This window comes from Pteropus medius, unplaced genomic scaffold (assembly GCF_902729225.1).
Source record: "Pteropus medius unplaced genomic scaffold, Ma_sr-lr_union100, whole genome shotgun sequence".
Lineage (NCBI taxonomy): Eukaryota > Metazoa > Chordata > Mammalia > Chiroptera > Pteropodidae > Pteropus > Pteropus medius.
In genome coordinates, this window is record NW_024351730.1 from 11827337 (window position 1) to 11899425 (window position 72089).

Here is a 72089-nt window from a genome sequence, read left to right on the forward strand (position 1 = left end):
AGACACTTTGTACCCTTTGACCATTACCTCTCCGTTCCTTCTTCCCTCCAGGTCTTGGCAACCACCATTCTACTTTCTGCTTCTATGAGACTATTTTAGATTTCCATATACAGTATAAGTGAGATCACACAGTCCTGCCTTTCTGTATCTAGCTTATTCACTTAGCAAAATGTCCTTCAGGTCCATCCAAGTTGTCACAAATGGCAGGATTTTCTTCTTCTTCTTTTTTTTTTAATGGCTGAACAGTATTCCATTCTGTGTGTGTGTGGGTATATGTATACACACAACAGTTTTTTTTATCCAGTCATCAGTCAATGGACATATAGGTTATTTCACATATGTATTTTTTAATGCCCATTACAAATGTCTCTTCTTTATAAAGATCTGTGATCATTTCAACTGTGAGGGAATTTTCATCCTCTGAATTTTGTGAGTAGGTTTATGATCTGTCTTTTATGCAGCTAACAAATTTTTCTTTAGATTATAGCTAGAGTACATCTTTATTACTGGATTTTGGTTATTAAGTGCACAGACTGCATCTTAGTTGTCTGTGTACTCCCACAGTAACTAATCCAGGGCCATAACACAGTAAATACTAAAAAAAAAAAAAAAATAACTACTGTTCTCAGATGACCTGGCTTCTACCATTCCTGAGAATATTATCTACAAAATCCTAAATATCCAAAGGCAAGTGGTTACAGTATTTCTTCTACACTATTTACTTTTCTAGCTTCCTCTATTTTTCTACTGAAAAATTATCACAGTTGAAATTAAGATCTTAATTTTTATAATTATTCATTGTTGATTTTCATAACGACAGAGACTAAGTCTGCCTAGCTTATCACTGTATCCTCAGAACTAGCACAATAGCTGTAACATCAAATGAATAATAAATATTAATTGAATAAATGAATGAGTCTCCTAACAATCTGTTTCCAAAACACCAGCATAATTGCTATTTACTCAAAGATTTGTTTCCCTATAGGGCTAGGGAAACACAAATTCAAAAGGAACTCCTTCAAGTTGAAAAGTGAAGGCTTTTATTCAATGTAGTCAATTGACAAAATTAATTTAGCCAGACACTTTGGTTTAAGCAACACCTGAAAATCAAACTCTGCCCTAGCCGGTCTGTGAAGGAATCACAAAATCTCTCTAAGCCTTATCTGTGTTTCTGGTAAACCAACATAGTCTGTATTACTTGTAAGGGCTATTTGACATCTTTAACTTATACCTGATTTTTCAGATATCTGAAACCATTCCTTCTGTAGTAGATTTAACCCCATGTGAATACTGTCAGTGTACATTCATCCACAGTGCAGCACTCAGTCAACAAAGCAGAATGTATAAATTTTAAATTCTTGATAGCATCCCCATATTTAAATGATCTGTCTCAAAATCCTGTCAAAAGTTCAGTTGAGACATAATATTCAAGTGGGTACTCTTAAGAGACATGTCATCTATATAATCCTCTTGATTCTAAACTTAAAACCTGTATCTAGTTAGTTCAGTATATACTGTGCTATGTACTAAAGAACAACATTATAAAACTCTCGGATTTTATTGGAGTCATATGAGAAATGGTCCTATATGGAAGAGCTCCACATTTTTTAAATAAAATAGCAATTAAGGATATTATGTATAAATTCATTCAATTATTCTTTTATGATGACTCATATCCTCATATATATATTTTTTAGAATTTAAGATTAAGATAATCTTTGTCCACCATTATGCTACCTTTTAGTAGTTAATGAATGAAAGATTTGCACTTATATATTATATATATATGTGTGTGTGCGTGTATATATATGTATAATATTTGCATATATTTGATAGCCAGGAAGTTCAAAGGTGTCTTGCTTGGGTTCCTTTACTTTGAGTTTTATTCTATAATTATTTTCCTTTTCCTCTCCCCACTTACTGCCTGACTCTTTTCTTTACCGTGCTTTTGAAAACAGTTTTATTGTATTGATTGCTTGCATTGTGGTTTGAAGCAATTATTTTTGGATGTAGTAGGAAGCATAAATAAATAATGTCTAAATAAATAATAGACTTGTCTTTAGGCATTCATAGTCTCACTTATAAACATTCATTGCAGGAGTTAATTGGAAATGAAACAAATATTACTTTGATTAATTAGTGTTCATTAAGTTCCTTTGGTGTACTTTATAGAACATGTGAAGCTCCTAAAGTCTGTTCTAACACAGTTCAAATGGTATTTTTGGGGAGATAGCATTGAATTTTTCCTGTATTTAATGAGCATTATATATACAGATTAATTTTCATTCAGCATTCCATATTATTTCTTCTGTTTTGAAATGGAAATTACAAATACTTAAATAAATTAATTGAAAAGTTTTTCACCATCACTGTAACTCATGTACCTTTTCCTGTCCTCAGCTGAAATGCAATTTTCTAATGCCTGACACAGGTAATACTGTTTAATGAATCACAGTCTAGTTCACGTTAGCTTCTTTAAACTAGGTAAAAGAACAACAAAACTCTCATCCATTTTCACTTATGTGAATATAAAAAGTGTAGAAATGTGTAAGCTGCTCATAATCTAGAAAACAATCTGAGACTTATTGGCACATCTGTTCTTCACATTACCATTAGTGGAACATACAGTTCTCTAGAAACATAAATATTAGTCACACCTTACACAGAAGCAACAATGTCCTACTAATAAAAAGGAAAACCTGCATATACAGAAATGACTATAGTCATGGACAAAAACTTAACCCTTAGATTCTACCAGAAACTCTTCTGTTTTGGAAGCACTTGGCTCTAATAAAAATTTATCATCCTTGAATTGCATTTCCTAGACAGTATCCAGCAAAACACTCTTCCTGAAAGATAAACTGTGGGAATGGGGATTCTTGATCAAATACATGTGGAAAGCTCAACATATCACACCACCATTTTTCTGTCAGTATTAAGGCTCTGAGAACTCCTGCAGGAAAGAAATATGTTATATTGTTAAATCTAGCATTTTCCTAAAAGAAATATGTTATATTGTTAAATCTAGCATTTTCCTAAAAGAAAGTAGCATTTTCTGCAGGAAAGAAATATGTTATATTGTTAAATCTAGCATTTTCCTAAAAGAAATATGTTATATTGTTAAATCTAGCATTTTCCTAAAAGAAAGTAGCATTTTCTACTCAGAAATCAAAGAAACGATTAACACCCTGCGGAATTATTCTAGTTGTTATTGTTATTTTCATGGTCCATGGAGTATACTCACTAGGGATACTTTAGGGATTCTCTTTTACTTCCTGGGACTTATTGCCATGCTCTCTGTTTCTTATAGAGTCATGGAGCATTGGAAGGGCCTCAGAAGATCATGTAGCCCAATGTTTTTCAAACTGCATGCATGACAACCATATACAGAAGGTTTGTTAAAACATAGATTGCTAGGCTTCACCCCTAGAATTTTTAGTTCAGTATATCTGAGTTAGGAGGCTAAACATTTGCATTCTAACAAGTTTCTAAGTGATTCTGGTACTGCTGGTCTAGGATGATCCTTTGAAAACCACTGGTGTGGTGGTTTGGTGCAGTCCACGTATCATCCTCTCTTCCAGTGTTTAAAATTTCCTTAGGCAATTTTTACTCTCAATTTCCTCAAGTTTCCTTAATTGTCTAGGACACATTACTTATCCCCAAACCACTAGGCTTGAATATATAAACCAGGTGGTCACTCATTAGCTCTAGAGTTATTTCTAGAAAAAGCAACAGCTTGCTCTCTCAGTGACCTCCACTGCCTCTGGCTGCTTTAGTTCTTTATTTGTTTATAAATCTGGATGTTCACTCATTTATTGTTTGAATAAATGCTTACTGGGTACATACTGTATATTGAACACTCTTTTAGATACTGGGCATAAGGTGGAAAACAGACAAAGTCCCCTATTCTCATGAAACTTACATTTTAGGGGGGGAAATAGAAAATAAATAAGGAATCACATACATAAACAAGATACATTTATACAATGATAAATGAAACAACAACAAAACATGGTTATGCTAAAGAGAATGTCTATGAGGGACTAACAGATACTGTGGTCAGAAAATGGCCTCTCTGAGGAAGTAGCATTTGAGATGAATCATCAGTGGCTTGTCTTTCTTTTTAGATTATTATTCTTTGGATTTAGCCACCTAATGTCTGCACTGAGTATTTCACTGTCAGCTTTACTGCTTCTTTAGGCTGACACTGTTTGGCCTAACTTCTTGCAGCATTGCTTTGCTTATGGCTATGAAACAGAGGTGCTTCTACCAAGGAGGACTTCCACTCCATAAGCTCCATCACTCCTGGTCATTTCTTCCTTAGCTACCCCTCCGCCACCCCCTAACCCCCAAATCTCCGTCCACCTCTCCTATCCCACCAGCAAGAATGAGTAGGATAGTTGTCTACTTCATCAACTCTATTTTTGAACAGCTCCTGAAAAGGAATGCCCTTCTATTTCTGAAATGTTCTTTAAGATAACTTTTTAAAATATGAGCTGAATTTAGTTTCCCTTTAATTTCTCCACCTAATTATACTTATTGGGGTATTGTAGATCTAATCTAATTCCTTTGCACATGACAACTTTTCAGATTTTGATGACAGCCATTATGTTTTCCACATCTCTTATGAAATTCTTCCTTCTAAAGCAAAACTTCCCTACTGCCTTTGAATCAATCATTCCTCATTGTCTATGGCTTAGGATCTCTTCTCTCTCTCTCGCTTTGCTCCTTCGTATGCCATTTACTTTGTCTTTAACTAATCCTCCAGATGTGGTTTGAATAACAGAGAGCAAAGAACTGTTGCTTCTTCTCAATCTAATTACTATTCATCTATGATGCAACCTACATGCACGGGGGCTTTTTTATTTTTTTAATTTTAAATTTAACTATTAATCTCATTTTCTAAAACACAAATTGAGTTTGACTAACTTCTTCCTTAATTATGTTTCCCTGTATATTTGCTGCAGTGAAGTCATGTCCCCTTTATCATTACACTTACATAGCACCAACTTTTTGTCAGGCACTTTTCTAAAGGCTTTAAATACATTAACTCATTTAATTATTAAACAACCTTATGAAATTGAAACCATAATTAATCCCATTTTATAGATAAAGAAAGCAAGTCATAGTTAGGTCAAATGACTTGTCACACGTTTATTTATAAGTGTTGGTGCCAGAATATGAACCTGGACAGCTTTGCTCCAGAGTTTGTGATCTGAACCACTAAGCTATAATACTCTTAATTCTGTTGCAATCAAATATAAGACCTTTTATTATCCCTGTGAAGTTTTATGTCATAATATTTACTTCAATCTTTCCAATCTGTCAAGATTCTTTTGTGTCCTGCCTGTGTCGTCAAATGCATTTAATATTCTTAACAAGTTCATGTCTCCCATAAATATAAAAACAGTCCACTAACGTACTATCATCTATCATCTATCTATCTATCATCTATCTATCATCCATCCATCCATCCATCCAAGTTCATGTCTCCCATAAATATAAAAACAGTCCACTAACGTACTATCATCTATCATCTATCTATCTATCATCTATCTATCATCCATCCATCCATCCATCCAGCCATCCATCTGTCCATCCATCCATACCGATCCATCCATCCATCCATCCATCCATCCATCCATCCATTATCAATCTATTTAGAAATAACATATCATCCATCATCTATTCACATGTTCTGAGAGCCATCAGCAGACGAGAATTTAACCACATCTCAAGTGAAATGCATGGTGTCTTTGGCTTCCCTTTCTATCCTTTATTTCATGTTTTATGGCTGGCAGAAGCTGCCCTGGATCGCCTACAAAGAAACAAAGAACATGTATTGAGCTGGATGTTAAAAGGCAAGTTTCAGGTTTCTTTCTAGGCAATGATCATGGGAACAGAGGGTAAAACCTGGTAGGCAATTAAGGTTGACGGAGATTGTTTTGCATTAAGAAGGACATGATAAACATCTTTACAGTTTAGAGTGATATGATCAACAATTGTGTAGGAGTTGGCTGGATCAAATGATAGCTAGTGTCATGCCATGAATCCAGGAGATTAGAAGAAAACATAAAAACTGTTGCTAATGTAGGATGCTGGGGCTGTAACTTCATAAGGACTCTGCTATAATGACCTGAAAAGGTGCTGATTAAGTTAGAAATGTATGCACTGCACTGAAAATTGTGTGAATATGCTTTATAATATGTAACATTGTGTAGCATTTGGCCAAAACAGGTGGTTTCTTTAACTATTAAGTCCAATATTCATACCAATTTTAGATTTCTATTGGGTACAAGATGACAGTTAGATAACATTTTAAACTATTGTATTATAAAAATAGTGGGAAACAACAAATATAGAAACAATTACTCATCTTGTTTACTGTCACATTCCTTCAGCATGGCTTCTCAACAGCAGGACTATGGACATTTGGGGCTGGATAATTCTTTCTTGTGAGAGGTTGCCCTGTACATTGTAGGGTGTATATAGCAGAGTATCAGCCTGGTCTCACTAGTTGACAGGAGCATCCTCTCAGTTGTGATAACGAAAAATGTGTCCAGACATTGTCAAATGTCCCCTGGGGGTGGGGGGAATTATCACCGAGATACATCAAACATAACAGACACTCAAATATTTATTGAATGATTAAAAAATTGAAAGAATGAAATGTTTCTTGCTGTCCACATTTATATTAATTCTTCATTGTCTAACGCACTGATAAGAGAGGGCCTAGGAATCAGGTTATGAGAGAGCTCATTTTTGTAAGATGCCATTCTCAACGAAAAGGAATGTACATCTGGGTTCAGAGTCTACACATAATAGAGAAGCTATTCTCCCATCTGGTGAACTTTGGAGTACTCACACTAAACCTTGTGGATGGTGACTAAAATTCCACCATTCATAATTCACTGTTTTACTCCTTTTTGTCTCTTTCTGAAGAACTCCTTAAGGAACAAATTCTCAGGAAGCATTGCTTAATTCTTGTTGTTAAGAGAATGAGATAGTGCATTTGATATTTTCTCCTAATCAACAAGATATGAGCACTCGAGGAGCCCTTGGGCTTTCACAAATTTTAGAGGTCACAATGAATAGAGGAGGAAGTACAGGCAAATTTCCCAACCATTGAATTGTTCAAGCAATTTCACAAGTGTTATTTGTTTATCAGATACATAAATACAGTTTCTAGGATGCTGTCTTTGCATGTTCCTTCTCTAAGGATATGTGGCAAATATTAAATACGCCAATACCTAAGGTCATGATATCCAGAAACTTGTTTGCTGCTCTAATTGCTAATCTCATGGTCATCACTTAATTAATACTTTTTAGATATTAGTTAATTTGAAGATTACATTTCCTAGTTTGTATTTTCAAAATTGTTGATATCTGTGAAGAACAAGTGCTAAAGTCTCTCAGATTTAATTGTCACAAGAATTCTCAGGCAAACCAGTCTTTGAGCATAAGCCGCCGAGATGCTTTCTTCACAACAGTCACTGGTATTCAAGTCCTTGCTTGAATTGATTTCTTACTATTGATTAAAATACATTTATGAAAATATGTTTATGAATACCCTGAAATCTAAATCATGGATTTTTTTTTTTGTCTTTTATTGACCAATAAAAATAATAAGTTTGCATCTCCCACTTAGAGATCGTCATTCTTGTCTTTTAAGCAGAGTTGCACTAATAGTACCTACAAGGAAGTGAGGGTGTTTCCCTTGACCAGTACAAATTACCACATATTATAAAGGGCAGCAGGAATAATCCTCACAAGAAAAATTTCTCATGGAGCAAACTGAGCTGCATGCAGTAAGTAGTGAATGGTTACCCTCAAGCTATCTCTGGGATAGTGTGTTTGGTTTAATTTAATGTTCACATATTGTATAACTATTGATACGAAGGATAGAAGAGTCAATTATATGAAGTTATTTGCTGGGAAAAGTAGGTTTTCTTTCCAGGTACTTAAATATTATGGGCTATTCCTTTTTATTTTCACTCACTCACCTAGACCTTGACAAAATAAAATGGAATGATGACAATATTAGGAAAGATTCACACAGAGGTATCTACATCTCTATGGCCCCTTTGGGATATAGCCTGCATTGGTCTTTGCTCTGATATTTCTAGAAGTCATTTATTTGTGTGAGAGAAATTTTTGATGAATAATCTAGTATTCAAAATGTTCATAATCTCCATAAATGTACTTACCCATCATTTCTTTTATAACCTGGATTTATTTCACGAGAAGAAGGGGCAATTTATAATTTCTTCCTTATTCATTTCTGGGCTTACATGAGTGTCTATAGGCTTTTGTTCATTATTTATACTCAAAAGCAATGCTATGGATTGTCCATAGGAATCTGCTGGATGGTGATCATGTTTATCCTGGAAGTCTCAGGATCAGCTTTGGCAAGGAGGACATAGTCTACAGCTTTCTGAGGAGGGGTTTCACATCACAATGACCAAAATCCTGATTATTGTGTTGTGGTTTTCTACACATACCTTTCTTCACTCCCCTGAAATCTTTCGTCTTGCTGTAGTCTTGTTATTCCAGAGGGAGCAGACTTTGGTAATAAAGCCAGATGAGGAAGAACTTCTATAGCCCCATTTTCTTTTTGTTGGATATTATGTCTTTATTGAAGGGAAAAAATTATTTTGAAAATGTGATTAGTAATATATGTATTGAAAAGTATAACTAACTCTGTCTTGGAGAGTCTTTACATTTCTTCAAGGTAAAGACTATTGTCTTTTTAATATTTTTATCTGATGAGTTAGGTATTAATCAAAAAGTAGGTATAAACTCACAGAAACAAAACATCTTTTGTGATGATTAACAGAAGTGACTTACACGTTCCATTAACTAGAGTGTAGCTCCTAGGACATGATTCCTAAAAGACAAGCTACCAACTGTGTTACCTAAAATTTTCATGGATTTTCCTTGCACATCCTGGGCAGAGAAAGAAAATGATAGCTCATGTCTTTGGCCTTGTTCCTCTCTTTTTATACTTCCAGTTTCTACTTAAATGCATAATAAATATTTTTGACTAATTCTTAAAATCAAGAATTCAGAAGGTATTTTTTTATACAAAATTGTGGTTGAGGTATGGGCCAATCATTGGTTTCTATTCATTGGAAAATGAGTTATACCAATGTGATTAATGTTTGCAGTAGGTATGTTCCTGCTCCTTAGGAAATCACTCAGTGGGGACATCTATTGCATCATCTTGTCTGCAGAAATGTTTATATTGGTATCATCTTATTTACAAATCTTAATCTCTTTTAGCAGAGTAAGAGTGTAGTTAAAGCTATTTCCAGTTCAGCCAGTTTTGTGTTTGGAAACATAGTTACTTAAGGACAAAGTACGTGTGCAACTGGAAATGTATGCTTAGTGTATTTAAAAAAAATATATCTACAATGTAGTTAGGATAAATTCTCCAGTAAGTACATTAAATGCAACCCTAGAGGAAGCATTTTTTTCATGAGTTTTATAACATACATCAATGAGAAGTCCATACAATCGGTGAGATTGTTTTCTATATTTTCAGTAAATGATGTCAAAACTATTTTCTTTTTCAAAAATAGGCTCACAGTATTAAATAAATTATGCATAGATTATTACATTCATTCCACAGCCTGAGAGCTTGTTTTGAAAGACGCAAGCTTGTGTTCTGTACCTGAACCTTAGCTTGCATGTTATACACACACACTTTCACAAGTACAAGCCAAGGTAAACATCATTTCATTGTAACCTTTTAAAATTCTCTAGCATAATGACTTCTTATGACATGAATAAGTATGCAGGGAAAAAAGAAACCTTCAACAAACCTATTCTCATGCTTCATTTGCGTTATTCCCAGAACACAAATAGTGAGATATTAAAACTGAGTAAGACTGTCAAATGAGATTCACTCACCTGACAGTTCTGTCACTTTAAATTGCTTTGTTGTTTATGCCATGGTTGCAATCTCAGCCCTGTTACTTGTTAATTGCTTAGTCAATGCAATTGTATCACCACAGTTTATCAGAATTTTAAGAGAAGGTCTGTCTCTAGCTTCGATATGAAATTACTTTTATGGATCGAAGGTGATTATTATCATTAAATGTGACAAGTACGAAATAAAATTCTAGCTTTAAATTCCTCTGAAGTAAAGGCACAATAAAATTCTATTTGGAACCTTCTGATAAAGGAATGAAATGTCACATTAGCAGATGACCATCAAATGAAATATATATTGAATAATTAAGAAGTGCAGAACACTTTAAATATTGGCTATTAAAAAACACATTGTACATATTTGTATATAATTTGTGAGTGTGTGTGTATATGTGTTTGCGTGGTCAGATTTAGTGAAAGTTTACTTGGGCATTGGCACTGGTTTTATGACACTGAAGGATTCTTTAGATCCTGGCAAACGAATTATCCCACTCTTCATTTTGAATTCAGCTTTTGCCATATGCAAACATCTTTTACCATGTATGTATGCCATATGCAAACATCTTTTACCATGTATGTATGTTTGCATTATCTTCTTTTATTTAAAATCAAATCCTAAAGAATTAATTCGTTTTTTCAGGTAGTTGAGTATGGTAAAAAGATTACACCAGATTGTATAAAAACTGAAGTGTAATCTCTGACCCCTTCTACACTTTCTCTTATGTTCTCTCTAAATCTCTTGTTTTTCTTAACTATTCATGTTACTTCTAAATATTCATCATTAGATTATTGTCTAAGCCCCAAATCTCATCTTTTATTATTTTCTCTCCCTTATGTCACCCTGTGCAACTTATCACCAGATCTGTTCTATTCTACCATGTGCATCTGATACTCCCTCTTCATACCCACTGTTGTTTTAGTTCAGTTTCTCCCATCATCTCTTCTCCTATGGACTGATTTCTTGACCTTCTTCAGACTTTACATCCAACTTAGCTTTCATGTTGCAAAACCAAAGGAAACTACAAAGTATTGTTGCAATACCAAAAAATTTGTTTCTGAATTATATATTATTATATGCTACTCTTCTTGCTTGAATCCACCAATGGATTCCTAATAACTAAAGAATCAAATCAAAATTTGTTATCTTAGGTTAGCAAGTTCTTCTTCATATTGAACCACTCCAGTCCTTTTTTTTTGCATTGTATTCTTTTCTCAGTACCCTCATTTGTCCCTGTATTATAAAAATATTCACATGGTTATGGTTCCTTGAGCTAGTCATTGCATTTCATGACATATTTTAAGTTTGTTTTCTTTCTCTTTCTTCTTGTATGGATATTAAATTGCGAGTTCCTCTGGTAATTTGTGGTACTCTTATTTTTGGGGGGTATAGTTAATTGCTTCATTTACTTCACCTTGAAGATCTACCTTTCGGCATTCATAGTGGCAGCTGATATTTATTAAGTACTTACTATCTGCCAGGGATGGTTCTATGTGCATCATTTAATCTTTATAACTAACCAATAAAGTTCATAGTATTCTGTCCATTTTCTAAATAGCTGGGGAAATTGAAGCTGAGAGAGGGCCAGGAACTTGCTCAGAAAGAGGAACAGAACTGGAAAGCAGTGATATCAGGATTTGAACCAATTAGTTTGGCAATAGAACCTGGAATCTTAACCCGGCATTATGTGTTCACTCCATTGAAAATGATTTTGTAGACATATATCTCCTCTACTGGAATGTGAATGCCCTATACTCAGGGACTGTTTTTATATTTTTAGTCCTGAGCCTAGGGCAGTGCTGCACTTAAAGCAGACATTCAGTACATATGTGCTGAATAAATGATGAGTAGTTAAATACTGGCTCACCCCCTACTCTTCACATCATTGGAAAAAATCATTGACTCTTCTTGAAAATGATGTTCTTCCTCATATGCAAAGTTAGAATTATAGCACCCACCAACCTATTTTAGAGTGTTGATGTGAGAAATAAATGAGATAATATAAATGTTTGAAAATATTAATAGTCATACAAATGAAAGGGAATAACATTTTATAAGTGGCAGTTCAATAAGTCAAACAATATGTAAAGGTCCACTATGAGCAAGACTCTATTATGGTGGCTTTTAGAGATACACAGTGAATATAATATAGTTCTTATCCTGCAGGTGCTTAGAATTAGGAATCATCACCTAATAATTATAAATGGCTTTTCTAGTTATGCAGGCTTAACAGAGCCTAGATCACCAAACCAATAGTAACTAGAGTCACTAACTCATTTGTTTTTTCATTCATTTAACAAATACTGCTTGTGCCCACAATGTGATAGGCACTTTCTTAGGCCCTGAAGATACAGTGGTGAAGAAGTTAGACAAAGCCCCTATTATGCGAAGGGGAAAGATAACAGAAATTATAAACTCATATCATAGAAAAATAAAATAAAAAGATAGAAAGTGATAAGATAGGTGGGACTATTTTAATTAGACTGTCTCTTATTTGAGAAGGTTGTTAAGGTTTCAATTCTTAGGTAAACATCACTAGATTTTATAATACGATATCCTTTTGGCATGACTATTGATCTAACAAGGTATAGTAGCTACTGTCAGTGGTCTACCAATATTCTCTTTGATCCCTTCACCATTTCTGTGCATGCTTATTTGATTTAAAATGGCCAACATCTATATCTTCGGGTTGCTAGGACACACTTTGCTGGTTCACACCATAGACCAGGAAGCATTTGGCCATTAATGTTCCTCCAAGGCAACCCTTAATAACATGGGTGTGGGGGTATAAATACTCTGACTTTCTCTTATTCTTTGAACAAGATAACTCTGAGGCATGCACTTTACACAATTTCCCAGTTTTAAAGCTTTAGTTTCCCACTCTGGCAGCTGCCTTTACAATGCTCTCTTCCTTGCATCGAGCAGTCAAGTAATTCCTGAGCAGTAGTGTGATGGTAGCTGCTAGGTTGGCTTGCTACACTTCCATAGATTTGGCTGCTGAGGAGAAAACAAGCCCAAATGGATTTAGAGAGCTTATTATTTACACAGAGAGAAAAAGCAAGATCAACGTGGTGTCAGTTTCCCACATCCCAGGATGTCATGAAGCAATTTAGAACCAGAGGGGCCAAATGACAGACACATGAGTAGTGAGTCACAATGTCATTGAGGAATCAACTCTTAAGTTACAGCCGAGCAGTTTTATAGTCTAGGGCTGCACTCAAAAGGAAAGCAAAGTAGTAAGTTTCATGCCTCACCAGAACCAGAGAGGCAGATGAGAAACTGCTTCATAATGGCCTTCTGTAGGATGGGGTTTCTTCTGCAAGTTAGGGGCATAGGTGAAAATGGTCTTGTGATGACTTTTCACAAGACTGCTTACCTCTTCATGTTCTAGGATGGACCATAGGCTGTTTCACTAAGACTTTGATCAGACTGTACTTGAGCCTTGCCTGTGTGGCCTATGTAGAGAGACATCCAGAGTCACCATAGCACTGTTGTGGAGACATTCCCCTATAATTTGTTATATCTCCCTGTGATAGTTAATTTTATGTGTCAGCTTGACTGGACTAAGTGATGCCAGGATAGCTGTTAAAACATTATTTCCAATTGTGTGTGTGATGGTGTTTCCAGAAGACATTAATATTTAAGTTGGTATATTGAGTAAAGCTGATTGTCCATGTGAGTAGACATCATCCAATCTGTGGAGAGCTGGAATAAAACAAAAAATAGAGGAAGAGCGAATTTGTTCTTTCTATTTGAGTTGAGATATTTATCTTCTATTGCTCTTATGGCAGGGGCTTTCTATCTTGGTCTCCCTTTGGATACAGCTGCAGACAGTAAAACTGCTTGGTTGTAATTTAGAAATGGCTCCTCAATGATATTGTGACTTACTGCTCATGTGATGTTGAAGGTCCTGTTGTCAGATTCTCTGGTTCTTGGGTCTTCAGATTTGGATTGAGACTTACACCATTGACTCTCCTGATTCTTTGTCCTTTGAACTTGGACTGAATTTCACCACTGACTTTCTGGTTCTCCAGATTGCAGATTGTGGAATTTCTTGGTCTCTATAATTGTGTGCAACAATTTCTATAATAAATCTCCTTTAATCTCTACCTCTTTCTCAATATCTATCTCTCCATCTCTATATTTCTATATTTATGTCTACTTTCTCTTTCTGTAGAGAACCCTAATACACCCTCCACCCTCCAACTCTACATCAGCTCCTTACTTCCCTGCTTGTATTTCTGTACCTCTCAAATACCCTCACTGCACTAGTCTTCGTCTCAGGTCAGGAGACCCAAGCAAGACATAAAATTACATATACAATCACATCGAAGAAAGCTGAGTATGCAGAACTGTCAGAAGGTTTTTGTTCTGTTGTTGGTATAGTTCTGAGCCTGGGCACAGAATTTGCAAGATTCACCTTGATTTCATCTATAGAATGCACATTTGTCTTTCGAAAGAACAATAACTTCATTTCACAAGATATTTATTTTGAGAAAGATATAATCCTTTTTTTTTTCTCTGAAAGAAGAACATGACTTTTAAATGACAACTTTTAATATGGATGTTTAAATGAGTGGACAAGGGAAGTTAGTGTCATTCTAAAGAAAAAAAGTAAAGTAGATGTGTGCAGGTGTCAGTGTAGGCATTTGCAAAAAGGTTGTGTATGCAAAGTTGGAGTAGGGCTCATGAAAAAACCTATGATAGAAAAAGATCTCTTTTTAAGCAGAAGATGTATTTTTTCCTAGCATTACAAAAACCTGCCATGCATAGGTGGTTTTGGCAGTGGGGAGTTCTTGCATATAAATATTATTATTCAGGTTCAAATTGAAGCATACAGATTTTACATCTCCTAAGGATTCCAGTATTTGAAACTACTCTTTGAATTTCATTATATTTCTTCCTATTAGCTATATCTGGAACAATGATGATGATAATAGCTATTGCATGTTTATTTTGTGCTAGCAAAATTCTAAGTGCTTTTTGTATATCGACTTCTTTAATTCTCATATTAACCTATGATGCAGGATCTATTATCATCCTCATTTTTCACTTAGGAAACTAGAGCATAGAAAGACCAAGTTACCTGCTTAAGATCAAAGAGCTAATAAATGGTGAAGACAATATTTAAATTCGCTTAACTTGACACAGTCTTTGATCTTAAACACTAACCTTATATTTCACCTGCATCTTTTATTTTTTATTTTTATTCTTTATTATTATTAAAAATTATCAGGGTGACATTGATCAAAAAATCCAATAAGTTTCAAGTGTACAGTTCAATAGTATGTTGTCGATATATATATTGCATTGTGTATTCACCACCCATAGTTAGATTTCCTTCTGTCACCACATATTTGACCCCTTTGACCCCTATCTACCTCCCACCTCCCCACTTCCCTCTGGTAACCACTAGTCCACTGTCCATGTCCATGAGTCTCTGTTTGTTTGTCATGTTTGTTTGTTACTTTTAGATTTATATCCCACATATGAGTGATGTTATGTGGTTTTCAACTTTTTCTGTCTGACTTATTTCGCTGAGCATGAGTATCTCAAGATCTATCCACGTTGTTGCAAATGGCAGTATTTCAACTCTCCTTATGGCTGAGTAATATTATATTGTATATATGTACCATTTCTTTATCCAATTATCTATTGTAGGATACTTTGGTTGCTTCCATGTCCTGGCCACCATGAATAATGCTGCTATAAACATTGGGGTACATATATCTTTGTGAATAATTGTTTTCAGGTTTTTTTGGGTAAATACCCAGAAGAGAGATTGCTGGATCATATGTCAGTTCAATTCTTAGTTTTTTGAGGAAACCCCATGCTATTTTCCATAGTGGTTGTACCAATTTGCAGTCACACCAGCAGTATATGAGGGTTCCTTTTTCTCCACATCCTCTCCCATACTTGTTATTATTTGTCCTATTGATGATAGCCATTCTAATAGGTGTGAGACAGTATTTCATTATGGTTTTAATTGCATTTCCATAATAGCTAGTGAAGTTGAGCATCATTTCATATGTCTGTTGGCCATTTGTATGTCTTCTTAGGAGAATTGTCTGTTCAGGTCCTCTGCCATTATGTATAGTGCCAGGTGGGTACTAGACTAATCTGGAGGATCACTTTGCAAATTATATTAATGTTTAAACACTGTGCTGTATACCAGAAACTAATATAAAATAATATTGAATGCCAACTCTAATTAAAAAATAAAATAAATTAATTAAATTAAATTAAAAAAGAATTCCATTAAAAGAAATAGATATGTGTAAAACTGAAAAGACAAGATCATTTAAAATAGACTTACTTAACATATGTTAATTTCTACATGCAGAAATATTTGAGATTTAGCCTCAAATGGTAGGCCTAGACAGTGCTGACAAAATCATATTGTAATGATTAAAAACAATAAAAACTAATTTAAAAATGCACCATTTATTTTGAGATAAAAAAGAATTAATAAAAATTCAACTCTCTCTAAATTCAAAATGTATTAATTTCTCCTCACATTGACAATAACTCAGTGTTTAAAAAAATCAGTTCCTGATATCTGTTTGAACTCAAAGTTATTAATTATTAAATTGTAGTTAATACATAAAATAAAGGAGAAAAGATTAGCGAGATGTCAGTTTGCCTGAATCCAAAAACCCGAACTCAGAAACATTCTCCTTCAGACTGCAGAAGGGTAATTGTACCGGATTCTCAAGATTCCAGTAGGTAAGACTTAGGGCTGAACATTAGCTTAACCAATTTCCTTGGATTCACTTTAACATCTGTGATCCTTAGGAGCCATATTTTCCAGCAAGCAACATATAGGTTGGTTGGAACGTATTAAAATAACTATTTTGGTATCATTTAATTTATTGTAAAGATAAAGTAATTTTAGAAGGAAGAGGCAGATGGACTGAATCGAACTCATGATAAAAGGAAGAGAAGGTCAGCAGGAATATATATACCTGGAAAAAGATCTTTGAGATTCTGACTTCTGACTACTAGTGATAACCACTAGAGTTAACATTATTTAATAGGTATAGACATAGAATAAATTATCTGTTTGACATTCATCTTATGATCCAATAATAATTCTTCTTTGTTAATGGCCAGTACCAAAAAAAAACCTCCTATTAATCTTCTTGTAAGACATTGACAGACTTTTGTACCAACAAAAGTTTTTTAGTAGCATGCAATTGAAATAAACGCCAGCTGATTTTAACTGTATGGAATTTGATTAGCGAGATATTAGGAGATCTCAGCATAATCAGGAGACTGGAGAATCAAGCTAAGTGCTTAAAAGTAGGAGTTATATGCAAGCCACACTTCGGCACTGGCCTAATGATGAAACTCTTGCTGCCTTCATTGAGTACTAGTTGCCATATTTTATACTCCGCCAGCTGCTCAACCTGATAACAACTGCTAATGCTGACAACTACAGAGACTAGCTTCTGAATTAGTCTGATGTGTATGCATGTGATCAGCGCAGAGCAGGTCCATTATTAAGCCTAACTTCAAGGTTTAAAAATGGGACGTGAACGTCTTATGTTTTCTCACTTCGGGGACGGGAATCCATTTCTCCTGCTATGAAGACATATAAAGTATAGAATTGTCCTACATAAGAAGAATGCTGAGATGCTAAGTTGCTAAAAAGAATTGTGATTGCCTAGTCCATGACATCTTTATGTAAACTCTTTTTGAAGAGCTCTGGCTTCTGGCCTCATCAGAAAACCAAGTTAAGTAGTCTCTATATTTACTCCAGGGATTCTGACTGGCATTATAACTCTGTTTTTCAAATAATGGATCTCTCAGACACACAGTCATGATCTTGAATGAAAATTTCCTACACTTATTCATATAGAGGTAGATATCAGTAACTATCAATATTTAGAGAAATTAATAAAATGTTTGACACTAGTACTTCTTGTCAATATGAACATGGGAAATTGGCAAATGCTAAGACTAATTTTTTTAATTCTTATTTTTCAATTAGCATTGACATTCAACATTATTTTATATTAGTTTCAGCTATATAGCAGTGTTCAGACATTAATACAATTTACAAAGTGATACTCCAGATTAGTCTAGTACCCACCTGGCCTTATACATCGTTATTACAATATTATTGACTGTATTTCCTATGCTGTACCTCACATACCTGTGACTATTTTGTAACTACCAATTTATACTTCTTAATCCCTTTGCCTTTTTCACTCAGCCTCCCAAAGCCCCGCTCCCATCTGGCAAACAACAGTATGTTCTCTGTATCTATGAGTCTGTTTCTGTTTTGTTTGTTTATTTATTTTGTTCTTTGGATTCTACAAATAAGTGAGATCATATGGTATTTGTCTTCGTATGTCTTCTTTCACTTAGCATAATACCCTCTAGGTCCATTCATGTCATCACAAATGGTATTTTTTTATAGCTCAATAGTATTCCATTGTATATATGTACCACAAATTTTTTATTCAGTCATCTACTGATGGGCACTTAGGTTGCTTCCTTACCTTGGCTACTGTAAATTGCTCTACAGTAAACATAGGGGTGCATCTATCTTTTCAAATTAGTTTTTTGGGGTTCTAAAGATAAATACCCAGAATTGGAGTCACCAGGTCATAAGGTAGTTCTATATTTAATTTTTTGAGGAACCTCCAAATCATTTTCCGTAGTGGCTGCACCAATTTGCAATCCCACCAACAGTGCTTGAGGGTTCCCTTTTCTCTACTTCCTTGCCATGCTTGTGTTTGTTGATTTACTGATGATAGCCATTCTGACAGATGTGAGGTAATAATCTCATTGTGGTTTTTATTTGCATTTCTCTGATGCTTAGTGATATTGAGCATCTTTTAATATGTCTATTTGCTATCTGTATGTCCTCTTTGGAGCAATGCCTATTTAGGTCTTCTCTATGGCTACATTTTTATAAAGAAAAGAGATGATATGATATTTTTTCCTTGTATATTTTATCCATAGTCCTGATTCTCTCAGTTCTTTTTAAACTTGTATTTCTAAAATGTTCTCAAAGCAATAAAAAGAAAATAATGTATTATGTTGATGAGTACATTAAATTTTCTTTGTAAGTGGAGTATACCTGATTTGGCAGAAAAGTTTTATATCATGAATGATGAATTTTCATTGGTTATAATATCCAAAATTATATAAATGTAGTGTCAAAATTTTGTTCTCTAGCTGGAAGCACTAATAATTTCTTTAAGTGATTATTTTCATAACACCGACAAAGGAAAACTGCTCTTTCAACAATATTTGTGAAAAATGATAGTTGGGTTGATAGTGGTGATGCTTCTGTAATTTCTTTTGTATACTTAATTAAACAAAATTACATATAACAAGCTTGTGAAGACAAGGCCTTAGTTAGGCAAGAATATAGAGTTTAGATTGAAATAGATTTGTTTTCCAACCCTGGATCTTCTACTTAATAACTTCCTTACTTAATCGATTTAATCTTTCTAAGTCTTTTTTTTAACCTGAAAAAGTGAGAATGATCATTGTTATAGACCAAATGTTTGTCTCCTTCTAAAATTTATATGTTGAAATCCTACCCCTCAATGTGATGGTTATTAGGGGTAGGGCCTTTGATGGTGATTGGGCTGAGAGGGGAGCCCTAATGAATGGGATTAGTATCCTTATAAAAGAGACTCCAGAAAGCTCTCTTATCCCTTATACCGTGTGAGGACACATTGAAAAAACATCAATCAATGAACAAGAGACTAGGCCCTCACCAGACATTGACTCTCTCAGAGCCTTGATTTTGGACTTTCCAGCCTTCAGAACTATGAAAAGTAAATTTCTGTTTATAAGCCACCCAGTCTATGGTATTTTGTTATAGCAGCCCAAATGAACTAAAACAGTAGTATCTTTTTAAAAGGATTATGGTGGGGATTAAATGAGAAAATTCATGCAAAACACATTGCATATGTACTGGCACTTTGTAGTCTCAATAATGGTGGCGGTTATTTCTATTTTTAGTTGAGGATACTTTCTTGCAAACAAGGAATAATAAGTAATATGAAAATATCTTTAAGATGCTATTACACAGACTTTTTTTCTCCCTAAAGGAAATGAAGAAACATTGTTTGGAGACTCCAAATTCTTTATATGGGTATCTCAGTCATTTTCTTTAAGATGACATTAGGATGTACATATCACAGTAATCACCGAGAAAGCTAAGATTGAATAAGCTAAGCAGACGCAGGTAACCACAGGGTTAGAAATGGTCAGATATAAACAGTATAATTATCACAATTACTGAATAATTATTTGAAACTCAGGTAGCCAGACCAATGGAATTCCTGTGACTTTGTGGGCACTGATCTGACACACAGAATGTCTTAATTCTCATAGAAGAAATTTGGTAAACAGAGCAGTTTACTTTAGAGAATGTAGCACTTTAGAAAATGACGCTATTTAATATCTTCACAAGAGGCAGGAGAAAGAGTGGGGGGTGGAGGGAGGGAGAAAGATTACAGTGAAAGTTAAAAAGACATAGAATTTCACATTAAGGAGCTCGGATTGAAAATCTCTCTTCCACTTACTAGCTAGGTATGGTATTTTACCCTTTTCACTATTATTATTAAAACAACAATAAAATGATAGTTTTCAGGAAAATTGCAATGAGGATTAGCTGTATTCAGGCACATGAGAACACTTAGAATAGTCTGGGTAAATACTGGGTGTTCAATAAATGTTGAATCTTGACATGCTATATTACTCTAGATAGCTATTATTATATATATATTTTTTCTGATTGATCAGTGCTTGTGATGGACAGGTAGCTAAGAAGTTTGAATATCACCTGATTATTGAAATAAATTTTAGCATTTTGCCGCATTTTTATTTCTGAGAGTTAAAGCATTCCGAAAGATTTTCAGTCAGTGCCAAAAGTCAATAATTTTTTTCTAGAAACAAACCAAATGCTTTTCTCTGAAAAGTTTGTGTTCCTCTTTTCTCTGCTTTCTCACACTTTATTTGTCCTAATATCTAGATATTTTTATTATATTTGAGCTCTTTCTGAAAGCCCAGCAACCATTTCTACAAAAGTTCCTTTTGCATGCATTGTTTCTCCTCCTGACCTCCTCTGTGAAATGCAGTTGAATTATTTATGTGTGCCACGCTTCACAAAGTGGAGAGCAAGAGGGGCCACTAACATTCATTCCCCAGTTGATAGAAGTCAGTAGAAAAAAAAAAAAGATAGCCCAAATAAATTACTTAGGAGAATGAAAATCAATGACATCTTTTATCAAATGCCATTAGCTCAGGCCTCCAAGTGTCAGGAAGAAGACATCTAACACATTTGGCCTACTCAAGTGAAGGACGAAAAATGCTCTCTCCAGGGGCACCAAGGCCAAGGGATCTCTGGTTAAATAAAACCAGGTGTAAGGTGCTGACTGGAGCTGAAGTCCTGTAATTCCTTTGATTATTCACATGGATGATCTCAATAAGAACTCAACTCCTAATGACAGAGCCTGTTAGTAGGGCTGTTTGCTTTTGGAAGTAATAGATAGAAAGCTGATGAAGTCCAGGAAATTAAGCACACTATTAATGTGTTCTTATGTCCATCTGTGGTAGAGTTTTCAGAAAAGAAAACTCTCTTCTAATATAGATAATGGCTTCTTCTTTTCCTTTCTCCTCTTTAGTTATTTACTGGCTTACTATGGAATAGAAGCCTAGTTAGAAAATAGTTATTTAAAAAAATAGACCTGATTCTCTATAATGTAAAAACTCACAGTCAATCACAACCAATGCCCCAAGCAAACAGAAGGGGAAAGTTTTTAACTTCTGCTTGTTTCCCATGAGATTTTAAAGTACAACTTCAAAGTATTAATTACAGTCAAGTTTGACGAAACCAAAAGACAAACTATTGTATTGATTCAATTTTATAAGGGATTAAGGTTTCAGTGAAAATTTAATTAATTTCCTTTTTTTCCTGCAGGTTAAGTTACTATAGGTATACAGTGAATTTGGGTAACACAGGCCTTATTTATTTATTTATTTATTTATTTATTTATTTATTTATTTATTTATTTATTTTTGAATGAGTTTGCAAAGTTGCCTCAGAGAATTTCCAAACTGAAAAATAGAGATATGGATGGTAGTGCTTCTAAATAGAGTACTTCAAAATACAGGAACTGTAGATGGATCAACACAAGTCTCTTGCCATCCATGGGAAATAATTTAAAAGTACATGCTCAGTCGATAGTGGGTCAGGGATATTATCTTCATAAGTAAGATATTGCAATATGCTTATTCCCCATTTTCACTATTAATTCTTTGTTACCTTAGGCAAGTCATCTGGAAAAAGGTATTTAATAATAAAAAGAGGTATGTGTCCTTCCTTTCCTAAGTTGGCCAAGGGCACATTTCACTGCTTGAGTTATCTATCCCCTAAAAAACATTCAAACTCTGTGCTCCCGACCAGTTTATGTTGTGCTGGGAACCAAAGTTTAAAAGGATCTATTTGCTATTCTCACTTTAATTTTTGCTTGATAGTTTGAGGCCTAAATTTATGCAATTATAATTTTAAGCCTATAACCTTATAGATAAAACTGATTTCTTAAAATATATTCCATCATATACATATTTTATGTATCATAATTTATTATGTTTTATGTATTCCTTATCCTTAATAGTGTTTTCTTTTCTTCTCTACATGATTTGGGATTACCTAAAATTGATTAGAAAATATTTTCTGTGGAATTTTATGGAAAGAGGATCCAAACTTTCTTTGGTTTCTCAAAGTGGAGTATCACTTCCTCCCCATTCCTAAGGAGCACTGCTTTCTTTATTTTCTCTCTCTGGACAACCTCACCCTTTCCAGGGTCTCAGTTACCAACCAATATCTGTGACTCTCAAATTTATATTTCAAGCTCCTTCTTCTGAGCTCCAGCCATTCATATAAAAGACATTTTATACTAGCAGGTTCAAAACTAAATTTGTTTTTTCTCCCTTTCTCATATGTCCTCCCCCAAAATATGGTCTAACTTGCAACCCAACAAAACTCTTCACTTTTCCTTATTTTTCCACCCCCATATCCAGTAACCACTTTCCCTGGAGTCCGCTTTCTAAATCATTTTCATCGCCCTTCTCTTATTTCTTTTCTGCTATCTTCATTTTCATAAGCAATCATCTAGTCTAGCAATCTCCAAAAAGGAGTACACATACACTTGACAATACTCTATGAAAGTCAGAGAAAACATTTGAGAATGTCTATTTTTGTTTATTTTTGTATTCTTTTAAATTTCTATGTGAACTTTATAACATATACTTTACATAAATATGTTAATACATTTTATAAAATATGCATAAGTAGGGAGTGCATGCTCAATTTTTTACTGATAAAATTTCACAATCAAAAAGGTTGGAAGCCACTGATAATTGTTGAAATTTTCTACCCAATTGCCTTGTACTTTCATTCTCCAATTCATTTTGCACTTATTAAAAATACTTCCCATACTAATTGGATGAGATCAGACTTTATTTTTGGCAAGCCAAACTATGCCCTTCATTATCTACTCTAAATATACTTTTCTAGTTTCATCTCTCACCATTTTCTCTATTATGTATCCTTTGCACAAGGTAAGAGAAATGAACATTAGTATTCTTCCAGTTATTTCTCCACTTCATGACTTGGCTCTACCTGTTGTTCTCTTTGTTTGGTCAGAGTCTATTGTTCTTCACCTAGCAAATTCCTGCTCTTTCAGACTCTAATTGAAATAATTCCCTCCTGAAACCTTCTCTGCCTCAAATCAGAGCTAGTTTTTTCCTTTCTTGTATACATGAAGCAATTTACTCACAGTGTTATTATAGTATGAGTTAGATTTCATTTTAGATGTCTGTTCAACATTTTCTCTCTTCCTCTAGACTGTGTCTTTAGATTCAGTGTTATTCATCCTCATACTCTCCAACACTTCTAGTGCAGTGGTTGCCATGCGAGGCAATAATGTTTACTGCATATGTTACTTTAGTGAAAAATAAGAACTACAGTATCAGAGTATTTTTAAAAATTTCATGTTATTTTGATATTTCGGCTAAGCATTAGAAGAGATCAGTTTTTATGTTAAGAACAATGAAATAATCCAGTGTACCATCTTAAAACATGAAATTTTTTAGTGTATTAATCTAAGTAAGGCCTAATTTTTCTATTCTAAGGGCAACTTTAAAAGAGCATTTTTTAAAACCTCTTGATGGGTAGATCTTTTCATAGAGGCACCTACCTATATAAAATATGTTTGATATTTTTATTTTATTTTATTTTATTGTAGAAAGAACACTTAACATGAGGTCTACCCTCTTAGCACATTTTTAAGTGTACAAATACATTATTGTTGGCCATAAGTACAATATCGTACTACAAATCTTTAAAGCCTATTAACTCGCTTAACTGAAACTTTATATATATTGATTAGTAACTCCCCATTCTTAAACCCCTGACCCTGGCAACCATCATTCCACTCTGATTATATGAATTTGACTACCTTAGAAAGCTCATGGAAGTGAAATCATGTGATATTTGTCTTTTTGTGACTGGCTTATTTCATTTAGCATAATGTCCTCAAGGTTCACCCATGTCATCATGTATTACAGAATTTTATTTTTAAAGGATGAATAATGTTCTATTGTATGGACATACCAGATTTTCTCTATCCATTCGCTATTGATGGGCATCTGGGTTATTTCTGTATTTTGGCTATTATGAATAGTACTACAATGAATATAGAATTGCTAATATCTCTCTGAGATCCTGATTTCAATTCTTTTGATAAATATGGAGAAATAGATTTGCTAGAGCATACGGCAGTACTATTTTTAATATTTTGAGGAACCTACATACTGTTTTCCACAGAGGCTGCACCATTTTGCATTCTCAAATAGTACACAAGGGTTCTGATTTCTCTACATCCTCGCCAACACTCGTCGTTTGTTTTTATCACAAAAACATAAAAGGAATTCCTACAACTAAATAGTAAAAGCAGAAATGAAAACTAATGATCTGATTAAAAAATGGGCCAAGGACTTGAATAGACATCTCTCCAATGAAAACACACAATGGCCAACACATACATGAAAAAATGTTCAATGTCACTAATCATCAAGGAAATGTATATAAAAATCAAAATGAAATATCATCTTGTACCTGTCAGGAAGGCTATTATAAAAAATATATATGATATTTAAGCAAACACTGATACTGTTCCCTATTTTACCAAGACTCAATGAGGAAGAAAGGGGTGGACCAAAGATGTGAACTGAAGGATTCTCACTTTTCTAAGTACACTGAACCAGCAGTGAAGGACTTCCGATAGGTACAGACCATTGTTCAAAAACCATGAATTCTCAAACTATTTGTTTTTTTCCTTTTCAACTAGAGTAGATTCAGCTATTCATTGATGATCTCAACAAATGTGATGGAACAGATGCATGTATCAGGCACTAAGTCTTATAGAACTAGATCAATGTAGACAAGGGTCACCAGCATATCCAAGCAGATGAAGGATGGCCTAGCATTCATAAAACTCATCATTTACTTTAAAACATAGGGCTAAAATTTATTTACCCACTTAACATTTCAATTTTAGCAGCAATATTCAAACTACTCTCAACAAATTGCATTAACACAAACTTAAGTACTATGAGAAATGGTCTGATAGCCAGAGAAAGTCTCACCACAAAGTATTATTTGCTTGGAATTTGCCAGGTCCCAAGAAAGGTAGGGACTATTCAAAGAATAATAAAGAAGATTACTAAGAAACAGTCATTTTGGTTTGTCTCGCATAGGAAAATTTTTGTTGAAAAGAGAAGGACGGGGTATTAGTTTGTATTTTAAATGTCTTACATGTATATTGCATTTTCATGACCTCTCATCTTCCTTTTTTTTCACTTTCCATATACCTCACATATTGTTTACCCTTTCTAATAGTCAGACAAGGCACTTTATTATGGGAAGCTATTCTTTTTGGTAATAAAGATATCCTTATTTCAAGTCATGTTTTTAGGATTCACTAAGTTTTTTTTTTTTTTCTTTTTAATAAGCTTTAATTTTTATAATAAGTATTCAAGTGCTTTTTTTTTTTTTTGGCTAAAATTGCAGCTAAAACCATTTTTACTTTGAAGCATTTCCTGAACTCTAAGGCAGAGGTAATTATTCAACTATGATCTCCCAGAACTTTATAAACATGTCTATCAGGACACTCACTACATGGGCTATAGTTATTTTTTATGTTTGACATCACAATTCTAATGTAATCTCTGTGAAGGTAATTATTATATTTTATTTATTTCTGTATTTTTCTCAGTGCCTGATACTCGGTACATATTCAAGAAATATTTATCAAATAAATAAATAGATAATTATATACATAAGCATAAAAATGTGATTTCTGTATTTCCCAGATCATCATAAACAATATCATGAACATTGCAAATACTCAATAAGTATATGGGAAATTATTTAAATATTTCATGGATAAGCCTTAGCTTTTATTGATTGAAACCTTACCTGCAATGATTGTTCCTTGAGCCTTTTATAGGCAGAGAGAGGCAATAGAAAAGTACTGAACTAAAAATTGGTTGTTAACTCTTGTCGCAGAATTTTTTTTGGTATGATTTTGAGCAATTCACTTTTACATTTACAGACCTCAGTATCCTCATATGTAAAATGATGATAAGACTTGCCCTGCACTCTTCCAAGGTTGTGCTGAGAATGGAATGAGATACTCTATTTCATAAATAAAAGGTCCCAGCACAAAAGTACAGTGATAAATAAGCATCCTGGGTCTGCAATTTTGTTCCCTCCAAATTAACTTTCTCTACTGAAAAAATGATGTGAAACGCATTTATTTTTTGTAGTAGTGAAACCAATTAGTGGTATAGATGAAACCTGTGTTTAAGGTCTGAAAGTACATGTTATTTAATAATAACTTAAATATTTTGATAAATTTAAGAAAAAATAAAAAATATATATGCTAAAAAGTTAAAATTCTAATTTATGGTAAATTATGCATTTCAGGAAAGTGTTATAAAATCTAGATGTGTCTAAGCATCTGTTCTCCAGGCAGAAGTGAAAATCAGGGCTTCTTACATATTTTATTTTATTTTTTCCACTGTGGGAGATGATTAGGTTTTTGGCAAACTCTAAGTCCAGCGTTTGACTGTATCAGAATTTTCATTTCTTTGGCAGTTTTTTTTATCCTTTATGGGCCATTTGAATGTCCATATTCAAAGTTGTCTTCAGATTATGAAAGCAACTTTCAATAGAACTTAGCAAATTATATTCATTAATTATCCCAATATTAAAATTAAATTAAAAATTTAAATAAAATTAACACAAAATTTAAAGCAGACATCTACATGTATGTTTCTCTAGGAATTTCTGAAAAGCCTGGCATGAGAGCAACAGTAATTAAAGATTTACTGACAACCTGTTTGAGTGTCTGAAATTGTTATTTAATTTAGGTTAAGATTTAACACAACTACTCTTGACTGGCTGTTAAATGAATGTCCATTCATTATTAAAAATAATATTTGAAGAGTAGCAGTTGACAATTTTGATAAAATATACTCTATATTCAAGTAGATATTTCCCCAAAATATGTTTAAATATATATTTAGTAAAGTCTTCCATCTTCTTATAAAAAGGTTATATTTTATACTAGTGAGTTCAGTAAATTAAGGACATTTTATGATATAATAGAAAGTATTAGGATTACAATTATAAAGTATGATTTTGAAAAGAATTAATATTTAAATTAGCATTTAAGCATTCAGTAATATTTTAGTTTTCAGAGGATATATTTCAACTCTAATAAATGCCAGTTTGAGCATTCAATCAGTATTTATTGGGCACCTATTGGACACTGCTATATTAAAGGCATACTGAAAATATGGAGGATTCAGGAAAGTAAAATGTATTTTATTTGCTTTCAAATACTTGCACTAAAATAGGAAGTATGCAAGGTAGAAGGTAATAAGAACCAAAATAGGTCAACTCAAATACTAAAGATATTTAAAAAAATACAGTATTACTTTTGACTGTAAGGGGATTCTATGAAAGTATTTTAACACGTTTTTGAAGGATAAAACATCAGAACATATGACAATTGGGGAGGAAAAGCAAGGTAGATGTAGAGTAGTTTGAACAAATTTGAAGCAATATGTAAATATGAATTTATGAAGCAAATTAATGGAGAAATAATTAATTAAAAGCAAAAGATGTGTCATAGTTTTATTTTTTTTCTCAATAAAAAGCATCCAGGTAGACAAAAATTTTTATTCATTTATAAGGCTTAGAATATCTAAGGATATCTATTTTGAAAAATGAGGACAGCTATATAATTAGCATGAAAGGAACTATACCATCCACTTCTTCCAATTAATTGGGTTTATGAAAATATAATTTTCATGTCAATGCCTTTTATTGAAAAGCCTCATCCAATGTTATCCTTAGAAAAACTTAGAATCTAAGTCACAGAAGTCAGGAGAAAAGGTAAACTATGAAAATGTAAACTTTTCCCCAAGATAGGAGGAAAATAACAAGAAAAGAAACAATGAAAGTAATATCAACCATAGAATTTATAGTTTCAAAGAGATTTGTGTAGTGGAAGGAGAGTGGATTTGAAGTCATATCATGGTTTTCCACCATTTCTGCAGTTATCCCTGTGCCGTTACGCAATTAAAATTCTCTAAGTTTCAGTTTCCTTAGCTGTAAAATAAAAATCTCGATGCCTACTTTACATCTTCCTTGAATTTTAATAACTTACCTAGGATATTCCTCAATTTAGATTGGTTAGTTTTACTTTTATTTTGAAACGTAATCCTTTTTTAATTTGCAAATTTATTTCATCTTTCGCATTAGAAAAATTTCATTCAGTGATTTTTTCTCTCTTATTTGTTGTTTTTTCTGAAAATTTAAGATGATTAAAGTTTAATAAGTTTGTACAAATTTTCATTTAAACTCATAAAGTCACAGAGACTGAAGTTGATGTGTTATTGAAAATAATATAGAAATAATATTTTAAAAGGCATTTCAAAACTAAAATAGAAGCGGAAAATATGATGTATTTATTTAAGAACTTATTACCATTAAATCTATATATTTCTATATAGTTTTCACTAGTGCACCTATTTTAGGCTATGATTTTGTACTTTATGAATTTGTACCTATAAAACTTCGAACATCAGAAATTTGCAGAAAACACAACAAATGGAAGAAAAAATATACTTAATTACTGAATTAACTTTACTTAAAATAAGGATAAAATAAATCTGAAGCTCAAAGGGTTATTCCATGTTACAAAATAAAAGTAAAACTAACCAAATAAAGCCTAATTTGAGGCACATTCTGGATGAGTTATTGAACTTCAAGGAAAAGAAAAAAATTTGAGTCACCCAGGTAGAAAAAAACAAAAAAAACAAAAAAAAATAATCCAACCAACTACACAGGGTATATCAACAATCACATTGAATACATAGCAGTATTCAATGCCAAGAGATAATGTCACAAGACCTATTCATTCTACAGTAAGAAAGTGGAGCCCATATCTTTATTCAAAAAATCAAGAAGAATGGAAAGCTTTTCTCAAACTTGAAAGAATGGAATGCTAATATATGAATGATTATTGTTGAACCAGTTACACACACAAATGTAACCAACCACAGGATGGATGCAGAAGCTGTTGTAGAAGGAATAATGCATCATCTGATGTCATATGAAAGTGGGAACATGTTAATAAATTTTGAAGAAAAGAAACTTTAAGAATTTTATACACCGCTAAGATGGATTTTGGCAAGAGAATTTATTCTTAACTATACAAGTATTTAGAAAATACAGTAATATGGTTACAGAATAATATAAGCTTCCTCTTAAGAAGAAAATACATGTGAAATACGGAATATAAATTTCTATTTAAGAAGGGGACTTGCTTTATTAAAGAGAAATTATGAAGTAAATCACTTAGGAAATACTTTATTCATGGGCTGTGTTATAAATTGCTTTCTTTATGTTGATTAGAAAAGTAGAAAAAAAAATATTTTAGGAAGCTGAAGATAAATTAAGTCTATGCCCTGACTAATACTGAGGTGAAGTTTCCATGTCTGATTATTGATTATTTTGGACTACTCTGTTTTCTGTCATATGTGATATTTTCTCTCTTGAGTTTCTTAAAAATATTCATTTTTTCCCTAATATGCACAATGCTTTATTCAGAGAATAGCAATGATTAACTTTTATTTTATTAGTTTTTATTTGATATATGTATACATTGCAAAATGGTTACCATGATTAGATTTGTTATCACCTCTGTCACCTCACAGTTACAACTTCTGAGAACTTTTAAGATCTACTCTCAGCAACTTTCACATATACAAGTATAATTAACTATATTTATAATGCAGTACATTATATCTCCAGAACATATTCATCTTATAACTCAAAGTTGCACCTTTAACCCACCTTCTCCTATTTTTCCACACTGCCTCTGCCCCTCTATCCCCTGGCAACCACCAATCTGATCTCCTATTCTCTATCTTTATGAGTATTTTATGTATGTATGTATGTATATATGTCTTTATTTAGATTAAAAGTACCCTTTAAAGAAATAAGTACTCTTGTGGTTGAATTATTTTATAAGGAAAATTTTCTTTTTTTATCCTAAATGTGAAATCCTATATTTGCATAGATATCAAGGTTTGTAAAACATGTTTTAGATAATTGTGTAAAGCCATAAAACAAAGCTAGTGTAGGAAAGAGAAATAATCTCAAATTGTACCTACATTTAATTACTTCAACTATAAATCTCACTATAACCCCTTATGTTGGAAATGTCTATTAGAAGTGTTATCCATCTATTGGAACTGCTTATGACAAGGTTAAATTAGACAAAATGCTCCCAACAATTTCTAAGTATAAAACACAATATGGATTGTTGTTTTCATAGCAACCAGAAGTCCTTTATAAACTAACATTCAGCTCTTCCGCATTACGATTGGCCCTCTGTATCCATAAATTCTGGGGATTTACCCAACTGTAGATGGAAAATATTCGAAAAAAAATGTTACCTTGTTGCTGACATCTACTATATAGTTAGGCCTACTATGGTTGTGTCTGTACTGAACATGTAAAGGCTTTTTTCTTCTCATTCTCTAACCAATGTAACAACTATTTATATGGTATTTACATCATATTAATTTTTGTGATTAATCTAGAGATGATTTAAAGTGTACAGAGGGGGATGTGAGTCAGTTATATAAGGACTTAAGCATCCATGGATTTTGATATCCACAGGGGTCCTGAAACTAATGTCCTGTGCATACCGAGGGACAACCGTATGTGATATTTACAAAGGGATAGAGAAATGGAGAAGCTGTGACAAAGTTGATGTGAACATGCAAATGTTGTACTCTAAGATTTACCAACTGGAGAAATTAGAACATTAGAACAGAACCAAAATTTTTCAAACATTGTCAAAAGAAAAATGATAACAAAGTTAACAGAAAAGAGTGGTGAAGAAAGAATGCTAACTTTCTCATCTTTCAGAATAGAGAGTCACTTAAATTCTCCAGTATTGTAACATGGAGGGCAAAAAAATGAGCAAAGACATTTTTATATTTTTATTTTCATTTTTTAAACATTAAAGGGGTCATTTAGTATATATTAACTCTTGAAACAAAAACATTTTATCTGAAATTCAGCATTTCATTCTCACTTCTTATATTTTAATTTCTAAACTTCAAAAAAATAAATTCTCTGCTGTTTAGTATTGTAGTATGTTTTAATTTGAATGGGATTATCTCTCTGTACCTTCTGTATACATGCGTGAACAAATGTATGTTGTATTGTTCTCTAATTTTAGTGATGATTACTTGTTTTTGCTTACTTCCATTTTTTATAATAAGCATTATATGTTTAAAAAAACAATTTATTATTTCAAAAAAGAAATAAATTGAGGATCAGAGAAGTGAAATCATTTGTCAAGGTCGCACCAAAATTTATTCTGTTCATTTTTGGTGAAGCTTTAAAATAATTGACATAATACTTTACTTTTTTTTTTTTAACAACAGTTCTCTGAATCAATTTTAGTGCATTTTACTCTAGATTTGATACAAGGATAGAAAGTTATAGCCTAAACATCCTTTTTTAACATACACCTACCCCACACACCTACACACTCACACACCCACCCCACACCCATCACCCCATTCCAATATATACAGGAGAGAGTGAGGGAGGAAGAGAGGGAGAGAATGAGGGGGAAGGGAGCTGTAATAAAATAAGGATAAATTAAGAGTTCTTGTTACTTACTTATATCATCTGTTCCTTCTGATTCCATGAAACTCAATTTGAATTCTCTCTACAGATGTGTGTGTGTGTTTGTTTATATGTATACGAATGCATATAATTTAAATTTCAATTCTGAATTTATGTTCATATTCTTTATCTATATACAAGGTTATAGAAACTAGAAGGCAAGGCATATATTTTAGACTAATTTATTTAGACTACCTTTAAATTGTATTCAATATAGCAGTTTTATTTAAGTATTACTTAATTATTATTGAAAAAGTATTACTGAATTATCCTGTAATCTACATTTCTCAAGTGAAAAGACAAATATTCCATCAAGCTGAAGAGATAGGAATCTAATTTCAAAGAACAAAATGTGCTTTTAATAAACTGTGACAAGACAGGGCAGAGATAAAAAAAGGTTTAGGAGGCAAAGATCTGAGTTTCAGACTAATGAAAACATTCAATCCGTGTGTCACAAATAAAAGGGAAAAGAATATGGTGAGTAAGGACTGACCTATAAGAATATATCTTTTCTACACCATAGCAAACTCACCTGAAACAACAATGAATCCCTGGTAAATATTTATCTTACAAAGAAATGCAATAAAATGATTAAAAGATTCCTTTCAATGCAACAACACAATGAAACCAACCTAGACATAGGAATATAATTCACACAATACAAATTTAATACCTGTTGAATAATGTCACATTTGTGCATATACAGGCACATGTACACAGCATAAAGATGGCTTCGTTGTGGGCTGCTTCCATTTTCCAAACTCTGTTTTTGAAATTTAAATTACAAGTTAAAAATTCTGCTTATAAGTAATATATACCTATTATAGAAAATGAAAATTTCCAAAAATAGAATTAAGGAAAAAAATTACATATTTGAAATAATCATTGTTAATATTTTTGTGCATTTACTTTGTATTACTCTTCTTATTCTAAAGGTTTGCACTAGTTTATGCAGCACTGTGTGAGGGTATCCCTTATCCTATAATTGAGTTAGTGTTGATTACAATTTCCCATATTTTTTAAATTTATTAGACTTTAAAAGCCCCTTTTTATTATTTTGTTTATTCTTGATTATATTGATATTGATAATTTTATATATATAATGTATTTTTGCACATTGTCAACTATTTATTTTCTTTTGATGGTTTACTCTTGTTCTCTGTTATGCTTTTTCTATAGAAGGCTCATGACTTTTGTCACATTTTTTACTTTACTTTCTTTATTACTATTTTTTATTTGATAGTAATTGTGTTCTTCTAGCCATGCAAATATTTATTATTTATTTGTTGTCTAGATTTTTTTCAGCTGCTAAATATTGACAGTATTCTATGCAAGTTTCCATGCACAGATGTATTTCCATTTCTGCTAGCATTAATAATAATGCTGCTGCTGCTAATGGCTAGCATGTATATAGTGCTTTCTGTGTGTTTGACACGGTTTAAAGTGCTTACTGTATTATATAATTTGAGCCTCACAAAAATCCAAGGAGGAAATTCCTACTATTAAATCCACTTTTCAGATAAGGAAATAGAGGCACAGAAAATTTAAGTAACTTGCTCAGTGTTACTCATCAGAATTCCAACCCAGATGGTATGGCCCTAGAGTCCATGTTTTTCTTTATGGCATTTTACTATTATTGCATTCAGTATCTAGAGGTTTATGATAAACCCATTTTCATTAGTTATGGGATCTTTAATTGATTTATGCCTAGTCTATATTACCTTTGAATCTGTTTAGGGTGATTGAACAGGCTAAATAAACTCTGTGAATTACTAATAAGTACATATTTTATTTTCTCCAATTATTGATGTTAGCCATGCTCTATTGAATCACTCTTTTCCTTTTCTTCATGACACTTAATATTGTTATCTCACACAGATACCATAGCAATTCCATAAAGATCCTTTCTGGTCATTCTAACATTAAAAAGCCCACTCACTGCACAGATTACTTATGTGGAGGAGGAGTTCTCACTCAAACTCTTCCATTCTCTTTCTTCTCTCTCCTCTGTCAGTAAATCCCATTGTCTTGCTGATGAGCTCTTTACTCAGTGGATGACCTTGAAAGTAACTTCAGGACAGGTCATTCTGTGCTACCTTCTGTGGTGTCCATTGGACTTGCTGGAAACTCACACGTTTTCTCATATAATACCAGGTGGACATGTAAGTCTCCTCTGTTATACTTCTCTATTCTGCTTTTTCCATCAATTTTCTTTCAATCACGTTCTTTCTCTTTCCCTCATTCTCTCTGTCTATGTCACTCTCCTCTCCTCACTTCCTCTCTGGCTTTTGTTTACACAGACTGACAAGGCTGAGGAGTGGTTTGAATGATAGTTGTGGGCAGCAAATCCATTTAACTTCCTCTCATATTAAGCCCTGGGAACAATGTCTGGATGCTGCTATTTACTTTGATCTTTTTGGAATGTAATATATGTATTATCTTTTTGCTGTAGCTTTGGGTTGTAACTGTCAGTTTTGGGTTAACCAGAAAAGTCCTGTTATACATTTACTTACTTTTGCCCAGTCTATGTTGGTTTTATTTGTGCTAGCCCCACATATTTTTATATTTGGTTAGTGTGCTTCATTGGTATATGCTCAGGTTTTACTATGCTTTTTAAAGGTATGTTTCTTATAAGCCAAATAAAGTTATATTTTATAAGTCAGCTGAAACATTTGTCTTTTATGGCTCAGCGAAGTAAGTGATGTGCCCAAGGTCACACCATTAGTGAGAAGAGACGTTGGAATTCTATTCCATGCATGTGTGCCTACAAAGACCATTCCCCTAAGCACATTTCTTAGTAACTTCTCTAGTAATGTGGAAAATATCATCTTGATCTCAATTTCACTGATTATTGTAATGTTTTTCAAACATGTACAACTGAAGCTTTAATTGTCTAATTCAAGGATAATAATATAAGTTTTGATTAGATGACAATACTAATACACTTCATTTCCTGCCACTTCTGCCCACACAGTTCTCAATCTCTCTTGATCTTTGCTTTTCTAATTGGTTTAATGGTTAAACTCATAAATCTTGGAGTCAAAGAGGCTTTGGTTTGAATCTCAGATCTGGCACAATTTCATCTGCAAAATGAGGATTAAAGAGCTAAACTACCAAGGTAGAAATAAGTGTGAGTCCTGTATTAGTTAATTGATGGAATTTAAACACATTTGACCATGCCTGGAAAACTGGTGATACAAGCCCAATAAAAGTCCGTTTGCATTTTGAGGCTGAAGATGCTTCTGAGAAAGAACTTAACCTGCACTGCTGGGGTTTAGCCTTATCTGAATATTTATAGTGATATTTAATTAGTGATTAAGTCTAGAAAAATTTATTTACATGAGTGGGATATATTACTTATCTTTTTGGGGAACAGCTGAATTTGACCTAAAATAAGGCCTAATGATTGCGATATTGAGCATAGCTTACGGCTTTTACTCAAATCTGTTTTCAGTTCAGTTTCCTGAGAATATTTAATCCTAGAAAAAGGGCTGAAAGTAAGTAAAATTTGAGGAGCTGTTTTGGGAAACTCTGAATTTTGAAACACAAGGAACATTATTTTTGAGCTCTTCAAAAATACATGTATAATGATGCTAAATGAAGAGTGGCTTTTCCCCTTCCTTCTCAGCCCCTTTTTCCTACAGATGCCAGTACCTGGTGGCACTGTTCCTGAATAGCAGCTTTGTCAGCTCAGAGCCACTTCTCTCAGGTGAGCAGTTATGACCCCTGGGTACTCAGTGCATTATCCAGAGCTACAGCGACGAGTGAATAAGGGATGGTGAAGCCTGAAACAATAGTAGGATAGCGCAAGTAGTCCTAGTGGCTGCAAGGTGTCATTTTGCCAAGTACAACAATAATAACACCTATGTGCTCCAAAGGTACCAATGTTGAATGGCTGGTGTCTTGCAGATCATTGGCGAAGCACCAGAACACAGGTTTATGAGTGTGGACTCCTGATCTCCCTCTCACATCTGCACTAGATACAATAGTCTACATTTTAGTAAATGACAATTTTATCCTCTCAGGTGTTTGAGTCCAAAATTTCTAGGTTGTCCTTGATTTTTCTTTTTCTTTTTTTCTCATCCTTCTTCTGATCCATCAGGAAATCACATTAGCTCAACATTAGAAAAATCAGCAGAATCCAAATCACAGCAGCACCCTTGCGCTGGCCTCCATCATCTCTAAACTGGATTATCACAGGCTTCACTTCACTGATCTCCTTGCTTTTACCCTTGCCCTTAGTAATGTATCTTCAACACAGCAACCAGAATGAGCCTTTTATTTTATAGTTTTAAATTTTTTATTAAGATATAATTGACATATATCATTGTATAACTTTAAGGTGTATAACATGTTAATTCAATATATTTATAGACTGTAATATGAATACCTCTGTAATGTGAGCTAACACCTCTATCATGTTAAGAGTATTATATAAATTAATACATATGTAATGCTTAGAAGAGGATCTGACACACAGTACGTACTCAACAAATTTAATTTATACTTATGATTGTATCCTTGTTATTAGTTAGGAAAGTGGAATCATGGAAATAAAAAGATTTCCAAACCAGGGGTTAGGGAATCGCAGCTCAGGAAGATTTGCCTAAAGCCATTGCTAGAATGTGGTAGAGCAAAGATCCTATCTCACATCTCTTGACTGACTCAGATTGCCCAATTTCTTTCCAACAAAATAATTATTAATATCCATTTTTGGAAAATTACATCCTGTATTCATCTTTTATTTTATTTTTATTTAAACTTTCCAAAATAAAGAGCGCTGAAAAAAGTTCTAAATTACTCAATATTTTTTATAGTTATGCACCTATAATCATATGTTTGTAAATAAATGCTTCCATATCTCCCAAATATTATACTCTTCAAGACAAACTACTGGGTAATTGTAATTTGTGATTCCATAATATTATAAATCCAGGTTAAAGAAAATAAATAAATAAATACAGAGCAATGTTGATGAGTATTAATATATGCTTTTCATTGATCTATAGATATACTGACCAATAACCTAATTTGAAATTAAATTTTCTATAATTTGTATTGTTTTTTAGTCTTTCTCTTTGTTTCTCTATGGGTTGTTTGTAGGTCTTTTTGGGTTTGTGATTCACATTTACTTACATTACAACACTTTATCACAATTAATTCCTAGACTTAACATTAAAATTTGTATCTCACAAAAGTATAGTCATTTCTTTCACAAGGTGACATTCATATGAGTAAAACACACTAACTCAGTTCAAGTGCTGTGTTCAAACTAATAAGAACAAGATTTATTAGCCAAGATTATTTCTCAAATGCTTGAAATTAAAATAAATAAAACACCACTAGCAAATGGAACCAAAATGATCTGCTCAATATAAACAACGCTTAAGAACAAGTCTATTTAGAAAGTCCATTCCAGTTATGTATATATCTTTGAATGTGCTACAATATTATCTAGGCATTTGCATTAATTTAAAAACATTGATATGCTGCTAAATTGACATTGCAGTACCCTTTTTCTCCTTAGTTTTAAATTCGCTATGTTTAGTGATCTGGCTATCAGGGATAATGATCATTTTAGTTAAGGTGAATGACTATTTTTCAAGGTATGAAAAGTTGCATTTTTTCATTCAGACCATCTAAGATGAGCATAAATATTAAACCATAGAGGCCTTTGCTGGCTTCTGTGATTGCCAGTGCAGAGGTACAGTGATGTAGCGCAGATGACAAAAAGGAGAAAAAGTACAGATTGGTATAATTTTTCCCTCAGTGTTCCTCCACACCAACACTAGTAGCAACAGCCTCAACATATTAGAATATTATTATACTTTCATTTGCTTGCTTAAGTTCAGACAAATGAAATTTTCTATCCTGCCTAAATGGCAGAGAATTTTCACCTCCAGAATCTTAAATAGTAGAGGGAGGGTTTTGCCTAAGATCATCTCAAGTCTCAAGCTCTGAATGGGCATGGGAGAGGTGACGATTTTAAATTATTAGAAATGTTTTCCAGCAAGAACCTATTTGACAGTTATAATATTATAAATCCAGAGTAGCGGATTTTTGGTGTTTCTTTTTGTTAAGGATATATTCATTTGTATAAAATTAAGCTTAAAATTCTTCTTCAGTTGTTTATGTTTCACCAGCATTTACCCTAAAATGTTAAATATCACTTTTCTCTATTATCTTTTCTCCCCAGTTTTGAGATATCCCACAACCTCTGCTTTTTTGTTGCCTCTAACTTTTCTTTCCATGATCAAACTCTGAAAGAATGGTGCATTTATTATATATTATCATTTGTATCAATTATTTCTCAGACCTTGTATGTTTTGGTTTTTATTTCTTCCAGTATCTAAATTCTTCATTTGCTGTGGTTTTAAATGCATTTCTAGCTGCCAAAGGGGTAAAAAAATCTCCAGCCTCAAATTTTGAAGGTTAAAAATTTATACCATTTCCCATTAGAGGCTCCATTGGAAGAGCCAAATAGATAAATGATCTCTGTGGGAAATCCCAGCTTTTTGATTTTATGGTTTTAGATAATAAGTTCCTTGGAGCTTCTTGAAGTATATGCCCATTTGACTATAGTGATTAAAATCAGTTTACATTTATCACTTGGGAATTGATGCGACATTGGGACAAGGTAATGGTGAGCAAAAATTGTGCTGCTACATCAATTTCATATTGAAACAATGCGATAGCTACTTACCCAGGGACTTTTAAATACTTGTGGGATGGAGTATGCCTTAAATGTGTGATAAATTGATATTGGAAAAAACTTTGTAAATTTAAATGTAAAACTTGTAGCCAAAATAATTTTTAAGTGTAATTTTATATAAGTAGAGAGTTTTGCTATATACTTTTTTTCTGCTTAACATTATCTTTAGGGCAGATTTTCTTCCTTTTATCATAATGCTTGGAAAAGTAATTCTTGAAATTTTTGTTAAAGTTGCAATAGATAAATTTATGAATATAATATTATGTGATGTCAGGAACCCAGAATTCTAAATATCTGATTCTATACTGTGACTGTTGCTCATCATGCTCATGATTCATGAGGGACAAAAACAGGCTAGGTCACACATTTTATTACTGTAAACTTCAGATTTGATCTTAGGCAAGACCAATGGGAAGACTCAATAAAACTTACATGTGGAAAGTTTATACTTTTCTCCTCCTTTATGTCTAAACCTGGGATTTAACATTCCAATTGGGATGGAAAACTATGTTTGGACTATGGCGGCTAGCAAGAAGAGAAGTTCAAAAGCAGTAGAGCTAGATGAAGACAAAGATGGACTTCATTTATTGAGGACCATCCCTAAACCCAGTCTTCCTTCTTTAGCCTTGTGGAAGGGAGAACATCCAAAGAGAATGCCAGCCATGTAGTCTGACTTTCACTTGGTACCATCACCATCCCCTCCCCATCCCTGCTCCTGCCCCTTGGAATTGTGATCCAATAATATATCAACAAATCTGACCCATTTCTCACATCTCTCTCCTTCCGTGTGAGCAAAAAGCGAATTAAAAAAAATCCTGTTTAAGCTAATGAGGTATACTGAACTAGGAAGTACAGAGTTTGTTTTATTTTTATCTTAGGTAGAACTTAATAAATGTAATTCTTAAAATAAATTTAAGCAACCTGTAGGAATCCCAGGATTTGACCTTTAGAACTAATGATCAGGACAAATTGAGGGAAATAATTACCAAAGATATGATTTTATTAAGAGAATCGGAGGAAGCTTGGTTTCTCATTAATATTAGGAAGCTTTTTTTCTCGGATATACAATCTTAAGCAATTGCTTCTAACTTTATAGATGCTATGTTCATTTTAGGCAGGGATCAGTATCTCTTCTTGTCCTAACCTCTCTGAGAAAAAAGAAAGCTGAACTTATTAATAATGAATTAGCATAATTGTCCACTGTTCTGACAGATGGTTTCTAATCATAGTAAATTGCTTTACTTAATACTTCTGGTATGTTACTTTTCTGTAATGGATTGAAATTCCATTTATAAATTCCATTTATAAAATAAGTACTTTATTTTATAAAGATCAATTCTCTATTGCATCATAACTGCAGTCCTATTCATTTTCTGCTTATTCTTCAACTATAATACAAGTTTTCTTCTAGAAATTTCAAATCTGGATGATGTGATAGAAATTTAAGTGAAGGATATGCAATCCATCTACTTCTTTTGGGGTTCTAAATTCTGTGGTTAAGCTGGAGCACAAGGATATGCATCTATGCGATATGTAATCTATGTGCTATGTGCTTAGCTCATCAGAGTAGTGTTTACCAAATTGCATATTATCATATACTGCTGGCCTTTAGGAAACCTTGCAGACAAGCTGTGGCCCAACATGTGTGTTCATCAGGCTCAAGTTCCTTTTTTTTAAATTTTTCTGGTGCATAGCTGGACTATCTTTCCCACACACCCTTTCAGTTAGGTGGATCATCTGACTGGGTTCTGTCTAGTAGAATATGGGCAGAAGCAATGTGTTCCTAGGCCTGATCCAGTCTTCAGGCTTTTCCCCTCCTCGTATCTGCCAGCCAGATTTAGAGGATTCCATGGAATCCCTAGGAATGCTGGACTAGGTAGACAGAATTAGTTGAAGCCCTGAATGATTATGGGGAACAAAGTTCTTCCCACTCCTCACAACCCTTTTGAGACAGTGATACAGAGAGAAATAAAGTGCGAGGAGGGAAAACAGGAGAAAGTCATGAGTAAGAGCAGTTCACAAAATAAGAGCCAAGAGTTCTGTATTGTGAGATCAAAAGCCAAATAAAAGAAACATGATCTGAAGTAGCTTACCACTAATATATATATATAAATCACAAGTGGAAAATAAAAAGAATAATTCAAATAAATGTTTATAATTGGTAGTTTTGATGGGAGATACAGAGGGTGAGAGTAATGATAGAATAATGATAATATTTCTGAAACTGGTTTGAAACCAGTTATAGTCTTAGAGAAGGTAGCCCCTGGGACAAATGGGCTAGATCAGAGTGACTGGCTAGATTTTGCTTTGTAGAATTCAGCATGTAGTCATCTTGGGTGGTGGAGTTAAAGCTGTGTAATAGGGTGGCCAAATAATTTTTTATCTAAACTGGTAACTTTTTGGGGTACATTTTTAATATTTTTATTTTTTATTTTAATTTTTATCTTTTTTGTTAAATTTATTGAGGTGACATTGATTTAAAAAATTGTATAGGTTTCAAGTATACAGTTCAATAATATGTCATATGTATATTACATTGTGTGTTCATCTAAACTTATATTTCCTTCTGTCACCATATATTTGACCCCTTTAAATTTATCTACCTCTCTCTCTTTCCTTCACTGTGATAACTACTAAACTGTTGTCTATATCAACGAGTCTCTGTCTCTTTGTCTTGTTTGTTGCTTTCAGTTTTATATCCCATATATGAGTGAAATCATATGGTTCTCAATTTTTTTTGTCTGTCTTGTTTTGCTTAGCATGATAATCCCAAGATCCATCTATGTTGTCACAAATGGCAGTATTTTATCTTTTCTTATGGCTGAGTAATATTCCATTGTATATATGAATCACATCTTCCTTATCTAATTATCTATCAAAGGATACTTTGTTTCCATAGCTTGGCCACCATGAATAATGCTGCTATGAACATCAGGGTGCCTATACCTTTACAGATAAACGTTTTCAAATTTAGGGGATAAATACCTAGAAGAGGAATTGCCAGGTCATACGGTAATTTTATTTTTAATTTTTTGAGAAACCTCCATACTGTTTTCCATGTGGCTGCACCAATTTATATTCCCATCAGCAGTGAATGAGGGTTCCTTTTTCTCCACATTCTCTCCAACACTTGTTATTACTTGTCCTGTTGACGACAGCCTTTTTAAAAGGTGTGAGGTGATATCTCATTGTGGTTTAGATTTGCATTTCCCTAATAGTTAGTGAAGTTGAGCACCCTTTTATATGTCTGTTAACCATACGTATGTCTTCTTAAGGGAACTGTCTGTTCAAGTCTTCCACTCATTTTTTAATTGGATTTCTTTTTGTTTTATTTTTGAGTTTTATGAGTTCTTTGTATGTTTTAGATATTAGGCCCTTAGAGGTGTTTGCAAATATATTCTCCCATTCGAGTGCTTGCCTCTTTATCTTGACAATGGCTTCTTTTGATATACAGAAGCATTTAGTTTGATATAGTCCCATTCATTTAATTGTGCTTGTACTTCTCTTGCCTTTGAAGTCAAATTCATAAAATCTTCTCTAAGTCTAAGGCCTGCGAGTTTAGTATCTATGTTTCCTTTTATGCACTTTATTGTTTTCAGATCTTATATTCAGGTCTTTGACCCACTTGAGTTATTTTGGTGTATGATGACAGATAACAGTCTAGTTTCATTCTTTTGCATGTGGCTTTCTAGTTTTCCCAGCTCCATTTATTGAAGAGGCTTTCCTTTCTTCATTGTATGGTTTTGGTTACTTTACCAAAAATAATTGCCCGTATAAATGGGGATTTACTTCTGGACCCTCAATTCTGTTCCACTGGTGTGTATGTCTGTTTTTCTGCCAATACCATGACATTTTGATTATAATCTCTTTGTAATATAATTTGAGGTCAGGTAGAATAATATCTCTAGGCTTGTCTTTTTTTCTCAGTGTTGCTTTCGTGATTCAGAGTCTTTTTTGCTTCCATACAAATATGATGATTTTTTGTTCTATTTCTTTAAAAAATGCCGATGGGATTTTGATGGGGATTGCATTAAATCTGTATATTGCTTTGCAAAATAAGGTCATTTTAACTATGTTGATTCTTCTAATCCATGAACATGGAATAGCTTTTCATTTCTTTGTGTCTTCTTCAATTTCTTTTAATAATGTCATAGTTTTCAGTGTATAGGTCCCTCACATGCTCCATTAGGCTTATTTCTAGATATTTTATTCTTTTTCTTCCTGTTGCAAAGAAATTTTTTTTTCATTTCTTTTTCTGGTAATTCATACTTAGTATATAGGAATACTATAATTTTTGTACATTGATTTTTTTTAATCCTGAAACTTTATTGTATTTGTTTATTGTTTCTAATGTTTTTTTTTTTTTTTAGTGGAGTCTTTAGGGTTTTCTGTATAGAGAATCATGTCATCTGCAAAAAGTAATAGTTTAACTTCTTTATTCCCAATTTGAATGCCTTTTATTTCTTTCTCTTGCTCTATCTCTCTATCTAGAACTTCCATTACTATATTACATAATAGTGGTGGTAGTAGACTGTCCTGTCTTGTTCCTGATCTTAGAGGGAAGATTTTTTAGTTTTTAGTTTTTTTTTTTACCATTAAGTATGGTGTTAGATGAAGTTTTCTCTTATATAGCCTTTATTATGTTGAGGCACTTTCCTTCTATACCCATTTTGTTAAGTATTTTAATCATAAATGGATACTGTATCTTGTCAAATGCTTTTTCTGCATCTATTGATGTGATCATACCATTTTTATCCTTTATTTTGTTTATATGGTGTATCAGATTGATTGATTTGCATATGTTAAACCATCCTGTGCCCTGGGAATGAAGCCCACTTGATTATGATGTATGATCTTTTTAATATATTGTATTTGATTTGCTACTATTTTGTTTAGGAGTTTTACATCTTTATTCATCAGAGTTATTGGCCCATAGTTTTTTTTTTTTGTATTATCTTTACCAGGTTTTGATAACAGGGTTTTATTGCCTTCATAAAGTGAGTTTGGAAGTATTGCCTCTTCTTCAATTTTTTGAAAAAGTTTGGAAAGAACAGGTATTAAATCTTTGAATGTTTGGTAGAATTCACTAGTGAAGCCATCTGGTCATGGAATTTTACTTTTTCGGTGATTTTTGACAATTGTTTCAATTTCCATACTGCTGATCGGTCTATTTAGATTTTTCAGTTCATGATTCATTCTAGGAAGGTTGTGTATTTCTAAGAACTTGTCCATTTTTTTCTAGGTTATTGAATTTAGTGGCATATAATCTTTCATAGCATTCTTGGTTGATTCTTTGTATTTTGGTGGTATCTGTTGTAACATCTCTTTTATTTCTCATTTTGTTTATTGGTGTCCTTTCTCTTTTTTCCTCAGTGAGTCTAACCAGGGGTTTGTCAATTTTATTAATCTTTTCAAAGAACCAGCTCCTTTTTGCATTATGTTTTTGTATTAACTTTTTTCTCAATTTTATTTAATTCTGCTTTAATTTTTATTATTTTCTTCTTTCTGCTGACTTTGGGCTTCATTTGTTCTGCTTTTTCTACTTTTTAAAGATGTAATGTTAGGTTGTTTATTTGGGATCTTTTTGTTTTTTGAGATAGGCCTGATATGAATTTTCTCTTCTTACTGCTTTTGCTGTATCCCAAAAGTTTTGATATGTTGTATTTTCATTCTCATCTGTTTCTATGTATCTCTTGACCTTTCCTTTTATTTCTTCTTTGACCTAGTCATTCTTTAGTAGCGTTTTGTTTAATCTCCACATGTTTGTAGTTTTTCCTGCTTTCTTTTTGCAATTGATCTCCAGTTTCAAAGCACTGTGGTTGGAGAATAGCTTGGTATGATATCAATCTTTTAAAATTTGTTGAGGCTAGTTTTGTGTTCAAACATGTGATATATCTTTGAGAATATTCCATGTGAATTAGAGAAGAATGTATAATCTGGTGTTCTGTAAATATCTATTATGTCCAATTGGTCTAATGTGTCATTTAAGAGTTGATATTTTCTTATCGATTTTCTGTTTGGATGATCTATCCATAGCTGACAGGTCTCCTACTGTAATTGTGTTTTTGTCGGTTTCTTCCTTTAGTTCTGTTGATAGCTGCTTTATGTATTTTGGTGTTCCCTGATTGGGAGCATATATATTAATAAGTGTTTTGTCTTATTGATATATGATCCCCTCTATCATTATGAAGCATCCATCATTATCTCTTGTTACCTTTTTTATCTTGAAGTCTGTTTTATCAGATATAAGTATGGCTACCCCTGCTTTTCTCTAGATGCCATTTGCTTGGAGTATCATTTTCTACTCTGTCACTTTGAGTCTATATTTATCCTTGCAGCTGAGATGTGTCTCTTGAAGGCAGCATATGGTTAGGTTTTGTTTTTTGATCCAATCGGAGACTCTGTGCCTTTTTATTGGTAAGTTTATTCCATTTACATTTAGGGTGATTATTGAAATATGAGGTTTTCTAATAGCAATTTTATTATTTGCTTTCTGGTAGCTTGGTGTATCCATTGCTTTTTGTCCTTGTCTTTCTGTCTGTTATTCTAATTTGGTTCTATAATTTTTCCCTCTGTTTCCTCTTGTTTTATGTTGTGTCTCAGTTCTGGATTCCTTTGTGCGTCTGTGGTTACCACAGTTTATATAAAACACATTTTCATATATATGTTAGTCCCTTTCTTCTGCCTGCATCTTATCTCCATTTCCCTTTGCAGATTCAGATCTGCATTCTATCCCCTTTTCTGTTTTTGTTGTCTCAAATTATCCTTGTTTATGCTGTGAATTCATTTCTAAGTTGCAGTAGCTGCTGTCTGCTTCTCTTTTTAATTTTTTGACCTTTAAGTATTGTAATATTTAATATTGCGAATATGTAATGTTTAAGTTTATAATACCCTGTCCTTAATAAAGTTTGCATTTTCTGGTTTGTGTCTGTCTATTAGTCATCCCACTCATAGTTTTGTATTTTTTCATTCTTTTGTTTTAGATTGAATGATGCCTTTCAGTATTTCTTGTAATGCAGGCCTTGTGGTAGAAAATTCTCTCAGTTTTTATGTGTATGAAAATGTCTTAATTTCTCTTTCGTATCTAAAGGAGAACTTCACTGGATATTATTCTTGGCTGGTAGTTTCTCTCTTTTAATAGTTTGAATATGTGATTCCACTTCCTCCTAGTTTGTAAATCTCTGTAGAAAAGTTTGGTGATAATCCACTGGGTTTTTTTTTTTTTATAGATTACCATTGTCTTCTCCCTGGCTGCCTTGAGAATTCTTTCTTTGTCATTAGTTTTTGATGGATTTAGTATAATGTGTCTTGGAGAAGGCATTTTTGGATTGAGATAGGTGTTCTGTTTGCTTTTTGGATCTGAGGATCCAGTTTTTTCCATAGGTTTGGGAAATTCTTATTGACTATTTGTTTGAATATATTCTCTGTTCCCTTCTACCTCCCTTCTCCTCTGGTATACCCATTATTCTCATATTGCTTTTTCCAATGATGTCAGATAGTTCTTAACAAGTTCTTCCCCTCCCCGCCCCCTTTCGGATCTCTCTCTTCTTTCATGAGTCATTTCCAAATTTCTGTCTTCAGTATCACTAATGATTTCCTCCATCTGGTCAGCTCTATTTCCTAAGCTTGCTATTTAATTCTTCATCTCATTTATTGAGTTCTTCATCTCCAGAAGTTCAATTTGTCTTTTTTAGAGTTTCAGTCTCCTTGGTAAAGTATTCCTGTTGTTTACTGATTTTGTTTCTGAGTTCGTTGAACTATCGATTAGAATTTTCTTGTTTCTTGTTGAATTTTTTCAGAATTGCAATTTTGAATTCTCTGTCATTTAAATCACATATTTCTATATCTGAATTTTCTAGAGATTTTTCATTTTCTTTCTGAGCTTCCTTGTCACCTTGGTTGTTCATGGTGTTTGATGGATTATTTCTCTGCCCAGTCTTTAATGGGAATATACCCTGCCTTTTTCGTCTTTTTTGAGTTTTTTTTAATAATTATTTTTAAATTTCTTTTTTTTGGGGCAGGAGTGACATTAACAAAATCCAATAAGTTTCAAGTGTACAGTTCAACAGTAAGTCATATATATATTGCATTGTATGTTCACCACCCATAGTTAGATTTCTTTCCATCACCACATATTCGACCCCTATTACCCCTTCACTCTGATAACCACTAGTCCACTGTCCATGTTCATGAGTGTCTGTTTGTTTGTCATGTTTATTTGTTGTTTTTAGATTTATATCCCATATATGAGTGATACCGTGTGTTTTTCAACTTTTTCTGCTTGGCTTACTTCACTTAGCATGATTATCTCAAGATCCATCCATGTTGTTGCAAATGGCAATATTTCATCTCTTCTCATAGCTGGGTAATATTACCCAGCTATGAGAAGAGATGAAATAATATATATATATTATGTGTGTATATATATATATGTATATACACACACACACACACACACGCACACACACACACACACACATATATATATATATATATATATATATATATATATATATATATATATATATATATACTGCATTTTCTTTATCCAGTTGTCTATCATAGGACACTTTGGTTGCTTCCATGTCTTGGCTACCATGAATAATGCTGCTATAACATTGGTGTGCATATACCTTTCGGATACATATCCATTAGAAAGATTGGGTAAATATCCATTAGAAAGATTGCTGGATTATACGGTGGATAAATTCTTAGTTTTTTGAGGAACAACCATACTGTTTTCCATAGTGGTTGTACCAATTTGCAGTCTCACCAACAGTATATGAGGATTCTTTTTCTCTACATCCTCTCCAACACTTGTTATTACTTGTCCTATTAATAATAACTGTTCTAACAGGTGTGAGATGGTATCTCATTGTGATTTTGATTGCATTTCCCTAATAGTTAGTGAAGTTGAGCATCTTTTCATATGTCTGTTGGCCATTTGTATGCTTTAAAAAATATTTAGAGTGATCTCTCTTTAGCGGGTTGCTAAGAAGATGTTTTTCCTCTGTTTTCTAGTAGGTGGTACACAAGCATCCTGCACTGCTCAGGACTTACAGGTCTCTGCTTTGTGGCAATAAACAAACAAACAAACAAATAAAATGCCTTTTATTCCCTGGAGAGTTGTGAGTTTCCTCTGTGACTAGGTTGCCTTGGTTATAGAGCTTCACCCTATGGGAGAATGTAATGGGTGATGAGGATCCAAACCTCTAAAGAGAGCCTTAAGCCCTGATACTGCCTAAGCAGCCAGATGCAGTGCTGTACTGCCTTCTTCTGCATCAGCCTGGATGGATGGGGGTGGGATGGGTTGGGAGAGGCTGCGTGTGTGTCTGTAGATGTTTTCCTTTCAGTAATGCTGGCCACCAAGCTTCAGCTGCCTTGCCTCTATATGTCGACCCCTGTTGCTGGGACCAGCAGCTGTGAACATTTCAGTTCCTGGGGCTGCAGATTCCTTGCTCTGCACTCGCTACTAGACCGACACTTTCTATTGCCATTTCCCTTGGGGCCTGCTGCTAGCTCTGGGAGGGTATGAGGGGAGCGGTAGTCAGGCTTTGTGACTCAGCTTTTGTCTGGCAATGGAGGTTGTTAAACCACAGCTGTCACCCCTTTGTATTTCATCTCTGCCCTGTTCTCTGCCTTGTTCCCTGGGCTCTGCTGAGTGGAATATGCTGATCACTCAGGCAGGCCTGCTCGGGGCTACAAAGAGTGCAAACTGCCGCCTAATTCCCTTCTGGTTCTGCAGGGAACTCCACATTCCGCAGAACCAGTCTCGGCTCCTCTTCCTTTCCTCCTCCTTGCTTGCCCAATTCACCCACCTTCAGATGCTCTGATGTGCAGATCCCTCAGACATGTTTGTGTGCTAGGCTGAGTGTTTCCTGTTGAATTGTAGCTATTGTTTGTTGTAATTTCAAAGGAAGAGATCAAGGGGAATCCTTCACAGCACCATGCCTCTGACATCACTCCAAACTGGTAATTTTTAAGAGTAAAACTTTTACTAAATTATTCTAGAAAAATAAGTATAAAAGTGTTCCAGGCAAATAAAACTGGCGTACTAGTTAAGGTTCTTCAGAGAAAAAGAACTCATAGGAGATTATATTTATGTCTCTCTATAATTACTTCTACTTCTACCTCTACCTCTATATATCTATATCCATCTATATCATCTATATTTATATATCTATATATTCAAAAGTTCAGAAATAGCAAGATTAAAAACACCAAATCAATACATAACATTTAGTAAGAGTTTATTGTATATATAAGAACGGTTCACGAACTCGGAGCTTTCAAATTGAAAACTGATATGAAGGTAAGGGGCGTGAAGGCACAGGACAGTTTATAAAGAGAAAAAGAGAATGTTGTTTAGCCTTTACAATGATTGGTTATTACAATGGGGTTTTCCAGATGGAAGGGGATTGGTTAAAAGTGATTATCTTATACCATTTTTTAAGAGGATCACTTGAGTTTCTTCTGTGCTTATAAGAGGCATTTACAAGAAATAACCTAAATTAAGTTTCATTTATTTTGCAGAATAAGACAAATTGTTTCAGTTATGTGGCTTAAATGGTTTTGTTTGCTCATGGAATTTTCAAGTTCGATCTCCATTTTGTATTCAATTCTAATAATTTATGTCCATATACACATGGAGAGAGTGAGAGAGAAAGAGACTTATTTTAAGGAATTGCCTCGCATGATTGCAGAGGCTGCAAAGTACAAAATCTGCAGGAAAGCTGAGAAGACTGGAGACCCAGGGAAGAACCGATGTGCAGTTCAAGTCCCAAAGTAATCTGCTTGCAAAATTCCTTCTTCCAGGGAAGGCAGTCTCTTTCTATTAAGACCTTCAACTGATTGGATGAAGCCCTTCCACATTATGGAGGGTAATTTGCTTTACTCAAAGTCTACAGATTTCAATGTTATTTCATGAAAAAATTGTTTTTACAGCAACATCCAGATGTGTTTCACCAAATAGTTGGATACCATGGCTTTTCCAAGTTGACACATAAAATTAACTATTACACCTAGATATATGATCAATCAAAGAAAAGATATATCTAACTGGCAGTCCTTTGAATTTGCTCTGAAAGCATGATGTGTTTGACTCAGTGTTTCAAAAGTTTTTCAGTCAGCATTTTAAATTGGGAAATCCACAGAGAGACAGAACATACTCATTTTTAGTTTTTCTTAAACATTGGTACACCCACCTTCACTGGGTCCTCATTGCTTCATGGCAACAAATGACTAAACGTCAGTAGTATCTGTCTCCTTAGGATGGAATTTGCCCTAACTCCTTCCCCACAGTCCCCTCTTTATAATATTGCTTTGTTTCTTATACCACACAATCCTACTTATATGTGCTGCCTGTATTCCATAGGCATTTAGATTTCAAATCTTGACTATATAATTTTTGTGTAGTGAAGATGGATTGAAAAAGTTCCCTTAATGCTTTGCCATAGAATTAAACCAAAGAAAATAATATTAATAAAATAAGCTCAAACTGCATTATCTGCAGGGAGTATACAGCTACCTTGAACAGGGACCCATATTCCTAACACAGGTACTTAGAATAAGTAACCTACTACAGTGAACACTTAATTTACCTAGGAGCCTTTGACAATAAAAACAATAAAAGGGAAGTCTTTTAAAGTAATGTTCATTGTCCAAAGAAAGCCAATTTATATGTTTATCTGGCCTGTGGCTGTAACTTACATAGAAATTTTAATGGAATACATAATAGAAGCTCTAGGATAACTCATATGGAAAAATGAAAGTATTGACTAGTTCTCTTTAGAACTGTCATTCAATATGTTCTTATTCTAATGGAGACCATTATAAGAAAGGTGAATAAAAATGCATCTCTGTATTATAGGGAAACTATGGCTTCTAAGGTTTTGCAGCCTAAATTTTTTAAATAATGATTCACAATTGATCTGTGATGCATTTCCTTAGCCATATATGTGAACAAATATGAACTTCTTTTTATGGGTTACTGCTTTCTGTGACCCTGTTCTAAAACCTTTTAAGAAGGTTCTTATGAGTTGGCAGAAAATATAAAGTGTATCAGAAATGCATACAAGAGAATCTGTTCAAATGTTTGCAATTCAGTTGAGCTAAATGTACTACTTTCTACTTGTCAGGAGTTTTTGGGGAGAATGCCTTATATGGGAGCTATTCCTAAGGTCAAGAATAGTTGGGCTCCTCCCTTTTCCGACTCATTATTTTCTAGTCTCTTGGGATTTAGTACAAAATCTGTTTCTTCTTAAAAGCTTTGGTTGATTAACTCCCAACCAAAGAGGAGTACAACAGTAGTAGGGAAGGGTAGAGTGAGCCTTCAGGGAAGCCCTGTGCCTCTTGGGTGTCAGGAGAAAACATACAGACATTGAGCTGTGTGAGTAGATCTGTATGATGGCTTTTGTGTGCTTACCTTAAGGATGAAAGAACAGACAGGAGGTGTGTGTAGTGTGAGAGGATAGGATGGTACAATAGCTCATCCTCAGCTTGGTCTCAGGCCTAGGTCTGATTGCTACAGAAAGGGAGGCATTCTTCTCATTTCATGTATGGAACACAGTAATGAGTAAAAGTAATGTAGAATTTTGACATTAGGGGGCGGGGCCGTTTGCTGCTTTAGGGTACACCAGGGGAAAATACCTGGTCAGGAAGCAAGGAGAGTGGATTTGAGGCCTTATGGGCAGTGATGGTACAAATCACTTGGTCACAGCAGATCAGAAATAGAAGCTTGTTGGAGAGGTCCCTTGGGGTAGGTGTGTGCGAGTGTGTGTGAGTGTGTGTGTTAGGGCCATTGGGGAATACTTCATAAGAACCAAATTTCTGAAATTAAGATGTAGGATAGGATCAGAATAATTTGAGTTCTACAAAACTACTCTTATATTCACAAGACTAATTAATATGGCCACTTAAAAAAATCTAATTGGCAATAGTATGTGCCATCGCTATACTCTAATCAAATATGAATCAAAGAAGTCCTCATGATCACAATACATAACTGAAATTTAGTACCCAAATAAAATTTTTCAAGTACTCCACTTCCACTTTATACATTTAAGTTTTAGTTCATATACAGTAAAATTTTCTTTTTCAGTATTGTATCATGAGTATTAACATATATATGTGCATATATATACATATATGTGTGTGTATATGTGTATGTGTATATATGTGTGTGTGTGTGTGTGTGTGTATATATATAGTAGTGCACTAATCAACAAACAGAACCCCTCAATTCTCTGGTATTTCTTCTTCACAAGCCACCTATCCATCACTCTTTCTCTTCTGAATTATAAACAAAACAGTTTTCTAGATTTTCTGAAATATAAACAACTTCTTAGTTGTAAGAAATAATAAAATAATATAGGCCTCTGGCTGACTACCTCTGGTTCCTTTTCTCTGACTCTTTTTGTGTTAACAAGCAAGAGTCTTTCGAATTTTTAATTCAAGCTGGCCAGGGTTATATGAGTAATTTCACCTTTAACAAGCTCAGTCACTGCTCTTCAGAGAGAAGGGTCACTCCTGAAAGTTTAACTGGAGTGTAAATGAAGGTTTCTTAGAGCTTTGTGAGTCTCTGATCAAACATCCATAAATATCTCTTGTTAATTAATAAGACTTCTCATGGGTAGCCATTTAGGAGTTATCAGAACATGCCCTGCATCCTTTTCTGTGTCTCAGATTGCTCTGCTGTAAAAGCCTTTGGAAAAAGAAAAAGACCTGACTCCTCTGTGCAGGAGTCTTTGGTATTATTCTTAGTGACTTAACTGGAGTAAAAGCTTCTACTTTTTTTTTCCAATTAAGATAAATTAGCATATTCCTTCATTTGTAAGACATTTTTTTCTTCCTTTTTTTTTCCCAGACAACTTTCCAGTTACCAGTGATATGTTACCCTTTGGATATAACAACAAAATGCAAAATACAAAGGAGAATGCAAGATGCAAAACAAACAAACAAACCAGAAAAGTTGTATGAAGGTGCAGATTGTGGTTTTCAAATAAATTGGAAGTTTCAGGAAGATTATTCAACCTTTTTTCTTTCTGGACTTGGGTCTTAAAAGCTTGCTATGCACCTTACTCTCTAGGACTGCCTTACTTATATTAAAGTATCTTAGTATGGGCAGCCAGATTTTTGCTTTTCCTGGAAGTTATTCAGATATATAGTGAATAATACATGTTTATTAACTTCAAAGTTGTAGTTTAAGGCAAGAAATAGTAGAAATTCACCCTATTTTTGGAAGCTATTTAAAAATTTTTTGTCTACATCTTATTTTGTTTGAAGGTTAATGTTTCCTCAAAAAGAACATTTTAAAAAATAAAAATAGCTATTTATTTGTTTATCCTTGGAGATAATTACTAACTATACTATGCTTTAGCAATTTTAGAGGTGGGGCAGTTATTCCAGTTATGCACTTATAGATAATAACATTTTATATATTTTCAAAGCATTTTGTTGTATATCAAATTTCTTGAAAATCAAAATTCAAATTTAGGCATTAAACATAAGCACAGACTTTTCAAGATCTCCTAATTCAGAAATTTGGATTCTATTGACTATCAATTGCTATTGACTGTGCTTCACACTCATACACAGATAAAATAATTCCACTGACAATCATAGAATTGTAGTTTACTTTTTACGAAGATAATTCTCTGTGTAGGAAAGATGAACTGAATCAGAAGAAATGAGAACCAATAGAAATCTGCTAAGAGATTAAATAAGAAACTGATTATGGATGGAAAATGCTGAATTCATTTCCATAATATTTATATTTCAGACACCTATCTGAGAAAGAGCAAATAGGGAGAGCTTTGCATTATGCTGCATTTTTGTGAATTATGTCTATTCTAGAAGGAACTTGTACTAGCTACAGGTTAGTAATAATAAAACTATAATAATAATGATTTCAATTTTCCTAAGTAGAAATTGAATTCATATAATCTCATAAAGAAAAGTTTTCCACAAGTATCAGATAGAGTGAGAGATTAATAAACACATTTTGTGGATACAAACAACATTTAATGCAGTTGCTTGAATATTCCCAGTGGGACTAGTCATAAGCCCCTGGGAGTCTTCTTCCTGGCTGATCTAAATCTGCACTTTCTATTTCTATACTTGTTCCAAAACTGGATCCATTTTTTTTTCTCTCTCTCTTTGGATCTATATCTAAGCAAATGACCCTACTATCTGTCTGTTTGTCTACTCTTTTCAGGAGTAGACAACCTCTCCTTTGCTTTTCTACTAATAATATTTTAGTTCAGAACCTCATCATTGCTTGCCCAAATTGCTTTCCTCTAATATTTATTTTAATATACCTCTCCCCTCACTGAAATTAGGGTTCCTTTTCAAATTATAAATATAATAAATATGATTGTGGCATACCTTTCATTCATTTTTGATTCATCTATTCCATGAATATTTGTACCTATTATGTATTATTCAATAAATACATAATATTCAATAAATATTTTGCTACTATTATATACTATTCTGTGTACTGGGACTAGAATTGTGAACAAGGGAGCTAAATTTCCTATTCTCAAAAATCTTTCTATGAGTGGATATAGACAATAAATATACATAAAAATAAACATGCAATTTGTAAGGTACTGATAAACGCTATATAAAAAAATAGAATTGGGTAATATGACACACCAACTTGCAATGGCAATAGGCTATATTAGATAAATTGAACATGCAAGGCTTCTCTAATGACATGACATTTTATTCATGTGAGTAAGCCATGCATATGAAGATCAGGCGTAGAGCATGTTAGACACAGGAAACAGCAAGTGCAAAGGTCCTGAGGCAGTAACGAGGAATGTATTTGAGAAACAGAAGAAATTTAGTCTAGATTAAGCATAATGAGTAAGGGAGAGGGTTGAAGTAGATAAGGTCAAAATCAAAGAAAAAAGGAGAGGCGAGGACATCCAGGAGCTTAAAAGCCAAGGTAGCAGTTCCAACTTTACTCATCTGTCATTGTTACTCCCTTGACTTCTTTGGCACCTCAAACAGGGAGATCCCACTGCATTGCTTTATACATGTTTTGGCCACTTTGCATAGCCCACACTGCTCAGCCTCTGGGACTTTACTTTGATGACTGGTCATTTCTACCAGAAATATGTTCCTCACTAGTAAAGGCCCCCATTATGCACTTTTGTGATACCTTGTGCATATTATTTCGCAGCATCACAACACTAAATTGCCATGTTCTTTATTTATTCCTTTCTTCATTTATTTAGTTTTAAATGTATTTTGGAGTTTATAATAGAAATTAGATTGCAAACTACTTAAAGGCAGAAATTGTATCTTAGTTACTGTGTATTCCCTAGTATCTGACACTTGGCACTGCATCTGTCATATAGTAAGCATTCAGCAAATATTTGTTGAAATATCAATAAGCAAAAGATTAAAAATTGCAATTCAAATGGCAGAAACTAAATTGAACTTCAAATTGATTCTGGAATGAGCTTTAAATTTTTTGTTTTGACTCTAAGATTAGTACTTTTCCTAGTAGACTAAGGTACCCCCAAAGGATTTCAAGTTTTTAAAATTAACATGTGTCTTCAATCATATCCAGACATGTCCCTTTTTCTTTTGGTCACCACAGCATCTCATCACATGGATAATGTGCTTTTCCTAGATGATATTTTTTTATACCTAAGCTTGCTTCATGGATGCTTTATCATTTTAAGTCCTGAGGCGATAATGCAAAATTTTCAGTTATTTTTTAAATATCTATTAAGTCATAGAATAATAATTCAAAAAGCATAATATTGGTTACATATAATCTGATTTTTTTCTCCTTTGAAAATTTGTCTGCCACAAAGCATATACTTTTAAATGCCCCAATTTTGCAACTACTTCTGTTTTTCTTCACTTTCTTGGAGATAGTTGGAACGTAGGTTCTCCAAATCTAGATCGAATCTGGGTAACAATTTAATATTTAGAGTTTTAGGACATAGTTCCAGATATGTTAAGATGTTAATAACTCATTAGCTATAGCTTCCTAAAGTTACCGTAAGTAATATATTTGAGAATTATTTAATTACATGCAGTTGTCCCTACATGTGAGGCATTGCTGCTTGTTCCAAACCATCTTTTCAAACATGTTGTAAAACATTCAACAATAGAGGATAGGAATAGTGTTTCTCCCTAGAGCAAAGATCAGGCATGCTTACTCCCATTATAAAAGATTTGTGTTCTCCAAGTTAATTCTTCCTCTCATGTAGCACACTCCATTGCAGGCATTATCTGACTCTCTTCACATTACCCTGTGGGGTTTTGGGCTCTGGGAACTGGCAAAAAAAAAAAAAAAATGCTAATACTCTGGCTACTGCTATTGTGTATAATAATTTATGCTTTGTTTCTGATCCAGAAATTTCATGTCTTTCACCAGTATCCATCAAAATCTGTCAGGCAAACTTATTAGCAAACTGGTTAAAATTTCAATCTCAGACCCTTTACACTTCTTGACAGGTAGCTTACTGGGCTTTCCTGGGCATCTAGCTACACTGTGTTTCACAGCCACTCTTTTAGTTTTGTGTGGCAGTGTGACTGAGTTCTGGTCAATAAGTTGAACCTACCTCCAGGACTGACCTATAAACTACTCCATGTACTCTTTTTCCCTTTGTCACCCAACTAGATATAGAAAATCTACTGGGGCATTCTAAGGACCTAGAAGATTATAGAGTCTCTAGATGAAGGAGCCTGGATTCCTAAATAATTCTATGAATAAGAGATCCCAGTGATACTTATTGGACTGTGATGAAAGTGTAGGAAAAAAAATCTTCATTAGATTAGACTTTTCAGGTTTTGGGGTATTTTGTTGCAGTGGTGAGCACTTTCTTGATTAATATACACACTATGTCAACTTCATATTTAAAGTCTTTTTAAATTGTTAAAATAAATGTATTACCTATTTAGAAACTTATATTATCATGATTTTAATTTTGACCTCTTTCATATGGAGTTGGTAATATCTCCCTACCCAATTAAAACTAACTAGTTCTATATCTCAGTCATACTGTTTTAATCACTTACTTTTAGTTTTTCTTCTTCTTTTCCCTCATGTCCTCTTTTCTCCATTTCTTTTATCGCTTTGTATATTACTTCAGGGGATTATGCATTTCTCTAAATCATTCTACATCCAATTATTATATAAGTAAGACTTTCCTACTGAGCCAGCAGAGCCATAAAAATGTATTTTCTCTTCCATCCACACTAATTTTCTTGTAGTTTCTCCCATATACCTCCACTTTACTGGAGTTGTACACAGTGTGTTACACAAAATTAGTGGATTTTGTTGTTGTTGTTGTTTGATGAATTTGCTGCATACTAAATTATTGCTTGTGTTCTCCCTCTTTGAAGAGCATACTCACTATGTAGCTTTCATTAAACTAATTTTAATTTTATTAAAACTTCTCCTTATATTTCTATTTAGGTGACATGATCTATAGCCAAATATACTCATCATTTATTCAATGAGTATTTATTAAGTGCCTACATGGTTCTAAGCACTGGAAAACAAAGTAAATAAAACCAACAGAAAGCTCTGAACTCAAGGAGCTTGCATTCTAGTGGAGGATAACATGATAAGCAAATAAATACAATGTACAGAAATTCAGAGGATGATACTTTCTCCATAGGAAAATCAAACAAAAGAGGGATGAAGGAGTACTGTGGTGGTAGGTAGGAGGGATTGGGCTGCAATGATTAATAAGCTGTCCAGGAAAAGTTTCACTGAAAAAGTGGCATTTAAATGGAGACCTGCAAGAGGTGAAAGAGTGAGCCATGCCAATATCTAAGGGAAGAGTGTTGTATGCCTAGAGTAGAAAAAATGCAAAGACGTGGAAGCATGATTATCTTAACTTGTTCACGGAGCAAGAGAGTGGCTAAAGCAGGAAAGAAAGATAGGACATAGGTAATGGGGGCCAGACTGGCTAGTCCTTTTTAGTCTTTACTATGATTTTACCTTTTTCTGAAAGAGTTGGGAAGCCATTGAAGGGTTTTCAGTTTGGCTATTTTGATAGTAAACCATAGGAGGAAATAGTGTAAGCAAAGTGAAGGATTGGAAGGCTTTTGCAATAATCCAAGTTTAACTTGGAAGAGGACATTATGAATGAACATGATGGGAAGTGGCCATATTTGGAATATATCTTTAATGTATAGCTTGCAGAATACACTGATGGAATGGCTATGAAATATGAGAAAAAAAGAGGCAAGTATGTCTTGAGCAAATGTAAGGATAGTGTTATCATTAGCTGAGATTTGAAAGATGGCAAGATGGAGGAGATATAAGTTTAGTTTTGGAAATGTAAAATTAGAAATACTCAAGAGATAGGTAGACATGTCAAGTAAACAGGTAATGTGAGCCTGAAGTCCAGGTAAGAGAGTTTTGATAGGAAATATAAGTATGGGAGTTATCAGTGAAAAGATAGAACTTAAAGCTTGAGGCTAGATGAACTTGCCAAGGGAATAGGTGTAGATAGAGAAGAGAAGAGGTCCATCTGAATATTGGTATACTCCCACATTAAGAAGTCAGGGAGGTAAGAGAAAATCAACAAACACAGCTGTATTAGAGTTCTCCAGAGAGCAGAACCAATAGGAATGCACCCACATACATGCACACACAAAAACACACAAATATGATTGTGTAGGATGAGAAATCCCATAATCTGTTGCCTACAACCTGGAGACCCCAGGAAAGATGGCAGTGTAATTAAAAGGCCTGAGAGCTGGAGAGTCCATCTTATAGATTTCAGTTTGTGTTTGAAGTATTGAGAACCAAGAGCACTGAGACCAGAAAGAGATCCATGTTTCAGCTCTTATCATTAGGAAGAGAGTGAATTTAATCTTCCTACTTTGAGTTCTGTTTAGTTCTTCAAGGAAGGAGCCCACACACGCTGGGAAGGGCCATCATTTTACTCAGCTCAGGGACATCATTTTACTCAGCCTACCAATTCAACCTCACAGATATCATCAGAAATAATATTTACCCAGCAATCTCAGCATTGTTTAGCCCAGCCAAGTTGACACATAATAGTCACAGTGGCTTAGAAATAGAAGCCAGTGTGGTAGGAGAAGCTAGTGTTTTTCTAAAAGCCAAGTGAAAAACATGTTTGAAAAAGAGAATGAGAATAACTATGGCAAATTCAGAGAACTGACTTAGCAATGTGTGTGTGTGGGGGGGTCATTGGTGTCGTTGATAAGAGCAGTTTCAGTGGAGTAAAAAAAAGGTTTATAATAAATGAGGGAAGAAATCAAGACAACGAGTGTACATACTTCAAGAAGTTTTGCTGCAAAAGAGTGTAGAAACATAGGACTGTAGCTAGAGGAGCGTACGAGATTATAAGATATATATTTTTTTAAGCAGAGAGATTTTACAAAATCTATACTTGTAGGAATAATTTACTAGGAGGGAAAAACAGATGATGGAAGAGAGAGGGAAGAGACTTGCTGGAGCAATGCACATGAGTAGGTTGGAGAAGGTGGGATCAAATACATGATAAACAGTGACACTGTTTGAATGTGCAATAATAATAACATATACCAAATATAAAGACAACACCAAGGAGGATTGACAAGCTAGCTGGAGGATCAGTCTTCTAAGGAGAGGATGGTTGAAATGAACTTTGAATGATAAGGAATAATTTTTCGGGGAGACAATTCTAGTAGAGACTATTGTGTGGAGATATGAGAGAACTTAGCATATTGAGAATCGGAAGGAGAAAAGCCAAAAAGGTGGATAAAAACTGGATTATGATGAACCTTATGTGCAATTAAAGAGTTTTAATTTTATCCTATATATTATAAAGCATCTTTAAAGGCTTTAAAATGGGAGAACAATATACTTTATTTGATTTTAGAAATTCCACTTGTCATAATGTGGAAGATGGATTTAATTGGAGTAAGTTCGAGTGAGGGATGATGAGAACTGAACTAGTAATGTATCAGAATAGATGAAGAAAAGGGGGTTGATTTTATTATTGCATAGGAAGTGAATCTGACTAAATATAACCAAATAGCTGCTGGATGTTAACTGGACTTATTGTGGTGATCATTTTTCATTACTTTATATAAATATCAAACCATTATGTTATATACCTGAAACTAATATAATGTTATATGTCAATTATACCTTGATAAATAAAATCAATGTGAAAATATATCTAATTGAATAGCCAATGAAATGACTAATTAAATATAGAAAGCAATGGAGAGAGGCAGAATCTAAGGTAATTCATAGATTTCTCATACATGTGACAAAAAGATGTAAAAAATATAGATGGAAGAGAAGTTTAGGAGGGGATATGTCTGGTTTACTTTTGTAAATATTGTAAGAGGAACCTTTGGGATATCAAGCTGGAAATGGCTGTTAGATAGAAATGTGGGTCTAGAACTCAGGAGTGAGATCTTGCCTGCAGATACAAATTTGGACAGGCATCACTGGCATATTACTGATGGTTGAAATTTGGAAGTAAATGGGTTAAGATAATGAAAATATCAGAAGAGAACAAGGCTGAAAGCTCTAAATATTGCTACGAATATGCCGGTAGAATAAAATCCTGTTACCTAGAAACCAATTATTTAGCATGGCAGTTAACTAGAATCATGTGTGTGTGTGTGTGTGTGTGTGTGTGAGAGAGAGAGAGAGAGAGAGAGAGAGAGAGAGAGATAGAAAGAGAGAGAGAGTAGATTTCAAGTCCAAATCTATGTTGTTTTTTTCATCCTTGTGACAACAGAATGAAAAAAAAAATCTTTCTACAGATATATCTAAAGCATTTCAACATTTCAGTCATCAAAAAATGACAATATTCATCTAACATATTTTACTTACAAAAGCAGGATGCTGAGTAGAAAATTTTATAAAGATTGTTATGAAGTGTAAGAAAGATATTTTTTCAATTAATTATGTCAGTTATTCATTCATTCATTTATTCAATCAAATCAATTAGTTCTCAATCTCTAAGGATTTTAGTTCACATTTTAGAGTGATATATCTCTATATACCTATAGATATATAAAAAGCTTCTATATCACATCTGGCCAAATCATATTTTTAAAGAATATTATGTTAATGGAAGAGCTATGTAATTCTTTTTCTGAGAAAATAGGAGCAGTAATTTTCCACTTGTCTCACAGGCACACTGACGTGGCAGCATCTCTCAGCACTTTAGTATTATTCCAAAGGTTAAACAGACTGCGAAACAGCATTGGTTTTGTGCTGTACAATTTTCTACTATATCACAATTCTTACCAATTTAATGCCATATCCCTAGATTCTTCAAAATGAAAGAATTGACACATTTCACAGGCAACAAGAAAGCAGAGATTCTGGGAAACATCTCTTCTGCCTACTTTTCAGTTTCTTCCATGGTGACAGGTGCTCCCTTGACTCACTTAGCAGTCAGTATTCAGGCCACTGTGGAAATGTAAAAAGCCTCAAGATTAGTCCTGACACTTAGAACATGACCAGACCTTTTTTTTTCTTTTTTCAGAAAATTCACTTTTTTGGAATGACCCAGCTCTTGGCCCACTTTGTACAAATAGGATTTTACTAGGCTTACCACAAATGATCTTAGAAAATTGTAGATTTATATGATGCTAATACAACAGACACTTTGGGCATTTATTCCTTTAATGACAAGGAAACAAATGTTGGGCTTAGTCCTTCTTGCATCTCCTGCATTGATGTTGGAGCTTCTTTCTTCTTTGCTCTCTTGCTGCAGCACTGGCATGCTGTGGAATTCCTTCAATTGTCTCCCAGGAGACTGCAAATCTGTGCACAGAGGCTTTTCTCTAGGATGGCTTCTTAATTTAGAGCATATAGCAATGTCTCTTGTCTACAGCGACAACGCCCACCCTTCAGCCTTTCATTCTTCATCCTACTTGCCTTCTTTCTCCCTATAAATAATATCTAGTGTTCTCCAAGACCATGCTTCTTTTGGACATACATGTGATTCAGTGTGTAAAATGGGGTCCATGGCCTTTTAGAGCTGGCAGGAAAGTTAGAGATCATACAGTAGAGACACCTCATTTTACAGATGAAGAAATTGAAGCTCAGAGAGCAGGGGATGTGGCTCAAGTAGCATAGCCTGTTTAGCTGCAAAGTTTGGATTAGAATTTTTTTTTCTGATTTTCAGTCCAGTGTTCTGTATACAACCCCACTTAAACAAAGTCATAACTTTACATGCTGTATGTTTATGGGTAAAATGTTTTCTTTAGATGGTTCTTAGTGACCATTCTCTTTTTCTCTGATCTTTCATCTTTCTGCCAAAGGCGATGGGCACAATGTTTTGCCTCTTTCCACACAGGCCTTTCGGAACTGTGTTAGTTTTGCTCATGAGCATGTCCTCTCCAGGCGTGACACAGTGGTGGGAGGGAAGCACGAGAAGCAGTTAAAGGAGAACTCTATAAGGCTAGATTTTGGAATGAGAGCATATTTCTCTTATTGAGAGATGTCAAATGTGACTTTTTGTAGAAGAGCTTTGAAAAGCAAACAAAAAACAACAAATAATTTCTTAAACACTTCTTTCAACATGAGAAACACATGAGTACCAGTATACTATCGGATACAGATCACTTTTCTAACAGTGATGCTTTTCTAGCAGAAGGCAAACAAAGCTAAAATGGTTGCCTGAAGAATTGGTTATAAATTCATTAGATATAAATTTATGCATTCAGAAATAAAATCCAGGAGGCTTTGCTTTTGGAATTTCTTTCCTAAGAAGCTGACATTTAGCCATCACATGGAGGACCAGAGACATTAAGAGTCAAAAAGCTAAGTTTGGGTCCTAGTTCTGTTTCAAGTATGTGAACTTGTGGTGGTCAGATAACCTTCACAGCTTATATCCTCATCTAAAAATTGGCACTAATACCTGTGCTGCATGCATTTCAAATCTCGGAAGAGAAAATTTGAATAATGCATGTAAAGACACTGAACCTCAAGAAAAAATAATCTATAACATCGATATTAGTGTAAAACAATAAGCTATATTCAAAAGTATTCAAGATAAATTAAAATATTTCAAAGAAGATAATTCCTTTTCCTATACACCCTAGAGCACATTTCTCTGACTTTCTTCTCAAAAACCTTAGTACACTTTAAAAACCTAACCTGCTATGCTGGCAGCCAGGGCCAATCGAGGCTTTGTGAGGAACAAAACACAATTTGCGGGGCCCTCTTTAAGGAAAAGAATACAAAATTTGGCACAAAGGTGAATGAATGTTCATTTGTAATGAGAAATTACAACAAATTAAAAAATAATTTAAGCTAATGAATACCAGAAACATTATAAAATTCAAAAAATAACATCATGTTTTTCATTTTGTATTGCCTGGTACAACTCTATAATCATGTTTATTAGCCATACTTTTTGGCTGCATGCTTTTCAGTCACCTCTTCATATGATGACAATTTTATAATATCAATTTCTGTAAAGATAACTTATATATAGAGGCTTTTTTCTAGTATGGACAATGGTAATCTCTTTTTTATTATTGAAAGATGGGTTGCAGAAGGCATGTGACTTCGTACACAGATGTTCTTGCTTTTTGAAGGACTATTATGGTTTAGGCCTTACAACACAGGAAAACTACTATATTCTAGTCCTTGTGACTTCCATCTAAAATAGTGTAGAGTGTATTTGTAATCATATATGCTGCATTATTATGTATATTCCTAACAGAAGAGAAATTTCATTTTGACTAGGCATCACTGAGAACTGAGCATACAATTTTACACATCTGATGACTAGAAGAATTATTTTCGGGCTAGCTTCTGGCTTTGTACATTTCAAGCCTTGTTTTCCCCCCTCTATCAATGTACTTCTGAAGTCAGAGGTCTCAGAACATGACCCTATCATGATGCTATGTCTGGTCCTACATTTCAGGGTTAACTCAGCAGGTCAGTTGTCAGGAGAGAGAGTTCTTGGAAGTTATTCCTACAGCAGAACAGTTAACAATAACTTCAACATGCAAGTAAATGAGAAACATATAAATATAACCTAATAAACCCAAATAAAATGTATCCTTATTTCAACTTCCCATTAGCTGGATCCCTAAATCATTTGGGGGCCACCAATTCATCAAAACAAGGGGAAATGTGCATCAAAGAGAAATTGGAGTGGAAAGAGAAAGCAATATTAACTAATTGTAGTTAAAACATCTTATTTAAATTGTATAAAACCATTGATCATATTAAAACATTATTGGTATCCACTCCTTGGGAAGGGCTTAAGTAAGTGAGGCTCCTAAAGCTTACGTGTCTTTTGCTTCTCAATGACCTTGCACCTCCCTGACCGAATCCCATCCTACAAAGTATGTGCTTTCTTTTCAGGTGCTGTGCCTTCATTACAAATTGCCTATATTTGTTTCCTAGGGCTGCCATAACAAATTTCCACAAAATTGGTGGCTTAAAGCAATAGATATTTATTCTTTCACAGTTGTGAGTCCAGAAGTCTTAAATCAAGGTGTTGGCAGGGCCTCACTCCCTCTGAAGGCTGAAGGCCAAGAATCCTTCCTTGTCTTGTCTAGCTTCTGTTGGCTCCAGGCATTCCTTGGCTAGTGTCTGCATAACTCTGCCTCTTTTCACATGTTCTTCTTTTTATGTCTGTCTTCTTCTCTCTCTTGTAAGGACACTCATCACTGAATTTAAGGCCCCCTTGTATAATCCAAGATGATACTATCTCAAGGTCCTTAATGTACTTACATCTGGAAAGACCCTTTTTCCAAATAAGGTTATGTTCACGGGGTTTAGGTATTAAAAATGGACAAATATTTAAGTGGCCGCCATTTAACTCCACTACACTTCCCGTAACACATATCTTTTGGGAACAGTCAGAATGTGGGTCCTAACATGTGTGATGCAGACTACCATTGTTTCTATATCAGCGTATTATTTTCTACTTTCTGTCATTTCAAATTAATCTATTTTCCAGATTTTAAGCCAGACTTCCAAAACCAATTACCAAATATTTTATACCCAATCTTTCTAAATCATTCAAAGTATAAACAAACTTTATTTTTATGATTCAATATGACATAACCTATGAATCAAGGGCATACAAGGACAAAAGAAAATCTAGTGTGTATTAGGAATGGCTAATCCAATTATAAAGGCAATAGGCATGTGGCCAGCCAGTGGCTTTGTAATGTTGTGTATTTTCATGCTGCGGAATGTGGTTCCCCTATGGAAACATTTATTAATAAGAGATGTAAGTGCAGATGTGTTCTCTAACGGATGTTATAGGGTAGTACTATCTGTCTGTTTCCACAGAATCTGTGACTTAAGGCTACACTAAAACAAGTTTATGAGACCTGCAGGCGAGCTCAGTGGCAAGATTACAGTCAAATCTAGGGATATATTACCAGGATGTGAACACTCATGAAAAATAATAATTGCAGAATAGCATTAGGATGTGCACTGAAACATTCCCTTCTGACATCCTCTGAGCAATTCATCTGCAGCATGTTTTTACTGGACCAGTCTTCACAGCCAGGTAGAAAGGTAGAATGAGGATTATGTGTGGTCAGGTGCAATAAAGAAACAATGGGCTCCCTAATGCTTGCCTTTCATCAACACTGTACTAACTGGCAACTGTGAATATCTCATTTTCATAAAGCCAATTGTTCACAAAAATCTCCCAGGTTTAAAAAAAGTTTTAAAGATGCTTTGTTAATCTTTGTCAAACTATTTTCTCCATAACAGTCATGCTTTAAAATGTAAGCATTCTGTGTAATCATTTGTAGATTCTGTGTACAATGAACATAATTTGGCTAAAAGATACAGGAATCTTAGAACAGGAGATATTATAAAGTCAATTACTTTAGTTTTTTTTCTTCAGGTTTTGCACCTGTACTTTATTATTTATAAAGATCATCAACAATACATTAATTTTATTTTGCAATAATATTATATTCTTACTACTATGTAGAGCTTGAGAGCAAAAACCATACCTAAGGAGTTTATATTTCATTTATATATTCATACATTTCTTATAAAAATATTTCTGGAGCTCTTAATACATGCTAGGCATTATGCATAATTTCATATGGGGCAAAACAAGTTTAAACAAATTTATGTACCTTGAGTAATGAACATATCTGAAATGGAGAAAGAAGAATTAAAATTCATTTGTCTTTACTCATTAAATATTTATTAAGTGCCTATTGTGTCCTAGGCATTGTGCTAAGGTTACAACCCCAAGTAAGATGAAATACCTGGTTTTAGTCAGCTTACTCTCTGCTGACTGGTGAGTGGGGGGTATCAAGACAGGACTTCTTTAAGGTATAGAGTGTTAATTCCTACCATAGAGGTGTGCCCAGGGTGATATGAGAGCACAGAAAAAGGCATCAAAATCAGCCTGTGAATCAAAGATGTCCTTTTGGAAGAGGTGACACTAAGCCGAGTTTGGATGAATGAATCTGAGTTAGATCCATGAAGTCGTAGTCAGGACTTAGGTTGTCAAATGGCTCAAGCAAAGACATAGAGGTATGACAACTTATCACCATGGTGAAAACACTGAATGTGGGAATTTCATAATTAATTTCTATAGCACTTTCCATCATAAATCTCATAAACTTGCCTTGATAAAGTCCAGGATAAGATTTGCTACTAACAGAAATAATTAAGAGCTTTGAAGATAGAGTAATAAATGGAAACAGCTTGCTAGATGGTGCAGTGGGAATATGGATGAGAGTCAGGTATGATAGCTACAGACTTTATAATCCTCACAATTTCTTTTTATGGCATGTAGTCAAACAGTGATGTTGGGGTCACTGTATGATGAATTTTCAAAAAGATGTACACATCAATATATACATCTCAAGAAAATTGTCTGCTAAATGGGTAATGTCTACCAAAAACAACTAGAATGAACTTTCTTAATGGTGTTTTTTCAAAGAAGCAAGGTTTTCTTAGTATCATTTCTGAAAATACATGTGGTAGAGGAAAGAGGAGGATTAAATCGTGTTGTGGACCTGAAACTGAAATGTATAAAAAATAATCCTAACATTGTAAAATGCTCAAATACTAGAAAATATAATTGTAGGAAGATCATAACAACATTTTGCTGTAATACATGGCAGGATATAAAGAAAGAAATGAAAGAAAATGGCCCCAAAATATAGACATATGTAATTATCAGTATATATTTACATCTGAGTGCTCAGTTGGCCAGTGTCTGAGAAGGCTGTATAATGACTGTGGTAGAGAAGTTTGGTGCACAAGCTCTGCAACTGTCATTTATGACCTTTTACTTTATAAGGCTATTGGGAGGTGCAATAAATATAAGAGAAATTTTACCTTGCTATATAGCCTGGCAAAATTAGGTGGTTTAATAGGTTAAGTGAGTCAGTGCTAAATCAATACTAAAAATAGATGATTTGGGTTCATAGGCTGGTCAACCAGTTTATTTCCCAGGCATAGATTGCCTTACAAAGAAAGCAATTAATATGCTCACCAAATCAGTAGAAAACCTTTATAGGCAAGAGGGAGCACTAAAAATAAATTTCTTGTGGATTTCTACAGATTTTATTTGATAGGTACTCTTACCTGCATTTAAGACCAAATATAATCCATATTATGTTTTGTTCAATAATAATGATGAGGATCTCATACTGAATTGTAGGAATCACACAGTGCTCTCTTAAAGCCATTGTAAAATATCCAGAGAATCATAAATGGATGCCAGCCCAAATTCTTTAGCCAATAATAATATTATCTTGGGCTAATAGGACACTTCCAATTTTTTAGGTCACATGTTTTAAAAGATTCTGCACTGCCTAATTCATCTGTATTTCACAATCGTGTTCAAATCAATTAAATTGGACCTGACCTAAAAGCTGCAGGACACACAAAAATGAATGTCTTGTACTTGGAAAATAATGACTAAATAGCACAGGATCATATCTTATCTGTGCCTCTAAGTAAAAGAGAAAGTGACACAGAGCTGGTAACATTTTAGCAGTCTTAAGAAACAAGAGGAGAGGACATTCTAGAAAACAGGAACAGCATCGGTAAAGACCCTGAGTGTGAATGGACCATAGGGTGTATATGCAAGGGAGGTGAAGGTGTAGTTGAAAAAATGCCCATGAGCCAGATGATGAATGGGTTGCCTGCTGTGTTTAAGTTCAGATTTTATCTTACAGTTGCTGGGATCCTCAAAGGACTTTTAGCAGGAGAATAATGAGAATTATGGTGATCCATCAGAGCTTGATGTCTCTGGAGAGAACTTGGATCAAGCCTCAATGAATTAACTCCTGCAAAACAAGGTTAACCACATGCAACAGGGGTTGCATGAAGTTTCTAATTCACATTTATGGACTTGTATTGAGCTAGTTACTGATAAACATACTTACATCTATTATCTTATTTATTACTCTCAATAATTCTAAAAGGAGCAAGTGTATTGTAATTCCCTTTACTGATGAAAAAATTGAGAATCAAAGTGGTTAATTTTCTTGTGCAAACTCACAGAGTCAGTCAAAGTCACCCTGGAGAGATTGGACTCATGATTCAATGAGGCTAGTTTCAAGGTTTAACTCCCTAGAACAGCTTTGTTCTGATTCTCTGCAGAAGTTCGCCAAACCCTCCAGCTGGGTACTTCAGGATGCTGATGCTCAGTTGCAACCTTCCTTATAAACTACTCCTTAATTTCCTATGTAGGAAAGTAAAGTTCTATACATATATTTATATTTTAATTCATAGAGTATCAATGTAGAAAATAAGTATTATTTTAGAAGTTGAATTATTTACTATAGACTTTGATAATTATTTGTAGTAAACTTTTCCCATGCATGAGAAATTTTTCCCTAAAGAATTTTTATATAATGTGGGTATAGAAAAGCAAATGACAAGAGAAGCCTAAAGAAGAGTTTTAAAGAATGAGGTTATAGGTCTGGAAATTTTCTTCTCTTAAAATGAGAAGGAAATTTGTTTATACTCTAAAATGTTATTTAACTTTTACATATATTTTTAAAAATTTATTTATTTATTTTAATCAGTTTCAAGTATACAGTACATTGGTTAGACATCTATATAGTTCATAAAATGATCCCCGTCCCCCCGCCCCAATTGCTCCCTCCTTCCTCTGGCCCTCCACCTAGCCAACATATTAATGCTCTCTATTCTGATCCATTGATCAATGTATCTGTTTTTATGCCAGTAACATGCTATTTTGATTACAGTAACCTTATAGTATAGTTTGATATCAGGTCATGGGATACTTCCAACTTTGTTTTTCTGTCTCATGGTTGCCATGGCTATTCAGAGTCTTTAATGGTTCCATATAAATTTTAGGGTTATTTGTTCTAGCGCTCTGAAAAATGCCATTGGTATTTTGATAGGGATTGCATTGAATCGATAGATTGCTTTGGGTAGTATGGCTATTTTAATGATATTGACTCTTCCTACCCATGAACACGGTATATGCTTCCATTTATTTGTATCTTCTTCAAGTTCTTTTTTCAATGACTTATAATTTTCTGAAAACTGGTCTTTTACCTTCTGATTAATTTGATTCCCAGCTATTTTATAGTTTTTGATGTAACTGTAAATGGGATAATTGTTTTAATTTCTCTTTCTGAAAGTTCATCACTGATGTATAAAAATGCCAATGACTTTGAATAATAATTTCATATCCTGCTACTTTACTGAATTCACTGATCAGTTCTAACAGTTTTTTGGTGGAATCTTTAGGGTTCTCTTTATATAGTGTCATGTCATTGGCAAATAGCAAGAGTTTTACTTCTTCCTTTCCAATTCGGATGCCTTTCTTGTCTTATTGGTGTGGCTAAGACTTCCAATACAATGTTGAAGAGGAGTGGTGAAAGTGGGCATCCTTGTCTTGTTCTGATCTTAAGGAAAACGCTGTTAGCCTTTCCTCATTGAATATGATGTTGGCTGTAGGTCTGTCATATATGGCCTTTATTATGTTGAGGTATGTTCCCTCTATTCCCACTTTGCCGAGAGATTTTATCATAGATGGCTGCTGGATTTTGTCAAACATATTTTCCTGCATCTATTAATATGATCATATGGTTTTTATCTTTTGAATTGTTAATGCGGTATATCACATTAATTGATTTGCAGATATTGTACCAACCTTGCATCCCAGGAATAAATCCAACTTGATCACGGTGCATGATATTTTTAATGTATTGCTGAATTCGATTTGCTAATATTTTGTTGAGGACTTTTACATCAATGTGCATAGGCGATATTGGCCTATACTTTTCTTTATTTGTAATATCTTTGCCTGGTTTTGGAATCAATGTAATGGTGGCCTCATAAAAGGAGTTAGGGCACCTCCCCTCTTCTTGAATTTTTATAATAGTTTGAGAAGAATAGATGTTAATTCTTCTTTGAATGGTAAAATTTGCCTATGAAGCCATCTGGTCCAGGATTTTTGTTTTTTGGGAGATTTTTGATTACTGATTCTATTTCATTGGTGATAATCTGTTGGTTCAGATTTTCTGTTTCTTCTTGATTCAGTCTTGGGAGATTGTGTTTCTAAGAATGTGTCCATTTCTTCCAGATTGTCCAATTTGTTGGCATATAATTGCTTGTATTTTCTTGTGATCCTTTGTATATCTGTGGAGTCCGTGGTTATTTCTCCTCTTTCATCTCTGATTACATTCATTTGAGTCCTCTCTCTTTTTTCTTTGATGAGTCTAGCTAAGGGTCTGCCAATTTTGTTTATCCTTTCAAAGAACCAGCTCTTGGTTTATTAATCTTTTGTATTGTTTTTCTAGACCGTATTTCATTTACTTCTGCTCTGATTTTTATTATTTTCTTTCTTCTATTTACTTTGGGATTTGTTTGCTGTTCCCTTTCTAGCTCTTTTAAGTGTAAGGTCGGATTGTTAATTTGAGTTTTTTCTTGTTTCTTGAGGTAGGCCTGTATTGTTATGAATTTCCTTCTTAGGACTGCTTTCGCTGTGTCCCATAGATTTTGTCGTTGTGTTTTCATTTTCATTTGTTTCTAGGTATCTTTTGATTTCTTTCTTGATATCATTAATAACCTACTCATTGTTTAATAGCATGTTATTTAGCCTCCATGTGTTCATGTATTTTCCAATTTTTTTCTTGTAGTTGATTCTGGTTTCATACCATTTTGATCAGCGAAGACTGTTGATATGATTTCAATCTTAAGTTTACTGAGACTTGATTTGTGTCCTCACATGTGATCTATCCTAGAAAATGTTCCATGTGCACTTGAGAAGAATGTATATTTTGCTGCTTTGGAGTAAAATGTTCTGAAAATATCTATCAAATCCATCTGGTCTAGTGTGTCTTTTAGGCCCATTGTTTCCTTGTTGACTCTTTGCCTGGAAGATCTGTCCATTGGTGTCAATGGGGTATTAAAATCTCCTACCATGAGTATATTATTGTTGATTTTTCCTTTTATGTCAGTCAATAATTGCTTTATGAATGTAGGTGCTCCTATGTTGGATGTGTATATATTTACTAGGGTTATGTCCTCTTGATTTATCAATCCCTTCATCATTATGCAATGCCCTTTTTTGTCTCTTATTATAGACTTTGTTTTAAAGTCTGTTTTATCTGATATAAATATTGCTATCCTGGCTTTTTTTTTTTCATTTCTGTTAGCGTGAAATATCTTTTTCCATCCTTTTACTTTCAGTCTGTGAGTGTCATTTGATCTGAAGTCTGTGAGTGTCATTTGATCTTGTAGACAGCATATGCATGGGTCTTGTTTTCTTATCCATTTGGTTACCTTATGTCTTTTGATTGGACCATTTAATCCATTTACATTTAAAGTGATTACTGATAGGTACATTGTTATTGCCATTTTATTATTCATATTTGTTATTTCTATTTTCTTTTTTACTCCTTCTCTTTTTATAGAAGTCTCTTTAACATTTCTTGTAATACTGGCTTGTTGGTCATGAATTCCTTAAGCCTTTTCCTGTCTGGGAAGCTCTTTATCTCACTTTCCATTTTAATCAAAAGCCTTGCTGGGTAGAGTACTCGTGGTTGTAGATTCTTGTTTTTTCATAACTTTAAATATTTCTTGCCAGTCCCTTCTGGCTTGCAAAGTTTCCATTAAAAAATTTGCAGACATTATTATGGGGGTACCCTTGTAAGTAACTAGCTACCTT